General features: G+C 45.6%; 1 protein-coding gene across 1 annotated transcript; it reads left to right on the forward strand.

Annotated features, from left to right (window-relative positions):
- Window positions 1–1,770: 1,770 nt before the first annotated feature.
- Window positions 1,771–46,958, forward strand: COQ5 (coenzyme Q5, methyltransferase). The gene is made up of 7 exons (XM_085636402.1): window positions 1,771–1,986; window positions 16,375–16,524; window positions 16,930–17,154; window positions 18,552–18,658; window positions 40,911–40,999; window positions 42,778–42,889; window positions 45,673–46,958. The coding sequence occupies exons 1-7, from the start codon at window positions 1,824–1,826 to the stop codon at window positions 45,772–45,774; spliced, it is 948 nt and encodes a 315-aa protein (XP_085492528.1). The 5' UTR covers window positions 1,771–1,823; the 3' UTR covers window positions 45,775–46,958.
- Window positions 46,959–72,089: the final 25,131 nt, after the last annotated feature.

Genomic DNA, 72,089 nt, shown 5'->3' on the forward strand with positions numbered 1-72,089 from the left:
GGTAATTCCCAAGCTGGAAAAGATAATTGCCACCCATGGCCTCATTGGGGAACAGCCCACGGATAATGGACCACCTTTCAATGGCGCCGAGTTAGCTGATTACATGCAATCCCACCGTATCAAGCACCGACGCATAACCCCGAGATGGCCTCAAGCTAACGGGGAAGTCGAGAGGCTAATGAAGACTCTGAACAAGACCATTCAGATCGCACTGGCGGACGGTCAGGGCCTAGAGCTAGCCCTCTATCAATTCCTACGCGAATACAGGCTGACGCCCCACTGCACCACAGGGGTTCCTCCAAGCCGCCTTTGTTTTGGCAGAACAGTCACAAACACCATCCCACACCATCCCATGTGGGCGTCATCACCAACCCGCCTAACCGGTCCATGGAACAGAGAACAAAAACCAATCGCGAAGCATCCCGGAAGAGGAGAGCCGCCGACAGCCCAATCCAAATTGGTGACCGGGTGCTAGTGAAAGACCGCCACCCAGGTGGCAAGTTCCGCCTGCCCTTCGAATTAGACCCTTGGACGGTCACGAACATCAACGGAACGCTGATCACAGCGGTCAGGGACGGGGAAGAGGTCACAAGAAATCTATCATTTTTTAAGAGAGTCCCAGATGGAGGCGAGGAGGAATTTCCCGAGCCGGGAGGCTACCGCCCAGCGTTATCCCCAGGTCCTCGAGAAGCCATGGAAGAAGAGACTCCACGCAGAACAGGAAACACAGGGAGCACCTCGGCCACGCCTCCACGCAGAACAGAAAACACAGGGAGCACCTCGGCCACGCCAGCCCACGGAGATCTGGAGTCACAAGGAACACAGAGCCGCCCAGGCGTGGCTGATACAGACTGTTCTGAGGACATGTTTCAAACCCCTCCCGACGGGCGCAGCCAGAGTAGGTACCATCTACGCGCATGTCCGCAGCCATCCCAGAGGTATTGAGATTTTGTGGTCCGCTGTCGACTGCTGAAGTGAGAGTGGGCTGTACCTCCGCCGAGACCAAGTAAGACTGTTCTTTTGTTTTGTTCATGAAACCCGCAGAGACTGCGTTTGAGACTTTAAAGATGTTTTGCCGCTAAGTTTCATGTTTGTTAGGCTTTTGCATTTTTGGGTAAAGGAGGAATGTAGTGTTTGCCTGAATTGGACCCAACCATTGTCACGGGGGTCCCAGGCGATATGTAGAGAGCCTCCCCTTGAGCGTGCGCACAGTGGACGTGCCATACGTCCACACTGAAGGCACGCCAATAAGCCAATAAAGAGCCCGGGGCGCTGGGCGTGGCAGGCATTAAGCTGGCCATTACACTACTGCACGTGTGGTCTGATATTATTCCTAGGCCCTAGGCCACAATACGACACTCCCTGCGACTAAACAAATAAATACTCTTATTAGGATTACCTCAAAGGCGTTATTAATATAAACAAAATAACACGTTTTCTATCCATTTCAGGGCATATTCAGTTTATAAAGGTTTAAAAATTACGAGAATTCTGAAAAAAAAAACCTTATTAACTCTGCAGTGGCATGGACACCGTCAGAAATATGAGTTGCAGATATGAGGTTTCCGCACACCATTAGTCTGATAGATAAATAAATAATTATACTTTCAAAAATTACTAATAAATACTCGTTCAAGAATAGCACTGGTTCGTTAATAGTGGTTGCGTGTACTGACTGGCGAGTCAGTCGTGTCGAACAGTTAGCAGCGCGTGTAGCTTTTCCAGTAGCCGTAACTATACGCGGTCCAGATATGATCCCGTTCCAAAATGGCCGCCACACTCCTCTGTCACAGGCTCAACTGTAAAGGGCAACAGAGAGAAACATGGCGACTTGCATGAATGGCACTCTCTGGAGGCGTCTGGCTTGTCTTTGCCGATCCCGGAGAGTGGTTCAGGTCTCCGTGTGCGATGTCCACAGCAGCCGAGCGGAGGATGAAACCTATTTCGGCTTTGAGAAAGTGTCAGCGGCTGAAAAGAGTGAACAAGGTGAATGCTGTATTATAGAGTGCATGGGAGGCTTTTCAACACAATGGCAGTCAGTGCGTATTACTAGCACATCTATTGATTTAGTGACACCGTGGAGTAAGTATAAGTAGTGATGCGAATTGAAAAAGGTCCCCTAAAATGGTGGTGAAACGGTGGCAGTAGAAAGGTGGAGGTGTCACGTGAGAAGGAATCCACTAATACATTATTTTTTTTTAGTAAACTCTGCCCACCCAAGTAAGGGTCTCAAGTACTATTATTCCATTTGCGAAAAGTGTTGTTTCAAATTATTGCGTGGTATGTTTCGAGTGCATAGAATGGTATTTTGGCAATTGACATATGTATAAATAGGTCCGTTCAATAAATACTGACCCACAAGGGGCCACAGAAGGACCTGCCTAAATAATATTCATTAGGCATGTCACAGTTTGAAACTCTGTGTGATTGGCCGAAATTCCAGGGAGGGTGGCCTGCAAGAGTCATCAGTGATCTGTGATTGTGTTTAAATAAAGAAAACTTTTTTAATGCAGCCCCTTTTCCTTAAAGGAAACAAGACTGCATTATTTAAAACACTTTCTTATGTTCTAAAAGTTTCAGTGACACTTGACACCAGTGCCATCTGTCCCTGAAATGTTTTTCAAGATTAACAAAGGGAACTCTCTTTCTCTCTTCTGGATTATTTAATTGGTTACATTCTGCATTGTAAACCATGGGGTTAAGGTTTCTACTGCAGAGACCTTTGTGTACCCAGCAAGTTCCAGGGTGTAGAAGCAGTAAGGTAACTGTAGTGGTTAATGTACTTGCTGAAGAGGCCTGGTCGCTGTACAGTTTAGTTACAGTTTTGATTAGCAGAAAATAATTTATAAGGTTAATTTTTTTGCTGCAAATCACATTGTATAACATTGAGGGGACAGACGTGTATTTGTATGTAGATAGCTCAGTGGATTGCTGGTCCAGTTGCAGAGATCCTTGTGTTGCCTCTAGGTAAGAAGTTATAATTACAACAGTTTTTTATTTTTTTAATAAAGAATATAGCGCAAACCACTCTGACTAACCATGGAATGGTGTGTTTGTACTTTATATAAGTATCTAAGACTTTCTGTCAAGCATAGGACGAACATGTACTGAACTATAAATGTTTAGGACGTTTTGAAAGAATTTCATTATTTGTCTTCCCTTTTGCTTCAATATCAATATAACTCATGATTCATTTTCACTATTGTCTCTTTTGTTGTGTGGAAAATCATTTTAGTAAATCAAGTGAGATAAACAAGTTAATGTGGTTTTATGATTTTATGTGGACCTCCAGACATCATATTTATTGGTGGTCCTTGGCATTGACCCCAGCCAGTAATGAGCATTAATGGCCGCCAGGCAACGAGTACCTACTGAAAATCATCAGAGATTGATCAGCAGCCCTGAAATAAATACAAAGAGAAATTATGGCATAGGAATACAAAAAGAAGCTAGAAGGAGAAAAAAGCAACAACAGAGGAGAAACATTAAAGAGGCAGAATAAGAAAAATGGGACGATGTAACGGAGGAGAAGAAAACAGGAAGAAAATGTCTTGGATTTTCTATTATGGAAAGTTTTACAGAGCTTCGTTGACAGATACTGCACAGATGCAGGTAGGGCAGCAACAGTGCATGTTTCTTCAAATACACAGAACAAACACACATAGCTGCCAAGTATCTGTTTCATGTAGGACAACTTGCAGACCTTTTATTTTCTCCCACATCATGATGCTTTCTGTATGCGTACCTTTTCTTAGCACTATAGATATGGGCTGAAAAATTGTAGGAAGTAAAGTGCTGTTGTCTAAACAGCCAGGAGTGGTGAAAAGTGGCCCCTTGGTTGCTAAGGGTGGAGCATGGACAAGAGGAGTGTATTGCTCACTAAATAACACAGAACTAGTGCAGCGCAGGCATCAGCAGTACAAGTGTCCCCTGTACAAATTATAGATCTAGTCAAGAGCTACAGACATATAGGTAGTTGCCTAGGGCAAGTAAAGTGGATGCCAAATTCAAGGGAAGATAAATCCAGTAAAGAAAAGAAAGTACTTCTGAGCCTAAATCAGCCCTTTGGGTTATGTTAAATGGGGGTGCAGAGGGTAAGACATTACCAGCAGAAGATGGAGTGTATGGCACTAGTCTACATTGTACAAAACACTGTTAAAGTTTCAAATCTAGTATTGTGGTCAATTTTGTAGAACAGATCTGAAATGTGATCAGTTGTGCAATTATATGGTTTCTAGATTATGAGGTCTTGTCTAGAGCACTGTGCCCAATTCTAGAGCAACAATCTGGCAAGTTGTGGGCATTTTTTAAGGCTATATCAAAAGCATTGTTTCCAATTCTGAACACTGCATCTGGGGTGATGTCAGTTTGTTGAGGCCACCACATCTGTCGTATTGTGTCCAGTGTGGAAGCCACATGTGGAGAACGGTTCTCGAAGTCACCTCCACAATAGTGTTTCCAATTCTTGATGCCTCATCTGCAGTAATGCACCTAACTTTAGAAGCAACATATTTCATATTGTGTTGAATACTGGGGCCATATCTGAAATGTAAGCAGGTAAGTGTGCCAACAAGGGATTTGTTTATGTAAATAATTCGAGTTATTTTTACCTTTTAACTTCGAACAAGCTGTTATGACATGCTTGCAAATAGATTTCTTTTGGAATACTTTTCTGTACTTAAACAACTCATCATTTCGTTTTCTAAAAATATGAAAACAAATATGGTAAGAATTGACCAAAATCAATATAATAACAAAACAATAACAAACACGGGTGTATAATGAAAAAAGATTTTATCGTAGTTAACCCCTTCAGCGCTGCGCGGATTCCCCCGCGGTGCTGAAGGGTTCTAGCGCGGGCGGGGCCATGACGGAACGGTTCCGTCATGAGCACAGCTCAACCGATGCTCATGACGGAACCGTTCCGTCATGAGCATCGAAGGGGTTAAAAATATACATTCAGGGGTACTAGATCATTGAACACACAATGTGACAGGAAGTTATATGCATACATTGTTATTTTTTTGTACTTCTCAGTAACAATTGTGTGCACTTTTTTCTAAACAAAGATGAGGCAGACCCACAAATAAAACAAATGGATATTGCCTATATTAACATAGTATAGAAAATAAGTGTGATTGTCGACGTTTCGGTCGATGGGCTGTCGTCTATTCAACCATCTTCAGGACTGTAGGAGTTTACAATGGTTGACCCTTAAAAATCTATTCGAGTAGAAATTATCTTTTTTTTATCTGGAAAATTAGGTATTTGTTGACGCACAAAACCTGTTTGATGAGTTGGAACCACGCCTGAGTAATATCGTAGCGGTTTTACTGCGAAATCTTTGAACGCCCACGTAGTCAGCGTTTGTTGATATTCTTATTGATCAATAATGCTGATAGCAATTGATGCGCAATAGAAATTAATCTGGATATAGTATCGTGGCAATGTGCTTCAAGTTCTATGCTCACTCGTCGAAGTGTACGCTCGCCTGCCTGCAAAAGTCGGCGTTTTGCAGGCGAGCGTACACTTCGACGTGTGAGCATAGCCCTTGAAGCACATTGCCACGATACTATATCCAGATTTATTTCTATCGTGCATTAATTGCTATCAGCATTATTGATCAATAAGAACTTTAGCAGTACTTGGGGGAGTGGAAGGATCTGGGCCCAGTGCAGGGGGCGGGATTACCATTTCAGGAGTACTTTTTCTGTAGTTGATAATCCACACTAAATGTGAGCCTTATAAAAGAGTAAATATATCATGCCTCCTGATAGTTGGGGTGTTGTGAGCACGTCACACTCCTGAGACCCAATGCAACTGCACGTGTTGCACTAATGATAGCTGCAGCCCTGAGTATCAGACTGTGTACTCTGCGTCTTTCACCCCTTCCCTGCCATGCATGGCCATCACTCCAATCTTGGAACAGATTCTCTGTCCCTTTCATAATAAAATGAGCTCTGGCATGTTGCCCACCACTTTGTAGAAAGGGTGCCCTTACCTCTAATGGATTTGATCAAGGCTTTGCGGATTTTGGGATCTCGTAGATACCACGGGTTGATGGGGGCAATCCTCCCCACCTATGTTCGACCAAGGACCATGTGCACCCATAGTGGGGAATGGTCAGATATGCCCCTGGCTAAGTGTCTAATTTCATGGATGTACAAGACCTGCCGTGCGGCAACTATGATGTAGTCAAGATGGGAGAGACTATTATGTACCCCGGAATGAAACGTGTTTCATTTTATCTGGGTTGTAGGTTCTCCACCCATCAACAAGCCCCATGGCCTCCAAAAAAATCAGACAACCAGCGTGCAGTTGAAGTCCCCCCCCCCCCTCCAAGTACCAGCAACCCATCCGGTAGTGCCAATAAAATGGCGCTAAGGTCTTTAAATGTGGTGGTTTGTAGACCTGGCGGTACGTAAACTGACAAAAGTGTTATGGGCTGCCCCTCCCATGTACCTGTGACCCCAATGTACCTGCCCCGATCGTCGGTCCAAGTGGAGGGGTAGCTGTTGGGGGAAATGATTTTTTCATCATGATGCCCACTCCCCGTGAATTAGATGTGAAACCGGCATGTGCAATCATTGTGAAGCCCCATCTATGCATTGCCTTACTTGAGTTACCAACCAAATGTGTTTCTTGGAGCCTGATAATGTCAGGCGCAAGTCTTCTGATAAGCTGCAGGACAACACTACGTTTAATCTTGTCCCCAAGCCCATTAACATTCCCACTCCATAATCTAAAATTTTTGTCCCACTGCGCACACATTGATACCAAGATAGATTGCGATTTCCTCTATGATGAAGCTGAACTGTATTGTCGATGCGAAACCAATAACAATAATCAAACAAAAGTAACCCCACCCAACAACCCCCCCTCCCTGCTTCCCTGCATTTTGGGCTCAAAACTGCCCATATTTTACTTAATGCAGAGTGCCTGTCGCCCAACAATTTACTAAAAGAAGAAACTGGGGGAGAGTAAGGTATCCCGCATCCCCCCGGCTACATTAGGTAGTGAGTTCCCCGGGCCCAGGCGGGCCAAAGTTATAATATTAGTAGCAATCCTGGACCTTCAAATGTACACTCAGCTCGCTAGCGTTCTACCTGTCCCTGCTCCTGGCAGGCGGCGATCAATCCGGATTGGGTGATCTACCTGGAGCCCGTTTAGACTACCGCTACAAAGTTCGGGTGGTCAAACTCAGCGGCCACTAGAGTTCTTTTCCGCCGACTCCCGCCATCCGTTGAGCCAGTCAGCAGCAGCGTCGGGGAAATCAAAGAATCTCGTTTTCCCCTCGGTCTCCACTCGGAGACGGGCCGGGGACAGCATTCATACTTCAGGCCCTTGTCTCGAAGTCTCTTTTTGACTTCCAGAAATGAACGCCGCTGCCTCTGTACAGCTTGCCTAAAGTCTGGATAAAAGGTGATTTCCGAGTTATCATATTTGATCGGTGGAGCGACCCTGGCTGCTTGCAGGATAGTGTCTCTATCGCTGTAATTCAGTAGCCTGGCCAATATCGGGCGAGGGGGGGGGCCCCAGGCTTCGGGCGCCCCCCCCCCGGCACTCTGTGAGCTCTTTCGACCGCAAATAGATTGGATAGGCCCTTTGGTTGCAGATGCGCTGTAATGAAGTTTTCTACAAAGAGATCTGTGGCTGGCCCGTCCGATTTTTCTGGCACCCCTAGGATGCGCACATTATTGCGTCTCGCACGCCCTTCATAATCGTCCAGCTTGTTTTCCGTGAATTTCCGAAATGCCTTTAGTTCTTGAATTTCGGTTTGCAGTTGCGAGGTGTCTGCCGCCAGGCTCGCCGTGGTAAGTTCCAGTTGTTTGACCTTTTCTCTATTCTTGGTGAGGTCAGCTCTAATAAGCATCATCTCAGAGGAAAGAGTGTCCATCCGTTGTTCCATGGAGGTGCGCACCCCGTTAATGGCTTCCATGACGTCTTTCAATGTTAGATCAGGAGTATCACTTTCCTCTCAAACCCCCCCCCCCCCCCAGCTGCTTGTCTTTAATCAGCCTCTGGTCCGGTAGGTCCGCTTTTGGGTAGGTGTAGCGGTCCAGTCTACTTTGTTGGACCGTCTTGGTGCCCTTTGTATTAGAACTTTGTGTCCACTGCGAGGTCCGGGACGCAGCTTGCCGCCCTTAGCATCAATTTGGGCCCCCAAGGCGAGTTGGCCGGGCCCCTCAGGGCGAAGCAGGATGTCAGCTTCCCCAGCTGATGCTAATGCTTGGATTTAAGGACTATTCACCGCCTCCAAAGGTCCAGGTCCAGCGATGGCAGGCACTCTTAATCCAACCACAGGGGGGGAGGGGGCAACGTCTCCAGCACGGCCCTGGTAGGCCACCACAAGTTACCGGACTCCGGACACCAATTAGTTCCAGCTTAGAGGGCAAAGCGAGGGGCACCAGTACCTCAAATGCTCCCACCTCGAGTCACCAAAACTGCCCCAGAAAGGCCAATTCTCACGGGGCTCGGTCCTCCGTGCCTGGGCTGCCCGATGTTCAGCCCCCTCCCACCCCCCGTGGTTCCGTGTGATGTAAGGAGCTCACTGCCCCTCCGAAGAACAGTGTGTCTCGCAGCCTGTACCTCATCGTCTTCTCTGCTTCCTTCTCAGCGATGGCTCCGCCGCCTCCCTCCGGAGCTCGTTATCTGTGGGGCACAAACCGGTTGGGGCTGCGGGACCTCTAAACTTGTTGTCAATCATGCGGCTGTGTTGTGAAGGAAGCCGATCTGCGAGCCCGCACTTATGCAAAATCTCGCCGTTCACCAGTTGCACTCCCTCGGGTCGACCGCTACGCCAGGTCCCGGCTTCTACTTCAGGGAAGGCCGCTGCCAATCGCGCCGCCAACTTCAGATCCCGAGGTCTGCCGTCCTCGGACCGGCCTCTGCACTCTCAGCGGCACTTCCGATTCCCGATTCTGGCCCTCGGGGAACGGATTAGTGTGGTGGATAGGTGTTAGCAGGGAAGGTGTTAAGGAGACACCTCAGCTAGTGGCCATCTTCCTTTGCCGCGTAGCCACGCCCCCCTCTAATGAGATTTTGTTTAAGATCTGACTGTGAGGCCATATCTAATATGATGCCAGCTTTGTGTGTATGTTCCGGTTACGTCTTTCACATCCCCTATGTGCTGAAACAAAAAGCAACCTTCTCCAGCTCCCCCATACTTACCACCATGAAGCATCTGACCCCCTTGAAAATCAACACGTTGACTTCCAACTTGGGTTAGTGGCCTACCCAGCTGCTTGGCTCCAGCAACGGCTCCTCCGCTAAGGCAGAGCAGCGTCACCCCACTGTTTCAACTGCTAACTCAATACAAAAAATACTATGATAATAATGTTCCGTTAATATCATTTTATTTTTTGTATTGAGCTTGCAGTTGAAGCCAGATTAGGTTGGGGGGGTGGTGCAGGGCTCCCTGACGTCGAGGGAGGAGGAGTGGTGGCGGCACCTTAAGTGCGCATGACAGTTTGGCCAGCCGTCTTGGGCTGACCAAACCGTAATGCACACTTTGCATGTTCTCCACAGGCCTTGCATGTTCTCCACAGGCTTTGCATGTTCTCCACAGGCTGAGAACATGCACAGCATCCCAGTCCCTCACTGAGCACCGAACCACTTCCCTCAGACCAATCCCACACTGCTGTAAGGGAGTGTTGTGATTGGCTAGGGGATTCTGAGAGACTGTGTGCTTTCTGCTGCGGAGAAGAGGACGAGGAGAGGTGGCGGCTGTCAGCAACCAGGTAAGTGCTCACTTGATTTCCACTTGATCTCCATTTGTTCTTCCACCCATTCCCATGCATTTTCATGTGTTGCAAAGAAATATGACTTTCCTTGGTGCAGTACTGTGAGTTTACCTTGGTTTAATACATATATTGAAGCCTGTAAACATTTGAAAATCCAATAAAATTATATGACAAAATTAGTGCTTGCTTCTACTGTATGTGTGTGTGTGGATATGGAGATATATGTACAATTATCCACCTTTTGTCCTCACAGTTTCATGCACCTGTTGCTTATATTTAGCTAATTTCTGTGTGTTCCTTTCACCTTGTATTGCATGGTTTCATGATACTTACTGTTCTTTTGTTCCTCTCTCCTATGTTCTCACTCCACTTTCTTCCTCTCTTGCCCAAGCTATAGAGCACTCTTTGCCAAAGTGTGTAAGGCCAATGGAATCTTGTTAATTTTCCTTACACACGTCACATATCTGTATTATATATGTGCTTACCAGCTGTTCTATACATTATTTTAGATTTTTTTTAAATTACCTTTTGCAGTATAACATACATATAATCTGCAGGTGCTTATCCTAGTGCCTTAAATTACTGTAAAAATTGTGACAGAAGTTGTGCATATACTACACAGATGTTTGCTAATTTGCTAACACTGTCAATATACGGTTGACCTTCTGTTTATAAATATGACTTTTAACCACACTGGGAAACCCGGTTGGGTGGAGTTGCGATACATAGGGCAGGGCATAAATAAACATTTGAAGAAGATGGAGGTGTCCTAGAGGTCTGGATGAAGTTAGAGAGTGCTGCTCCTTGGCAACAAAAGTGTGGAATCTTTAATTGAGCAATGTGGTGGATCTTCGTTCCCACGTCGGTTGGTATGGTTGATTCTGGTCTGGCCAATGCTCAGGATGGTTACAGGGTATTAAGAAAGTCAGGATTATGGCGAGAACCACGTTACAGCCAGCATTCCAGATAAGCTACAGAGTATTTAATTCCCTACTTTGGGAAGTTGAGATTAAATTTATGTTTTAGGAAGTATAAATGAATGCTCTTTTCAAATTTGAAGTATTTTTTCTGTTCTGAATGTTTCTTTGTAGCTGATAATTCATGTGAACAAAAATATGCTTTTTCAATCTTATTAAACAACCTATGTTGAAAAACTGCAGTCCTAGACATTTCAATCAATAACCATGTATGGAGCGCCTCTCACTTTGTATTGACACATTGCAATTTCTATCACCATCCTCCTTCAACTCGTTTATCCTGCGAGTTGTCCCTTCCCTCGCTCAATAGTGCCTCAAGGAGACCTATTATTGGGTGGATCCAATAGTTTAGTAAGCATTCATCCTAAATTGCTAAGTGATCTGTAACTTTGTCATCCCCTTGGATACGCTTAATGTGTTGTTCAGCAGCTATCACCTGCGCCATTAAGTCTTTCTTCCATTTTTTAACATCAAGGGCTCGAGATGCTACCCAGTGTATGACGAGCTGATGGAAAATATTTTTAATCCCATCTGCAGAACATACAGAGAGCAGCTGAACTTGGCCCATCCCCTGCCTGACATACTACACACGCAACCTCAGCATCATCATGGACAGCAAGCTATCAATGAAGAAACCGGTAGACTCACTCTCATCTGCCTGCTTCCACACCCTACAAATGCTCAGCAAGATCTTCAGGTGGCTCCCAGTCAACACCAGAAGGACTGTCATGCAGGCCCTTGTCAACAGCAGGCTGGACTATGGGAACACACTCAATGTAGGAATCACCACACGTCTCCTGAAGGGACTACAGACGATACAAAACTGTGCTGCAAGACTCCTACTCGACCTTCTCAAATGGACCCACATCCCACCTCTCCTCACGAGGCTGCACTGGCTCCCGATCCAGTAGAGATGCCAGTTCAAGATACTGACTCACGCATACAAAGCCCTGCACAACGAAGGACCAGCATACACCAACAAACGCATGACCTTCCAACAACCGACTAGACGCCTTTGATCCACCTCCCTCTTCCTCTCAGACACCCTACGGACCTGCCATGCTAACAGCAGAGGATGCTATTTCTCACACCTGACGGCCAATGCTTAGAACAACCTACACCTCAGGATCACCCCATCGCTCCTCCAATTCAGGAAAGGACTCAAGACCTGGCTGTTTGAACAAGTCACCATGAAGCAGCTAGCAACTACAGCACCTTGAGACCCTCACCGGTGATTTGCCTCGCTTTATAAATAATTGATTGATTAATTGCCAAAGAATCTTGAAATGGCATGTTGCTGCTGATGTCCATAATCTAGACAAATCATAAAGCCAGTGTGGTCAAAGTTTCATTTCTCTTTTTTGCCTTATATTTTTGAATTTAGGGCTAATTGCCTGATTACTTGGGGTATAATGGGCAGGCCAGTAAGCTGCTTGTATGGTGGGCTGGCCACTCAGTACAGAAGAGGTGCAAGGTGCCCATACCTAATGGTATGTCCTAAGGTGGTATTAAAAGGGCCATCAAGCAATGAAAGCTTATTATATTGAGAGATTTTATAGAGCACTGACATGACAGGACTAAAGGGTTAATAAGAGCAAATATCACAGCACAGGAAACTGAGGTAGGACTTCCTAGGAGGCCAGAGGGCACTGATGGAGTCTGTGAGTTGAGGCGTAGAGCACTGGGTGGGTTAAAAGTCACAAACCACTCAGATCTTTTAAGTATGTGCTTTTTTCTGTGACTGACTGCTGGAGCCTAAGAGTCTGATTCACCCAAATTGTTACAGACTGACTGCCGGAGCCTAAGAGTCTGATTCATCCAGATTGTTACAGACTGACTGCTGGAGCCTAAGAGTCTGATTCACCAGATTGTTTCAGACTGACTTCTGGAGCCTAAGAGTCTGATTCACCAGATTGTTACAGACTGACTGCCGGAGCCTAAGAGTCTTATTCATCCAGATTGTTACAGACTGACTGCCGGAGCCTAAGAGTCTGATTCACCAGATTGTTACAGACTGACTGCTGGAGCCTAAGAGTCTGATTCATCCAGATTGTTACAGACTGACTGCCGGAGCCTAAGAGTCTGATTCACCAGATTGTTACAGACTGACTGCCGGAGCCTAAAAGTCTGATTCATCCAGATTGTTACAGACTGACTGCTGGAGCCTAAAAGTCTGATTCACCAGATTGTTATAGACTGCCTGCTGGAGCCTAAAAGTCTGATTCATCCAGATTGTTACAGACTGACTGCTGGAGCCTAAGAGTCTGATTCACCAGATTGTTTCAGACTGACTTCTGGAGCCTAAGAGTCTGATTCACCAGATTGTTACAGACTGACTGCCGGAGCCTAAGAGTCTGATTCACCAGATTGTTACAGACTGACTGCTGGAGCCTAAGAGTCTGATTCATCCAGATTGTTACAGACTGACTGCCGGAGCCTAAGAGTCTGATTCACCAGATTGTTACAGACTGACTGCCGGAGCCTAAAAGTCTGATTCATCCAGATTGTTACAGACTGACTGCCGGAGCCTAAGAGTCTGATTCACCAGATTGTTACAGACTGACTGCTGGAGCCTAAAAGTCTGATTCATCCAGATTGTTTCAGACTGACTGCCGGAGCCTAAGAGTCTGATTCACCAGATTGTTACAGACTGACTGCCGGAGCCTAAGAGTCTGATTCACCAGATTGTTACAGACTGACTGCTGGAGCCTAAGAGTCTGATTCATCCAGATTGTTACAGACTGACTGCTGGAGCCTAAGAGTCTGATTCACCAGATTGTTACAGACTGACTGCTGGAGCCTAAGAGTCTAATTCATCCAGATTGTTGCAGACGGACTGCCGGAGCCTAAGACAAAAACAACAGTTGATGGACAGAATGCAGAACAATGTCATACATTCACCCCAGTACAGAGATCTGGGCCTAAATCCATCGTTTTTTTGTTCACCATGCCGTTCCAGTTTGAACCCAGCCATATGCAAACCAGTCTTGACCCTGTGCCTCATGGTAACAGTCCAGCCCGAACTGCCAAGCCAGGTCCTCCCTGGACTGGAAACAAGCATCCTAGGACCGGTTTCGGGGTTTCAGCCCTCTTCAGCCAGGATAGCTTGATTCCAGTGGCATGAAGAGCACTGGACCCACGTCTGGGCATACCCTTCCCACTTGGGGTGACAAATGCAAAAACAACAGTTGATGGACGAAATGCAGAACAATGTCATACATTCACCCCAGTACAGAGATCTGGGCCTAAATCCATCGTTTTTTTGCTCACCATGCCGTTCCAGTTTGAACCCAGCCATATGCAAATCAGTCTTGACCCTGTGCCACAAGGGAACAGTCCAGCACTGGGGTGGCGTGGTGAGCAAAATAACGATGTATTAAACCAAGATCTGTGACTGGGGTGAATGTTTTGCCAATGTGCAGCATTCCGTCCATCATCTTGTGTGTTTTGCTGTTTGCCCTATGTGGGAAGGGTATGCCCAGACATGGGTCCCGTGCTCACTACGCCACTGGAGTCAAGCTATCCTGGCTGAAGATGGGTGAAACCCCGAAACCGGTCCTAGGATGCTTGATTCCAGTCCAGGGAAGACATGGCTTGGCAGTTCGGGCTGGACCGTTCCCATGAGGCACAGGGTCAAGACTGATTTGCATATGGCCATGTCTGAACTGGGGTGGCGTGGTGAGCAAAATAACAATAGATTAAACCCAGATCTGTGACTGGGGGTGAATGTTTTGCCAATGTGCAACATTCCGTCCATCATCTTGTGTGTTTTGCTGCCAGAGCCTAAGAGTCTGACTGTTGGAGCCTAAGAGTCTGATTCATCCAGATTGTTACAGATGGACAGGTTTCAATGAATTGTTCTTTCCATAGTTGAAGGCCTTTCAGTGCAGATTGGTTGGGTTTTGAAGGAGATGCTAAGGTAGTGTGGTCTTCTGATCTTAGGGTGGAGTAGGATGAGTTGTGTTATCTTGGAATCTTTGTGACTCCCTCCTCCTGCCATCCCCCCACTGGTGCAGTCTTTGTCCCGCAGTATCCCCTCACTGTTACACCTAGGCAGGATATTGACCATTGGTCATTCTATTCTTTTTCACCACAGGACCGCGTTGCCATTATGAAAATGCTCTCCCTCCCTAGCATGCTTAACTTCCTCCAAAACGACCTGCTGCCCAGTCCCTCTCCTGTCTTTAAAAGGATGAACTTTTTACTCAGATGCTCAGAAATAACTCCTCGTGTTACCATATCCAGTTGCTGTAAGTACCACTATGACCGCAGCCGTGGCCTATCTGATGTTTCATACTACAGGGCCTTACACCACTTGGTCTTTAACGACTGGATGTCCAACCCTGCAGTGACCTAGCCTTCACCATGAGGTGGGTCATGGAGGGATACCTGCCCCTTCCATTACGTTTATGGGGTGGTACTGCATCCTGTCGGAATTACCTCTCCCCACCTAAATTATATCCTGCTCCTGAAAAGAAAGCCTGAACACTATAAAATGGGACACAAACTCACAGGAGAGACTCTTCTGTGGGTCTGCACCCACTTGACCCAGGTGTCCACTCTAAAGGGCTTCACCTGCTGGGATGCGATTGTCAGTCAGCTCAAGGAGGTGACCTCACAGATTCCGAGTATGTCCTTTTCAGATTTGCAATACAACTTTGATTTATACAGATCCCAATGTTTTCGATACTTGCAGATTCGGCATGTCATCATGCCATATTTGAGAGATGCAGGAGAAATAGCTCATTTAAGCCAATCTTAAGATGGGAATTGTTGGAAACAATGATTTCCAAACTTTGTGAGTCCCTTGTAATAATACCCATGACACTTTCCTGAACCAGAGACTATTGTTGTCATTGAGAGTATGCCCCATTCTTGCACGTGACCTAGAGCTCACCTATGATCCAAAACTACGTTGAGGTGTTTGGCTCTCTGTCAAGGATGTTTTGATGACCACTAACACCTTCCCAAAACTGCCCTAGGGCTGACCATTGCTCAAAGTGACATTGCACAACATTGGAGCCAGAAGATTCTCCGTCCATTCAGGGATTGGTTAGAGGCGTGAAGATAACCAACTACGAGGCATGATGAGCCCTCAGAAACAGGCTAGGATGGGTAAGCAATGCCAGGAAGTATTTCCCCCGGATTACTAAGGCAGGCATGGATGAGAGGCGGATTAGAGTAGGGTATGGTACCATCTTTGAGTCTGGTGGTTGGGGGGATGGTCTTCTCTCCACCGCTCCTACAAACATCTTACTCAGTTTGACTACCGATCTCTAGGTTATATCTGACCCGCTTAGAATTACATCCAGCATGTTGCTTGACGACTATTGTATGAACTGGTTGTTATTGTTCCTTAGAACTGAAAAATGCCTAAAAATATGTATATTAGTAAAGAGATGCTCAAAATGGATTGTAGGATAAAAAGCAGTGTGTTGCTTAAGCAGGATGATCTGATGCAGTGATGCCTGCAGGGAAAATTCTGTCATGTATCTGGTGACAAGATGACAAAGGCTTAAAGGGAACCTTTGAGGGGATGCAGTATGAGTAACAGTCATGATAGGTTGTTTATGTAGTCCAGAATTGTCAATTGGCATATACCTAACATTACATCGATCTAAATAAGCAATGCGGTGGTCTCACTTTCTCTTCAGTTTACCAGGTGTTTGAAAGAGTGGCCAAGACATACGATCTGGTTAATGATGTTATGACCCTGGGCGTGCACCGGCTCTGGAAAGACTACCTGCTCCACAAGATGAACCCTTATCCAGGAACACAGCTCTTGGATGTGGCTGGAGGAACTGGTATGGCTCATTTCCTGTCACTTTTATTCTTTCTTCTGTCTTTGTTGTCTTTCTGCACTCTTGAATCATGATCACTTGCCCTACAGACTCTTTATTTGCACAAAATGTATTGCCTCTTAAACATCATTTTATATCTTTGCTGTGTTGCAATGATTGTCATATCCATTTTTTTATCCACAAACCTTCGGTTTGTTTAGCTGCAAGTTATTGAGTTAATGACCTTCCACCTTATCTTGGGTCAGATCTACAGAACAGGGAACTTAAGGAGCCTCCTGGCCTTGCGATCTACTGCCTGAAGAAGGGCATCTGAGAGATTTGGCCCCTCTGTAAACATTTTTGGATGCCTAATCTTTTTTCCTCCTTTGTGAATGTGTTTGGTGTATCGTTTTGTATTTCTTTTCCCAGGTGACATCGCTGTTCGCTTCATTAATTACGTGCGCTCCCAGCGAGACCGCCAGCTCCGACAGCAGCTTAAATCGAAGCAAGATTTGTCCTGGCAGGAAATTGCTGAACGCTACCAACAAGGCGACCAAGACTCCCTGGGAGGCTCCCAAGCTGTGATCTGCGACATAAACAAAGAAATGTTGAAAGTCGGAAAGCGGAAAGCACTAGACCTCGGTACCTCTGAGGGTGAGCCATACTGTTCTATGTTGGTGATAAAATGCAACCAAACCTTCTTGTGGTGACATCTGATAGGCCTTTTGTTTGTCAACTCATGTTGAATTAACAATATTTGTTAAGAAACAAGTTAGGATGTGGCGCTCAGTGTATCATAGTCAGTGAATTTCAGTAGATCTGAAAAATGTGGATAAATTTGACTTTTTAGTCTTCTTACATAGGCGTGCTTGTTTAAGGCATTGGTCTAAAATTATTGTGTATAATAATTTCTCCACAATTCTATTAAATGAACTTCAGCTTTTTGCTTTGAAAGGTATTAAAAACCTTTTAGTCATAATTTTAGTATGCAGATATATCATGTTTATGTCGGTGTTACCCATAAATCATTTTTGTTTGTGATTGTTCTTGGCACCCAGTACATGTTTGACTAAGGTCAAAGGCTGTGAGCTTTACCAAGCGGTGATATATTGAACAGAAGGCAAACAAAACAGGATGCCCTGATGTTGGGGTGTTAGTCCTATTCCAAAGCTAGTTCAGCAGTAAATAATGTGACTTTTGAAGGGTGGCCGTATCCTGTGAAGATGTGAGATGTCCTTTGCAAAGTTATAGTTGTGCGTGGCGGGAGTTATGGTGTGCGTTCATAAAGACAAATAAGTGAATACAAAATATAAAGCACCGTTGTAAGCAAGATTGAAGGACAGAGAGTGAGGGTGGGTGAAGAAAGGCATCGGTCCTTTTGTTGGGTATTACTAAAAAAAAAGCTTGCATACAACACAAGTTAATTGATGAAAATTTCAACTAAAAAGAGCAAAGGTATTAAGCTGTCCCAGGTGAGGTGAAGGTGCTCTTAAGTTCGGATTCACAGGTCTTGGCTACAGAGGATGTTCAGTATCCGATTTCCAACACACAAGGCCAAAGATTGTGCATGGGGTTGTGTACACGAACCCTAGAGCTCAAGTACTGGCTGCATGCCAAACCCACATTCAGCCCTGTATATTCCCCCGAAAACCGTGCACTACACAGGCTGGATGGAAGCACGGCCCTTCCTCCATCCGCTGTTTCTTTTAAAAAAGTGAATTTGATATAATAGTATGGTTTAGGTAGTGCAACAACTGTAACATTTGGAAAAACATATGGATTTGAAATTAAGAAATTCAATGAAAAACTAAATCTTCCTAAAGTTATGTGTTTCCACATCAAAAACTAAAAACCATAAGCCATGACTTACACCCTGTCAGGGAAACCATACCTGATATGGGCTTGTCATTACCTTACCTGTCCCTTCTAAAGGGCTTTACATTTGATGGTGTTACATTTGATTTTCGACCTTGTGTTTGAATAAAGCATTTTGATAGTGCCAAAGGTTGGTAGAGTAACAAATATACTAATTTTTTTCCTTCAATGGGCAGGCTTGTCCTGGGTGGTAGGAACTGCAGAAGAACTTCCATTCATGGATGATAAATTTGACTTCTACACAGTTTCCTTCGGCATCCGGAACGTAACCCACATTGAGCAGGTAGGGAGGCAATCTGGAGAAGTGTGCATTTTATCACATATGCATATGAAGTGCTTTATAAATTGATGTAGAGTTTGAAAACCTTTATATATGAATGGTTATTTTCATCCACCTATAACTTACCATTCTAAATGTGTCCCTTGTGTCCTGGAAAAGTCTTTGCAGTTGGTTGTACCATTAAGATGCCAGGGCCCTACTACACAAAGCCTTCACGCTATGCACAGCTCTTCATGGAGAGCTCACACCCTGCAGACAATCAAACCCCATTAGGTCGCCAAGCCCCTGCTGCTCACAGCCATAGTGCTGTGCACAACATTTCACTGGGAGCCACTGCCTACACAGCCTTTGTCCAGTGATCAACTGCATGGAGAGCCCACACCCTCCACACACACAAGCCCCCTTAGGAGGCCAAGTATTGTGTAGAAGCTTACACTCATTAGCGCTATAGAAGCTATACTTTCCTCTAGACATGGCTCACTGAATAGCTTTCAGAGTCAGAAGCGTATCACAAACTGTCTCACTCATTGGATGTCGTCATCAGTGATGTAATTAATCATGTCATTAGTGATGTACTAGGTGAGGTAATAAGTATTACTTACCATTGGGTGGCTTCATCGCTCCTTGGTCATTGCATCTCGTTTCATTTCGCCTTTGTGTGTTTGTCCTTTCGATGGACCAAGTACTGATTGATTTCTTTATAGCTGTCCTTCCATTGGTCATACTCGGATTGGGATGTTTTTTTCTCCCCCATCTGCGTTGCTTGTTGCCCCCCCCATCCCTTCCTCTTTCGCCCCTTTGTTTGTTCACGTTTCCAGCACACTTTAAGTCTCGCCATTATCAGTCAATTACTATGTTCCTGGAAATCCAGGTGTGCCACGCCAAGCAACAGAGACTGGCATGCAGAGAAGTCTGGAGCCTACTAGTGCACTGCTTGGCAGCTGAAAGGATCGTAAGACTGGGGCCGAAGCTTATCGTTTCACACATCTACCTCACGAAGGCACACTCCTGGCTTGATGTGACTGCCTCTGCCAGACTGGCCTCTGATAGCCTCAGCCTTGACAAGAGACTGAATCTGCCTCACAGGCCCACGTGTGACATGACCCACTCATCCCCCATAGTAACAGCCTTTCACTATCTCCAACGTGACATTTGACCAACTCTGACCAGCCCTGCCGGCCTTTCACACGCAGTAGCTTCACTTTGACACACTCTACCTTGGTCTTAATATACTTTCAGAGGAATGGAACCCACCTTTCATCAGACTTCTGCGGACAAGACACCAACTGCCTCCAGCCCTATGTAGACCAGCTGGACATGTGACAGATTGTCCACGTCTATCTGCCTTTCACAGACACTGTCTTGCCATTTGACTAACTCTGCTCCAGACCCAGAGGTCTTTCAGACAAGTGGTTGACTTTCCATTATCCTTGCCTTTTTTTTACTGGCTCCAGCTGGGCGTGATACTCTCTTTCCCAGCCCTACCGTAATTTACAGCCACTGCCATGAGACCGAATGACTCTGCCCCTAATCCACATACCTTCCACAGGTGCCATGCTGACATGTGACTGACTGCGCAGTCCTCCCTAGGTATCTCTCATTGCCACAAGAATGTGCACCGACTGACTTTCCAAAGCCTTACAGGCTTTTCAGAAGAACACACCAGGCAAGCAACTGAGTCTCCACTATCCCTGTACTCCTTAAACTGACACCAACAGGCAGTGCTTTTAAAGTAGGTGGATCTCTCTGAATGTTATACACAAATGAGTCTGCTCCCGGTATTGTGACCTAAAGGGTGTTCAAGGTTGTTTTGTGTGTGTGAGTGTAGGCATCTCACAAAAGTTTAGGACTGGCCTCACACACCACCTGGTATCATGCTTCATCATCGGCCGTCCTCGCCCTCTAAAAACTTGGTTTGGTAGAGGGCAGTCATTCACCTGACGACAGGGATGCACTTCTAAACTAAGTGGGGGCCGAAAGTGAGTGAGTGGGATTTAAAAACCATTACAGTTGCCTAACTAAATTTTAATGGAACAGGTAGCTGTATTGTATTAAAAACAAGTGAACGGTGATATGGGGAAAATTATTAACCCCTCGCCGTATAGAATTCGGTCGACATGTTCCTGCGTAGTGTCATACAGTGGTACATGGTATTCATCAGGACCTATGTTATCAAGGGTTCCGTTCTTACCAACTCTGTGGTGAGAAAACCACTAGGTGGGGTGACCTATGTCACTCTCCACTACCTTGGGGTCCTTTGTAACCCTGTAAAAGGAAGAAAAGAAATGTGCAAAACAACCATCAGAACACTTGGGTCATTCAGACAGAAAAGGAACCGAACCACACATTTTTTAGCGCGCGTGGCTATGTGTGTAACACGTGCCTGTCATACGTGCACACACAAGAGTAATTTAAAAGTAGGAGAGTTACCTCCCACGTCTTACCCACAGACTTCACCCTATGTACTCCATGGGAGGAGGAATAAAGGGAAAGCCCCTGTAGTCAAACCCTAAAAGATAGTTAAGCACAAGTAGCCATGTTAGGGGAAATGAACATCAAACAGGTCAAAAGAAGGGTGTTCATTTTATACACACGCATACGTCCTACACTCTCTCAAAATTACCTTACTGCATCAAGGTGCACTCTCCGCGGCATCACCTAGTAGTATTCAGCTCTCCTCCCCGGCGATGAATGAGCACGGTGGGGAGAGCGATATAAATAGTGTGCTTAATTGGTGCAAAATGCAGGAAGGGCGATCAATTAGCGCTGATTGGTAAAACCTGCAAGGTATCCGGTGTCCCTGTGTGCGCCGGTGTTTAAATGGTCCAATATGGCCTGACCTGCGCTCTAGATGTCGCTGTGATGTATGTAGGTATCCGGTGTCACACTCAGCTCTGTACGGACTGCCTGGTGTGCACCTGGTTCGGGGCGTGCCTCACAGATCGTGAGCGCGTCTTATCTGTATGTCGGCACATCTGGTGTTGCGCTCTTATCTGGTGTCCCAGAAAATGGTCAGGCGTTTACCTGATCTGGGACTTGTTGACACACTAAGTACGCATGTTGTACCTACGCGGCGGCCTTTAGTGGATGATGGACAAATTGGGCATCGCTCTCAGAGGGTGTGTCATGCCTGCGCTGCGGCGCTTGATTCACGTGCAAGTGTCCCAAGAAGGAAATAAGTATTGACTGGCAGAATTGCCTGTCTTATGTCTGGATGTGGTTGAGGGCATCTCGTGCCTGCGCGGCAGCACTCGGTAAAATTGCAATTGTCTAATTATGTTGTCTTATCTAAAAGACCACCACTCTTCAAAAATTAATGAGAAAATAATAAATAAATATTCTTGGGCCGGAACTCTGAGCCCCTTTGAAGTAGTGGAACTGACAAAGTTTGCTGTATGATCCCAGATATCAAACCCCATGGTGGGTATAGGGTGTATCACACCAGTTTCTACTCTATATGAACCAACCTAGGTAATGTGCCTCAGTGGTACCAACCCTGTTTCCTGTTTGCCAACAGAAATTCGTGGGCAAATGGGGGGGTTTTGCAAGCCAGTTCTCACGTAGTATCTCCACCTCCCTTGAATTCCATCGTTTTTTAGGTCATGTATCTCCCTTATATATACAATTGAAGAGGCAACTCATATCTAAAAATCAGTGGACAGACCCATCCATAAAAAGGTCAGTTCTCACTACCCCATCTGTAGCCAAGGAATGTCATCATTAAGGCCAATCACCCATGAGCGGAGTCGGAACACCCAATGTTGCTCTCTGATATGCAGAGCTTTCTAGATGTCTGTTTTACGTTTTTTCATGACCTCCAGGACCACCCATCCAAGGTCGGTGTCTTTGTGTTTTTTTTCAAGGTAGTGTTTGGTTAACTTGGCGTTGGATTTGCTACATCTGATCGTGCTATGATGTTCGTTTATACGGGTCTTTATTTACCTTGTGGTCATGCCCACAAATCTGAGGCCACATGGGCATGTCAGTAAGTATACCACACCCTCAGTATTGCAATTACTGAAGTACTTTAATCGCCATGGGTTGCCTGTGCCTATATCCACTTCTTTGGTTGTCGAAGTCAGCAGGCATGATACGCAATTCCCACATGGCAAGTGTTCTTACGGTCTCTGATGGTTCCAGAGTATGGTTTGGTCTGTTGTTTCTTCTTGCTGTATCTCCGCATGGACCAAATCGTCGCATAGGCTCCTACTCCGTTTGAACGCAAAAAGGGGAAGTGTCCATTGTTTGTCTGCGCTGTTCAGAATGTGCCATTTCTTTCTTATGATGTTTTGAACTTGATTTGATACAGGAGCATAAGTAGTGACACAAACTACCCTGTCTGTTTTTTCTTTGTTTGTGGTTTCCAGTAGTCCATCCCGGTGGTTGTTCCTATCCCTTTTCTTCACCATTTTTGCAGGATAGTTGCGATCCAAAAGTTTCTCTTCCAGTTGTTCAGCTTGCTCATTAAATGTTTCTATATTAGAGCAGTTCCTTCGTATTTGGAGGAGCTGGCCCACGGGCAGATTTTGTCGGAGGGCCCTCGGGTGGTAACTCTCGTATAACAAACTGTTTTTGTCTGTTGGTTTATTGTGTACTTTGGTACAGATCCCTTCTGTAGTCATTGAGATATCCAGGTCCCCGAAAAACAGCATGCTCTTTATCAATGGAGTGTGTAAACTTCAAGTGTTTGTCCTTGGTGTTAATCCATTGTATGAACATCGTTGCTTCTTCTTCAGTTTCATGCCATATGATGAGCACGTCATCTATGTAGCGCTTCCAGGTCTTCAGTCGCGCTGCATAGGGGTTACTCTGGTTGAAGATGTAATCCTCCTCAAATTGATGTACGTAAAGGCATGCCATGCTCTGCGCAAATGTGCTGCCCATGGAAGTGCCTTTGATCTGATGGTATATTATATCATCGAACTCAAAAATGTTTTCAGTGAGGGCCACCTCTGTGCATTCGAGGATGAAGTGTCTCGGGGTTGTAAAATCCCACTCCATATTTAGTAGGATATGTTCTACAACAGTTAGAGTGCGTCTCTGCGGGATACTCGTGTAGAGCGCCTCGATATCCATGGTTATGAATATATCCTCAGTGGTGTTTATCTCCAGGTCCCGTAAATGGCAAAGGACATCTTTCGTGTCTCGTAGGTATGAGGGTGATTTCTGGCCGATCGGTTTAAGGAACCAGTCGCAAAACTGCGACAGGGGCTCCAAGAGTGATCCGATACCGGACACTATAGGTCTTCCTAGTGGATGTGTTTTATCCTTGTGGATTTTGGGAAGGGTATAGAACCTGAGTGTACGGGGGTTGTCATTGATGAGAAACTCGGCTTCATGTCTCGTGATCCAGTCGTTGGTGATGGCCTCATCCACCATGCTTCTTATTTTATTCATAAGTCGGCTGGTGGGGTCGCTGTGGTACACTTCATAACTGTTGGTGATCTCTCTTGATCCCAGTTCTGGCAACTATTTCTGATCCAGATCTGGGATCCAACCGACCATCGTAAATATGCTGAATTTGCCCTAGTGTCAATTTCCAACATCGGGACTCAATTCAGCAGCACCCGCACATGTCTACTTTCTGTTCTGAGCAGCAATGTGTGGGCAGCAAGGGGGCCATCTTATTTGCACTTCCAGGTGGGCCCAAAAAAAAGTCTGATTTTAGCCCTCTTTTAAAGGGCCATTAGCCCTTCTTTTGTTGAAGTAGCATTCTGACTTGGAGCCATCTGAACCCAACAAGTAGACATTAATGCAGTGGAAGGAAACAAAAGCATACAGCTTCTTATTTCACAAGTACTTTAGAGAAACTGAGTTGGAGAAAGGTTTTTCACTTTGTTCAACCCCCTGTGTAAGAGGTGTGCATGTTCTGTAAGAAAGCTAGATGCATCTGTGTGGAGGAGTAATTAAACAAATAATGATTTAAGTGCCACCTACTGTGAGAAAGTGGCTCTGTATATACTGTTCCCTAATAGGTACAGGGTGTACAGAGTCCACAGTCCCCCAGAGGCTGATAGAGGTCAAAGTTAGGTATGACCTTACTCTCAAAAGTGGTAGCTTGGTCGAGCAGTAAGGCAGTACCAGAGGACAGTGTAAAGCATTTATTGTACACACTCAGTCAGCAAATGGTTTCACACACTCAATAACTGAACTCTAGGCCAATGATTTGTATATATAAAATATATGCTTGTTTTATTTTTAGAACCACAAAGGGGGTAAAAATATACTTTCTCAGAATGAGGGGTTGAATATAAATACTTTTGTTTCAAGCAATACATTTGTGTAAACAGTCACAGTTGGTTGCAATAAACAATCCTATTTCCTAAACATAACAATGCATTGAGCTCAATGGTAAATTCAGGTTATTTGTAATAAATTACTTTTCAGATTACTTTTGGAATTCCAGGTCGGGATCCTAGAACCAGCCTGGGGTCAGTATTCAGAATCAAGTGATGAAAGTCGACTTAATAACTGTAATGATTTTTAAATAATATTTAGCTATTTCAAAAGTTAGCACTTAGAAAATATTTCACAGAAAACATTCAATGGATCTCTATGGCAAGAAATTCAAATTGCAGGTAGAGTACTTAATCGTTACTTTAGTAATCCAGGACTGGGTGCCTAGACCCAGGACTGGGGTCCTTATCAAAAGCAGGTAAGTAATTTCGTTTGCAGAAATGGTACGATTTTAAAAGAATATTTCAAATTTGCAAAAGTAGACACTTAGAAGAAATTTCCCAGAAAAGCAGACAATGGTTTCCTATGGGAGAAAAATGAGTTAGAAGTAAGTATAGTTGTGAACACTTTTCAGAGTCAGGGCTGGGCACCAAGATCCAGCACTGGGAGCTCACCTAGGAGCAGGTGAGTAAATTCGTTTTTGTCACTTGGCTGATTTTTGGTGAATTTTTGCAGTTTTGAAAAGTTCACACTTAGAAGATTTTTGAAGAAAAAGCCAGCCAATGTTACCCTATGAGGAAAATGAAGTTAGCGGTTTAAGGGTAAGTACTCGACTGGTAGTGTTGAAATTCCGGGCATGGACTCAGGGGTCCCCCAGTGTCAGGTAGGTACAGTTGGTTCACCCTCAGCGGTTTCAGGACGGCCGGGTGCAGAGAGAGTTGGGCCCAATGTTATCCTATGAGGGATAGGGGGGCCTTGGTTGGTGGCTGCTGTCTGGCAAGCCACGCGGCTGTGGGAGCTGGGCTCCTGGTCACTTACTCAGGGCAAGTGGGGAAGTAGGTTAGAGTAGAGAGGGCACTGCCAGGGCCACTCGGGCGGCTGGGTGCAGGGTGCTTTTGAGCCTTAGGGCGCTCAATGGAAATCAATGGGAATGTTCCGGTTTGGAAAGAGGCTGCAGGCTCGGGGACGAGGATGTTTCAGGTGCCACCACCACTTCGAGAGGTAAGTTGGGTAGTTGTAGGTTAGGTGGGTACCCCGGGATTGGGCACAGGGGGCCGCAGGGCGCCGGGTGCAGGGGTGCCTTTTGACGTCGGGAATCTTACCCTCTGGTTGATCGCGGCTGGGGTGGCACTTGGTTCTGAGGCTGCAGGCTTCTTCCGGGATGTCGAGGGGGGTCCTTGGGTGCCGGACTCTGGGTCACAGTCGCCGTGGGGTCGTCCTCTGGGTCTTTGTCCACTCCGGCACTGGCCAGGCTTGGCTGGTGCAGAGTGTGTTGGGTCCGCGGTCCCGGGCTGGTGCCAGGGATAGCAAGTAGGTTTCTTGAGTAGAGCCTCTACTCGTGGGAGTCCCAGGGGCTTAGAGCTAAAAGGTAGCCAGGTCCTCCGGGGTTGGTGAGGTTGCTGGCCACGTGGGATGCCGCGCTGGTGCAGGTTCGAGAGTCGACAGGCCGGTAGGGCTGGGGCCAAAGCAGTTGGTGTCTTCTTCTCTTTTTAGCAGCTGCAGGGCAGGTCTTTGTTCTTCTTGCTCTTCTTATCGTTTTTCTATCTGGAATCTGAGAAAGGAAGGTTCAGGGGGCCCCTAAATACTAGATTTAGGGGCGTTACAGGTAGGTGAAGGCCAGGGACCAATGGGTCCTTGTCCTGGGGTGGGTACACCCCCTATCCTGCCTCTCTCCTGTGGGAGGGGGGCAGTAGCCTAATCCTGATAGGGTAGGGCCTCCCATCTTCAAGATGGCGAGAGCCCGGAGATGTGCTTCACCTCGCCTCCCCCACCTGAGGGGTGGGGTGGGCAGGCTGGCACATCCCCTGTCCTTGTATGGGGTTTCCGGCCAAGCTTCCCGCCAGAGTGGGGGGTTGCAGTGGCCTGGGGAAACTCCAACTGGCGGCATGCCTTTGAAGCTTCCCTTTGCTCATCCTGGGGGAGGAGATTTCTCACCTCACCCAGGATGTGCATTGTTGCAGGCCCGGGAGAGCAGGGGCTCTCCCACCCAGGGGTCCAGCAACGTGTCTGCTGTGTGGCAGCCTGGGCAGCCTCAGAGCAGACGTGGATTGCAAGTTAGCTGTAAGGGGGCATCTTCTAAGATGCCCTCTGGGGTGCTTAGTACATTAAATCCTACACTGGCATCAGTGTGGGTTCAATGTGCTGAGAAGTTTGATACCAAACTTCCCAGGCTTCAGTGTTGCCAATATGGTGCTGTGGAGCTCGTGTTTGACAAGCTCTCAGCACCATGTATTCTTAAATGACAGCACTGCACTTACAGTGCCCAGGAATGGACCCGGGTACTGTAGGGGCACAGGGCTCCTGCTCCTGTGCCCACACCATAGGCGTAATGCACCCAGCTAGAGGGGTGGCTGACATATGCCTTGGCAGTGTAGGTGATGGGCATGGTACACAGTGATGTGTGCCATGTCGACTCTTTGTTTTGTCCTGCACCCAGACACTCAGCCTGCAAGGGCAGTGTGTGTGTGTAAGGGTACAGGGCCTCTGAGGGTGGCACAATGAGTGCTGCAGCCCTTAGAGGCCTTCCCTGGTCACAAGGCCCTGGGTACCTAGGGTACCATTTACTAGGGGCTGACATGTGGCTAGGGTTTGCCAATTTGGAGTTTGTTTGGTTTAGGGAAGGAACATAGGCCCTGGGCACCTGATTGGCAGGAACCCAGGGTACACTCAATCGAAGTACATTCAGCAATTTAGCAAAAAGTGGGGGCATACCATGCAAGAAAGATGGCACTTTCTCACACAACCCCCCCCCCAAACGAAAGGTGATGAGACTAACCTTGTCCTATGGAGTCTTCATTGTCTAAGTGGAAGAACCTGGAAAGTCCATCTGCATTGGCATGGGCAGTCCCTGGTCTGTGTTCCACTTCAAAGTCCATTCCCTGTAGGGAGATGGACCACCTCAGTAGTTTTGGATTTTCCCCTTTCATCTGCATTAGCCATCTGAGAGGTCTGTGGTCAGTTTGAACTAGGAAGTGAGTGCCAAACAAGTATGGCCTCAGCTTCTTCAGGGACCAAACCACAGCAAAGGCCTCCCTCTCAATGGCACTCCAACGCTGCTCTCTAGGGAGTAGTCTTCTGCTTATAAAAGCAACAGGTTGGTCCTGGCCTTCATCATTGGTCTGGGATAGGACCGCTCTTATCCCTAGCTCAGAGGCATCAGTCTGCACTATGAACTGCTTGGCATAATCTGGAGCTTTTAGAATTGGTGCTGAGCACATTGCTTCTTTTAGGGTGTCAAAAGCCTTTTGACAACTAACTGTCCAGTTAACTTTCTTGGGCATTTTCTTGGAGGTGAGTTCTGTGAGGGGGGTCACAATGGACCCATACCCCTTCACAAACCTCCTGTAGTACCCAGTCAAGCCAAGGAATGCCCTGACTTGGGTCTGGGTTGTTGGAGCTATCCAGTCCATGATGGCCTGGATTTTGGGTTGTAAGGGCTGTACCTGGCCTCCACCTACAAGGTGGCCCAAGTACACCACAGTGCCCTGCCCTATCTGGCATTTGGATGCCTTGATAGTGAGACCTGCACTCTGCAGAGCCTCTAAAACCTTCCCAAGGTGGATCAGGTGATCCTGCCAGGTGGAGCTAAAGACAGCAATATCATCAAGATAAGCTGCACTAAAGGACTCCAACCCAGCCAGGACATGGTTCACCAACCTCTGGAAGGTGGCAGGGGCATTCTTTAACCCAAAGGGCATCACAGTAAACTGATAATGCCCATCAGGGGTGGAGAATGCTGTCTTTTCTTTTGCTCCTGGGGCCATGCCAATCTGCCAGTACCCTGCAGTTAAGTCAAAGGTACTGAGAAATTTGGCAGCCCCCAATTTGTCTATCAGTTCATCTGCTCTTGGGATAGGGTGAGCATCTGTCTTGGTGACAGAGTTGAGCCCTCTATAGTCCACACAGAACCTCATCTCTCTCTTTTCACCCTGTTGATGAGGTTTGGGGACCAGAACTACTGGGCTAGCCCAGGGGCTCTCTGAAGGCTCAATGACCCCTAACTCCAGCATCTTGCTGACCTCAGCGTTGATGCTTTCCTTGACTTGATCGGACTGTCGATAGATTTTGTTCTTGACAGGTGCACTGTCACCAGTGTCCACATCATGGGTACACCAGCTTGTCAGACCAGGGGTCAGGGAAAAGAGGCTAGCATATTGTTGCAAGACTTGCTTGCAGTCAGTCTGCTGTTGGGCAGAGAGGGTGTCTGAGAAAATCACACCATCTACTGACCCATCTTTTGGGCTGTAGGATAGGAGGTCAGGGAGTGGCTCACTCTCTGCTTCCTGTTCTTCATCAGTCACCATCAGCATGGTGATGTCAGCCCTATCATTGTAGAGTTTAAGGCGGTTCACATGGATGACCCTTTTGGGTGTCCTGCTAGTGCCCAGGTCAACTAGATAGGTGACCTCACTCTTTCTCTCTAGGATAGGGTAAGGGCCACTCCATTTGTCTTGGAGAGCCCTTGGTGCCACTGGCTCCAAAACCCACACCTGTTGCCCTGGTTGAAATTCAACCAGTGCAGATTTTTGGTCATACCAGTGCTTCTGGAGCTCCTGGCTGGCCTCAAGGTTCTTGGATGCCTTTTCCATATACTCAGCCATTCTGGACCTTAGGCCAAGCACATAGTCCACTATGTCTTGTTTGGGTTCCTGAAGAGGCCTCTCCCAGCCCTCTTTTACAAGACATAGTGGTCCCCTTACAGGATGACCAAACAGAAGTTCAAAGGGTGAGAAACCTACTCCCTTCTGTGGCACTTCCCTGTAAGCGAAAAGCAAGCATGGTAACAGGACATCCCACCTCCTTTTGAGTTTCTCAGGGAGTCCCATGATCATACCTTTCAATGTCTTGTTGAACCTCTCAACAAGGCCATTGGTTTGTGGGTGGTAGGGTGTAGTAAACTTGTACTGCACTCCACACTCTTTCCACATGCCAAGGCATATGTCAGCCACCCCTCTAGCTGGGTGCATTACGCCTATGGTGTGGGCACAGGAGCAGGAGCCCAGTGCCCCTACAGTACCCGGGTCCATTCCTGGGCACTGTAAGTGCAGTGCTGTCATTTAAGAATACATGGTGCTGAGAGCTTGTCAAACACGAGCTCCACAGCACCATATTGGCAACACTGAAGCCTGGGAAGTTTGGTATCAAACTTCTCAGCACATTGAACCCACACTGATGCCAGTGTAGGATTCAATGTGCTGAGAAGTTTGATACCAAACTTCCCAGGCTTCAGTGTTGCCAATATGGTGCTGTGGAGCTCGTGTTTGACAAGCTCTCAGCACCATGTATTCTTAAATGACAGCACTGCACTTACAGTGCCCAGGAATGGACCCGGGTACTGTAGGGGCACAGGGCTCCTGCTCCTGTGCCCACACCATAGGCGTAATGCACCCAGCTAGAGGGGTGGCTGACATATGCCTTGGCAGTGTAGGTGATGGGCATGGTACACAGTGATGTGTGCCATGTCGACTCTTTGTTTTGTCCTGCACCCAGACACTCAGCCTGCAAGGGCAGTGTGTGTGTGTAAGGGTACAGGGCCTCTGAGGGTGGCACAATGAGTGCTGCAGCCCTTAGAGGCCTTCCCTGGTCACAAGGCCCTGGGTACCTAGGGTACCATTTACTAGGGGCTGACATGTGGCTAGGGTTTGCCAATTTGGAGTTTGTGTGGTTTAGGGAAGGAACATAGGCCCTGGGCACCTGATTGGCAGGAACCCAGGGTACACTCAATCGAAGTACATTCAGCAATTTAGCAAAAAGTGGGGGCATACCATGCAAGAAAGATGGCACTTTCTCACACCTACAATTTTTTTTATTAATTTATTTTATGGCGCCAACTCATCCCAGTGTAGGGAGTCAAAGCAATTTACATCACACACAGACACAGTAAATGATACAAGTGTGTAAAGCAACAAAATGTTACATAAGACATTAAGGGTTATAAGGTGTAGGAATCACATTGTTCACATTTGTAGACCTCATATGTCAAGAGTGACTGGTCAGAAGAAACACACGTTCAGGATATAAAATGTAATGCAGTGATACGGGATGTCAATACTAACAAGACTTTATTACTTCCCAAATAACCCTTCTCTGCAATTTGAGAATAAAAACAGAATGACAAGAAAATAATAAGAATCTACAATCATTACTTATAGTTGAATCTATGACGTTATTCCATAGCCTTTATCCCCGCAGGGAATCACAACGCGGTAGTTACAACGACCGCGTTGTGATTCCGCATACCATTACTCCGCAAGTCGGAACAACGACTTGCGGAGGGGGGGGGGGCGCTGGATGTTGGAATAGTGTAATTTACTATTCCAACTCCAGTCTGTGCGGACACTAGGGAAGGTGTTGGATTTTAAATCCAACACCTGCCTCCGCCCCCCCCCCTCCGCAAGTAACCACCGCGTTGTGATTCCCTGCGTTGAAAAAGTTTTGGGGTAAACGTTGTTTACCCTTACGGTTCTCATGCTCTTTCTACTGCTTGATGCCGGTAAATAGATCACTGTACTATATGAGGATTGCAACTTATGAAATGAAATGAAAGGAACAACAGTCTCTCATTGCAATAGCCTGCTTGCCTACCTACATAAAATAACAAAATCTGTGCTGTGTATGTTAGAAGATGTGATTTGCAGCAGGCACATTAACCCTGTATGCTAATTTATGTGTGAATACTGTGACTGGATAAAACCCAGAACTCTCCAGAACTGCATTTACTTCCAGAGTTATCTTACCACCATGATAATGCCCTCAAAATTGCTGAGCACTTAAAGAATTCTGCAGCAGGTGCCTTAACTCCGTAAAATACTTTCAAAGAAGCCTCTTTGTGACCAATTAAGTAAGCTACAAAAGGTTTAATATCACATTTGTCCTTGTTGCAAATTTTTCTTTGTAGCAGATTTTTTTTTAACATAAATGTTTACGCTGACTGTCAGACTCTGTTTTTCAAGCATTACTCCATGTGATTCCACCCCCTTTCATCTGCCATACCTTGACTTCCAATTTACAGGTTCCGGGAGTAAATATTTTCTAATTCCAGGACTGCAAACAGGACATCACTGACTAGGCCCCAGTGCAACCAGGCTTGGACCGGTCCAGACTGTTGATCTCCCCACATTTCTGCGTCCCTAAGATCATGTGCCCTTCACTGGCTCTGAGGAAGTGACACACTTGAGCCTATTAGGCAAATTCTAGAAACTCTCTCTTACTCTACTCGTGGAGTCACAGGCTCCTTAAAACACACATATATATCTACACACCAAGCTTGCCAACAACCCCGCCTCCACCCCTCCCTTCAACTCCGTTTGACTTCATGCATCCACGTTAAACGAGGAAGGAGTAGCAATATAGAAGCAAAGGGCCTGATTTTGATGTCGGTCAGACCACCACTGACAGGCCATCGGTCCGACCGCCGCATTACAATGCAGGTGGTCGGACCGCAGCAGTTGAGGGGGAAAGACCTCCGCCTGCGACGGGATCATCTGATCCTGACTGGGCAACGGTTGGAATCGCAATCCCAAATTGAGACGGTGCCGATGCAGGCACCACCGTCAAGATAAGATTCCCATTTCCAACAGCCTTCTCATGTCGGAAAGACTGGCATGGAAAAGCTGATGGAAATGGACTTTGGGGGCCCCAAATAGGGCCCCGTCTGTCCTGGGCCATTGTAAAGTGAACCAGGGGGCACATGTAGTGCCCCCACACACCTCCTTGCACCACATGGTGCATGGTACACAGTGCATAGAAGTGCAGGAAGTTCCCCTTTGCACAGCGGCTTTTGCTGGACTGCAGCACAAGCTGCCATGGAAAGGAGCGCTTTCCGACTGCCAGCAAGGCGGTCCTGTCCAAATGTGGCGATTGGACGACCATACGCTTGTCGGGTGGTCTCCTGACTGCCGCAATAGTGGACGGCAGTCTTACTGACCGCCATAGTACTAACGCCCAAAGTTTAGGGGGAGAGGCAAACAGTTGGAACAAAATGTTACTATACAGCTTTGGATTTGGGGTTAAAAAGAATTGTGGTTAAAGAGAGGCAGTAAGTTGGAGAGGTGGTAAGTGGGGCACAGTTGGGTAGGATGAATGACCATCTATCCTTGGGTAGGGAAATATCACAGCAGCCACGACATAAAACACAATGAAGCCTCTAGATAAGAATGAAAAGGGAGTGAACAACTAAAGGCAAACTCTTAGTGTTATGTTCCCGGGTTAGGCTCATGTAGTGAAGCTGCTCATTTCTTACATTGTCCTCTTTTTCATAATAAAATGTCTGCCGAGAACTTTTGCACATATTTGCATACACAACAATGTTGGATTTGTTTCTCTGAAACTAATTTGCTTACACATCTAGCTTCACACAACATTATCACGATGCCTCAAACATCATGTATAAGGCCTCTTTACGCACTATGTACAAATGTTTTTCTATCTTCATCCATGGGGTGACAGAGCTATCTACATGTCCATAACATCGCTAATCTACAACGTACATCGCAAGGCTGCTTTCTGTTATAAATAATGAGCATCCCGATAGATTAACAGAGGAGGCACTTCAGCTGACACCGAGGGTCCCTGCAGGCTGAGACTTCACCATGCAGTAGTCTGACATCTCATGAGGGGTGTCCAGTTTGATACTAAGACGGGGTCCTTTATTCTCTCCCGCCAGGTAATGGGGTTGGATCTTCCCTTGGGGAGATTCCTGGCTCTGCACCTAGTCACACACAAGAGGTATACTTACAGTAGGGTTTGCATAGTAGGAGTACACCTGATAACTGACTTGTTTAACTGACTTGTTTAAATGCCTGCATATATACACTGTTTTAGCACCATGGTAGAACTGTAGCTGCTATGTACGACCCGTTTTTGAATGTGCAAACGGGTTTGCGAACCTGTTTGCGCATGCAAAAACATATTGGGCCATGTACATAGTCTATTTAGCAAGTCGCAATTTTTTTGCGAGTCGCTAAATAGGTTTTGCGACTCGCTATTTGGAAGGGGCGTTCCCTTCCAAATAGCGAGTCTCAAAACAATGTACTAATGTTTTGCGACTGCAATTGCGGTCGCAAAACACTCGCAATTAGCACCTACTTCAAGTAGGTGGTAGTGCATTTGCAAATGGGATGGGGTCCCCAGGGGACCCCTTCCCCTTTTCAAATGCATGCAAAATAATTTTTTAAGGGCAGGCAGTGGTCCCAGGGATCACTGCCTGCCCTTAAAAAATGAAACAAAAACGTTTCATTTTTTTAAATTTGTTTTTTTAAATGCAACCCGTTTTCCTTTAAGGAAAACAGGCTGTATTAAAAAATAAGAATAAATAAAAGCTGCTTTATTAAAAAGCAGTCCCAGACATGGTGGTCTGCTGAGCCCAGCAGGCCACCATCCCTGGGAGGGATGGCCTTCACAATGGGCTCGCAAATTGCGAGAGGTTCATTAATATTAATGAGCCTTGCAATTTGAGATCCCATTGGGAATCGCAAAACAGTGTAAACACACTGTTGTACGTTTCATTTAGCGCTTCGCGTTTTGAGACTCGCTGTGTGTCGCAAATTGCGAGGAGCTAAATGAAGGGGTCGTACATCTGGCCCTTAGTGCTTGTAATCACTTTCATCTGCTTCTGCCTTCTGATTAACGCAGCACATGTATTCTATATAAGAATAACGTTGGTTCAATAACTATATTGAAAACATCCCACTGTATATTCTGTATATTTCTCTGAGCACGAGTGACTGAGCGAAAAGTTCTGATCTGTTTCCACGATCCCTGAGGGGTCAAGGTTGTCCTGTTCAGTGCTTATCGGAAACCATTCGCTCCCTGGTACGGTTAGGGGGGCTTGTGGTGGTACTGTGAGCTAGCTGGTCTATAGGCCAACATATCCTGCAGGGTGCTCTAAATCAGTACAGGCACCTCACCCAACGTTTATGTTGTCCCAACAAATGTGCATGTCCTACAGATTAGTTAGAACTACACGACATAAGAAGTATAAACCATACACAGGAAATTCCAACCGATAAGCACATAACTAATAATTTGGGGTCTTAAATAACCACAACAAAGTTTCACGATTTTGCAGGAGATAAAAAGGGGAGACATGTATGCTTGGTTCCTATAAGAAATCCATTTTCTGGTAGAAGACCATAAGAGACTTCAATTGTGCTGATTCCTTATCTAGCTCCTGGCCTTAGCTAGCAGGTGGATATTGTTGAATGGGCAGTAACAACAGTTCTAGTTATCTCTTGCTTCAATCTCTACCAGATGTGGGGGAGGAAGAATTTCCATGCGCACCACTGCCAAAGATGGCAGAGAAAGCCATGGGCCCACTTGGTTAGCAGGGGATTTCAATGATGTTATGAACACGGAAATGGATAGAATCAAACAGATCCTACAGACATTCAGACGGGAAAGAGACTAATGCAGTACTTGGGCTTGGTGGATAGCTGGAGACATAAGCACCCCTTTTTGCAAGGCTACTCAAACTACTCACATTACTCCTATGTTAGTTGGCTACAGGAAGAAGAACAGGACCAATTGCATTCTCTAATCCCCGATGGCATCCCACACATCTCTGGGATGAACAGTGACATCCGGGGTAGGACCGTGGTTTGGAAATCTAATGACTGCTTACTCAAAGACCTGATAATAATGCTGAGAATTGAGGGAATAAGTTCAACACCATAATGGGAGTACCAGTGTCTGCAGCAATGAGGAGAGAATGTGGCCTAATTGCTATGGCAGTCGAACTCGTAGCTGGGGAAACTGGGTTCGAGTCTTGGCAGGGACGCTCCACATTCTGTGATTCTGGGCAAATCACTTAAACTCCACGTGCCGAACAAAAAAATGAATGTGTCCGCCTGTAACGTAACTGGCTCTCATGTAAAATGACTGAGTGCTGAATTTCGTTTGTCCTGGCTTGAGGAAACTGGGCACTTTACCACTGCTGCCCAGTGCTAAAGTGTAAGTGCTCTGTGTCTACAACCTGATGGTAATTGGTTCCTCCATGGTTGGCATATTTGATTTACTAGTAAGTCCCTAGTACAGTGCACCGTGTGTGCCCAAGGCCTGTAACTCGAATGCTACTAGTGGACCTGCAGCACTAATTGCGCCACCCACATAAGTAGCCTTGCAAACCTGTCTCAGGCCTGCCACTGTAGCTCCTGTGTGGGCACCCACTTGCCAGGCCCAAACCTTCGCTTTTATTACATGTAAGGCACCCCGAAGGTAGGCCCTTGGTAGCCCCATCGGCAAGGTACCGTGTATTTAAGAGGTGGGGCATGTACTTATGAGTTTCACGTGTCCTAGTAGTGATTAAACGCTAAATTTGGTTTTCACTACAGCAAGGTCGATCTCTCTCATAGGTTTGCATTGGAGTTGCCTGGTAACATCGTACCAGTGTATTTTCCAATCGGGAGTAGATAGAAAATTGGAGTTTGGTGTCTCTAGATTCACAATTTTCAAAACGCATCTTTTAGTGTAGGTGGTTTTTGGATTGCAGGTCTGAAAATGCCACTTTTAACAAGCATTTGCAATGCAATAGGTCTCGCATTTATAAGAGTTTGAGCTATTGGCATTGTAAAATTACAATGCCTTTTATTTATGTTTTGGTTTTAAAACAAATAAAAGGCATTGTCATTTACAATGTCAGTAGCATAAACTCGCATAAAAGCAGTGTGCGGCGTGCAGCAGTGTGCGGCGTGCAGCAGTGTGCAGCAGTGTGCGGCGTGCAGCAGTGTTTCGTGTAGCAGTGTGAGGCATGCAGCACTGTGTGGCGTGCAGCGGCGTGCAGCAGTGTGCTGTGTGCAGCAGTGTCGTGCAGTATGCAGCAGTGAGTAATGCAGCAGTGTTCAGCAGTGTGTGGCGTGCAGCAGTGTGTGCCGTGCAGCAGTGTGTGCCGTGCAGCAATGTGTGGCGTGCAGCAGTGTGCGGCGTGCAGCAGTGTGCGGCGTGCAGCAGTGTGGGGCGTGCAGCAGTGTGTAATGCAGCAGTGTGCGCAGCAGTGTGTGGCGTGCGGTAGTGTGCGGCGTACGGTAGTGTGCGGCATGCAGCAGTGTGCGGCGTGCAGCAGTGTCGTGCAGCATGCAGCAGTGAGTAATGCAGCAGTGTGCAGCAGTGTGTGGCGTGCAGCAGTGTGTGGCGTGCAGCAGTGTGCGGCGTGCAGCAGTGTGCGGAGTGTAGCATTGTGTGGCGTGCAGCAGTGTGTGGCGTGCAGCAGTGTATGGCGTGCAGCAGCATGCAGCAGTGTGTGGCGTGCAGCGGCATGCAGCAGTGTTTCGTGTAGCAGTGTGAGGCATGCAGCACTGTGGCGTGCAGCGGCGTGCAGCGGTGTGTGGCGTGCAACAGTGTGCGGTGTGCAGCAGTGTGCGGCATGCAGCAGTGTGCTGCGTGCAGCAGTGTCGTGCAGCATGCAGCAGTGAGTAATGCAGCAGTGTGCAGCAGTGTGTGGCGTGCAGCAGTGTGTGGCGTGCAGCAGTGTGCGGCGTGCAGCAGTGTGCGGCGTGCAGCAGTGTGCGGAGTGTAGCATTGTGTGGCGTGCAGCAGTGTGTGGCGTGCAGCAGTGTATGGCGTGCAGCAGCATGCAGCAGTGTGTGGCGTGCAGCGGCATGCAGCAGTGTGCGGCGTGCAGCAGTGTGAGGCGTGCAGCAGTGGATAAAGTGGATGGTGAGTCAGGGCACTCAGATCGGATTTGCTTGTAGGGTCCCAATTATAAACGTAAATCTGAAAATGATGTGGGCAAAATTATAGAAAGAGAAGACACAACGTACACACGAAAAAACTTAAAGAACAGTTTGTTTTCGCCATAACCATGCAATTAAAAGGTTTAGGCAGGTATAAGTGGCATCAGAATCTCTTCTACCATAGTTGAGGGGATTGCTTTCGATGCAAATACGCCATAGAAAGTCATAGCCGCTTGTTTTGTGACTCAGCAAGTTAGACTTTGAAGAGTTTTTTTATGCTGCGATTCTAGCTCCCCTGCACCCCACGGGCTTCGGTCGACCTTAGTACAATGCAGTCTGTTACATGAACGGCGTCAGTATAAGTTCAAAAGTTCTGGCTAAGTTCATAGACGGTTGATTTTGTCGAGAGGTGCACTCGAGAAGCAGGAGAAGGGACAGGGCTTCACTTCGGGTCTGCCCGGCCGGTAAAGTGGATGGTGAGTCAGGGCACTCAGATCGGATTTGCTTGTAGGGTCCCAATTATAAACGTAAATCCGAAAATGATGTGGGCAAAATTATAGAAAGAGAAGACACAACGTACACACGAAAAAACTTAAAGAACAGTTTGTTTTCACCATAACCATGCAATTAAAAGGTTTAGGCAGGTATAAGTGGCATCAGAATCTCTTCACAAAAAGCACTTTTATTCGACAAATGCATGTTTAACCCCTCCAGCTACCTATCTGTAAGATAGAGATATGCATCAAAATAGAAATACACCAGAGCCATAATTAAATCTTTAGCGCGGCCGCGAAAGTGAAAGTGATCGTGATTACGATCGCTACGGAGGAAAGACACATGGTGCTGCGCGCGTGCACGTTCACGTGCACTGTAGCTTTAGGCCACCGCAGCACTTTGAAAAGCCTGTATACAAAATGTCTCGGCCAGATCAGCGCAAGCGCTGGATCAGACGTGACCTAAAAAGGACTTCATTTTCGTACTTAACCATTCTGTGCATCTGCCTGTCCCTGGAATACACATCTGGGTTGGATGACAGTTGGGCTTTGTGAATTCACTCTAGACAGTCACACACAAAGAAGTTGAGGTATGCCCCGCATATCCTGATGGCCCATTGCCAGGCTGATGAGCCTGCCTGAGCAAGAGTGGTGGGAGGAGCTTACACTTGCACCTAAATAGGGCTGTGCCTTTCCCCGCACAAAGAAGTCTCTCCTCCCTGTAGTGTGTCTGGAGCCAGGCCCAGGAAAGGCAGAGTCTGGTGCCCTACAAAGACCATTCTTTGAAGTCTCCCTACTTCAAAGGTTAGAAGGGGTATAAGTACTGGAGCTCTGACACCATATACTTAGAACACTTCTGGACTGAGGACATTCTGAAAGGAAGCTGTAGGGCTGCCAGGAGGGCCTGCCACTTTGCCAATTGCTTTGCTGTGGTAGCCTACTGCCTGCTGCTTCTCTTCCTGGGAGTGAGTTGACTGGACTAGTGCTCTCTACATCCTGCTTTCTAAAGATTCTCCAAGGGCTTGAGCTGAGCTTGCCTCCTGTTGGAAGTCTCATGGATAATAAAGACTTCATACATAGCACTTGGGCTCATTTGCAGAGAGCCCTACTTGCCAAGTGTTGCAAACTCCAGTTCCTGAGCCCTTGGAAGTGAGTTTCCCTGCTACAAGAAGAAACAGACGCCGAGCGACTTGGGAACCGGAGCCTTTCTGCAACTTTGATGCCGTGCTGCACAGATTCTGTGGTCCCCGCTCTACACAACTACCACGACTTACAGTGCAGGCTCCAACTATGCCCCAGCGCCTCCGAAGCGCAACCAGCTTGGGAGTCCCGAACACCGCACCACCGCGGTCTGTGATGCACCACTCTGACTCGCATGCCGCAACTGTGGCCCAGTGGTTCGACTTCGATGGCGCAAAACGGAGACCTTGCGGCTTGATCAACAACTTCGATACCGTACAGCAGTAAGGTACGGAGGTATCGGACCTGTAACAGATGCCTCACCTCCCCTGCGCCTTGCATCATCCCCGGATGTTAGCGGCTCATGACCATGCACTGCCTCCAGGAACCTACTCCTCACTTGCTACAGTGATGCCTCACCTCCTTTGCACAACGCACTGTCCCCGAGTGTCGAGGTGCCAGTGACCTTGTCCACGAGTAAGGAATAGACGCATCGCCTACTTTCACTGCGCCTCATCTCCCCTTCTCCTCTCATCATCGTTGATTTTTGACACATCCAAGATACTGTACTGTGGTCTGTGGGACTCCTGTATCCCGCCGGCTCCCTCGCAGTGAGACTGAACTTGTGGATTTATCCCAGTCAAGCGTGACCCGATAGCCCCAGTCGGAGCTATGGTTTTCTAAGAACTCGACCTTTATTTAATATGTAAAACTCCATAACTTGATTTGTGTGTGTTGGATTTTTGTCGTTTTGGTCTTCTTATTATCAGATAAATATTGCCTGTTTTTCTAAACTGGTGTGGAGTACTTTTGTGGTGTGGCTGTATGTGTGTACAAAAATACTTTACATATTGCCTTTGGGGATAAACCCAACTGCTTTTGCCAAGCTACCAAGGCAATGAGCATGGGTTATTTTTAGTGTGCTGATTACTTACTCTGACTAAAGCGAGTGTCCCTACGTGGACAGGGTGCAAACCACTGCCAATTAGAGACCCAGTTTCTAACAAGTATGTCTTCTCGTCTCAACTTTTGCATGAATCTGGCCAATTTAATGTACATGTTGGCATAAAGAATGGGTTTACTATGTTTCCACGAAACAACCAAGTTTCCAATACATATTGTGAATTCATGAGCCACATCTAACTAAAACCTTTCACTGGGAAATCAATTGAGGCTTTACATCGGTTAAGCATATGGGAGTGATTACAATTTGCTGTTGTGTAGTTAGGCTGGTTTCATTGGTATTCATTTTAGACCCAGAGTGTGTGGTTCCCTCATACCAGAGTCCAGCAAAATGTATTTCACCATTCCGTAACTGTGAACGACTGTAACATTCAACTTAGTAATGTTTTTAACGTTATTATTGTATTTCCGGATGATGCATCCATTCATGGTGTTGTCACTGCAAAGTTAGAAGCATAAGTTGATCTGTACCAAAGAACAGCAAATGAGAGAATTGTGATAGCCATATGATTGCGCCCAGGCAACATAAGCAATAAGTCTCTTTCCCTCCCTCAGGCACTTCAAGAGGCATATCGTGTGCTGAAACCTGGAGGGCAATTTCTGTGCTTGGAGTTCAGCAGTGTGACTAACCCTCTTGCATCCAGGTTTGTAGTGCTTGATTTGTGTTTTTACCTAAAATTTTCAAATGGATGTTGTATGTGTTTCTTGTAAATGCTGGTAGAAGTTTGTAAACCATTACAGTAATAGGAAGAAGAATGTTGGAATAAATATTTGCATGTCTTTTCAGTGTTGGGGCGTTCTGTGAAAAGATCGACCTGAATTTTTGATGGAATTGTGTGATGTTGTGTTACTCGTGTTGTTAACTATGGGATCATGCCTGATGTCACAGAGAATGTTAGCTGGGTTCTGGAAAGCTGAGGGAGTGAGTACTGAAGGCAGAGTAGTGGACGAGGGAAGAGTCCAGAGCTTTACACACTGACATTGCCAGCTGTTAAGAAGAATAAAGCTTTGACACTCTTTCTAGGTTGGTGGTGGTTTTCTTGAAGGTGTTATTTGCATGCACTACAGGCACTCACAATTAAATATCTGGAAGAGAAGTTACTGACGGTGTCTGTGTTCTGTAAAGGAATTCGAGCTCTAGGGTTGGGTTCAGGCTAATTAGAGGAAAGAAAGGTGTTGACAACAATAAACTTGTATGGGAAAGATGGGAGGGCTAAAGATTTGTTAAAAGTCTGAAGTACGAACATGGTAGTACTCCTCCTGGTGTGCTCGACCTGTGGCAAGGTGATGTAGGGACGGGTCTTAGTTTATTTATTAGCAGTTTTATACATAGTGAAAAAGACCTAATGAGTGACCGAGTACTTTACTATGAATCTTTTAGAAAAAACAGTAGAGGCTATCCAATCTGCCATATATACTACAGAAGGTGGCATGCAGTGATTAACAGGCAGCAGCATCAAATATTTTCTGCAGCAAAAATCAGAAGCTGGGCTGTTGGTTTGCAGGCCAAGCTCAAGCTTTGTGTATATTGGTTGGTACAGAGCAGGGTAGACTAGGTCAAAGTGGAGGGGAAATTGAAGCAGAAAATCTAAAGATCAGAGCGTCTCCCATACGTTCACAACAGTGGCCTTTTGTTCTTGAAGAGTGGAGAATTTGGGGGTCATCAGAACAGGAGTAGAAAGTTAAACAAGTGGGTTCTGATAAAGTTGGCAAGGCTGAAGGTACAGGTTGAAGAACGAAATCTGCAGAATGAGGTGGTCAGTTTGGATATGTACGAGAGGAGGAAAATGATTAGGGCCCTGCCTGGGAGTATTTCTCATGGGATAGCATAAGCAGGGGTGAGGCTGGGGAGGTTCATTCAGGACCTGGTCTTCCAGACTCTGGGTCCTAGGATGGGGTTAGGGTAGCAGAGCGTGGGAGGCGTAAGAGAGGATGATGTTATAAGGAGTTTGCTGACCTATGCCTTGAGGATGAGAAGGGATAAAGGGAGGGAGGTGGTTGAGAGGGGCGAGTTTGTGGATGAATCCAACAAATGTTCCCCCTGCACAATGTGAAGCAGAATTGCTGTCATCCAAGTAATAATCCCTCACAGTCCTTAGTCCTGCTACCCCTCTCCCTTCTTCCAAGCTGAGCCCTTTCACTCTAAGCTAATTGATGACATTGCTAGTAAATATCTTTCTCCTGCCCCAAACTTTTCGGTGCGCCAGCCTTCTTTTCTCAAACCCTGTAGATTTAGAGGATACTGCACAATCTTCATTTTGTTTGCTAATGTCTTACTCCCTATGTTATGTATCTTTTGTACTTCTCTGCGTAGTTGGAATGAGAGATGGAAGTTAGTCTAATAATGGGGAGGATCAGCTTTGCGTCGGCTACTCAAGGTTCTCCCAATAATCTGTTTTTCCTATGTCATTGCTGTTCCCAGGCTTTATGATTTGTACAGTTTTCAAGTGATACCGGTTATTGGTGAGGTGATCGCTGGGGACTGGAAGTCGTACCAGTACCTCGTGGAAAGCATCCGACGCTTCCCGGCCCAGGTATATTGTCTTGCTTTGATTGGGGAACTTGTGCCAAGGCGAATGCTGTCGCCCCAGATTGTTTATTGCATCTTCTGCATGTAGTCCTACAACAATCTAGGATTCTGTGATTTAGACTGCAAGTACAGAAACAAATTTCGTCATTTGTGAGACAAGCGGTCTATCCCCTGGCGTGTTTTTCTTTCAATAGGGTTTTAGCAAACTTGCACGTGTCCATGCATCATTAGTGCCTTTTCTCTACTAGGAAATAACATGCTAATTACAATAATACCGTTTCACAATTTGTTTTTTAATAGGATCATGCTTCATTTGTAAATAAATAAGTGCCAGGGCCCTTGCCAGGAGGCCATTGCACCTGTTTTTTGGAGGTGAAATGTTTGTCCTCCTGATGTCAGAACCGAGAATGTGAATTCTGCATATCTGGCCATTTTATGCCACTAAAATAGCTGTAAGCATTTGTTTCGTTTTTTCACCCATTGATTATGATTTTTGCAGCGCATTGTAATAACAATGATGCGTCTTGCTTCCATTTTTATGCATATATTTGCATATTATACATGAGAATTACGAATATCCACATATTATTAATTTTTGCAATATTGTACAATATTTATATTGGAACCACTGTCAGTAATGTTGTTGAGCTTACAGTTCACTGTATTTCCTTAGATCGCTTACTTAATCAGAAAAGGCTTTGCATTAACCCCCTTCCCCGCTCATGACAGAACCACTCCGTCATGAGCCATGGTTGCGCTGTGCTCATGACGGAGTGGTTCCGTCATGCTGCGGCCGTTGGCGGCCGCTCCGCCCACGCGGTGCTAATTCCCCGCCTGTGCGGGCGATTAGCGCAGTGGGCGGAGACGTGACGGAACCACTCCGTCATGAGCACAGCTCAACCGTGACTCGTGACGGAGTGGTTCCGTCACGAGCACAGCGGACCCGCAACTGCCCCCAAACCCCCCCAGCGCCGCGGCGGAATTCCTGCCGCGGCGAAGGGGTTAATGAACTATATATTGTTTACCATTTTGAACATCTTTTACATATGGATGCCTAGCTTGCCTTTTCTGCAGGCACTTTTTTCCCCATAACCTTCCTGTGGCATTGTAAGCTGACAGTTAAAGGGCTGTTGCTACAAAGGGTTGGGCCTACTTGTGCTATGAACAAATTACCAAAAAATGTGTCCTTGACCCCAAAATATTATGTCATAGACCTCGTACAATAGTAATTCTACACCTCTGTTTGATGGATGCTGTGAAGAAGTCTGTGCCCGCATAGAAAATGCATCCCGTCCTCCAACATCTGCCACTGTGACCGTGCATTTTAAACCATTTGGAGGCACTTTCAAGTTGATATGAATATCTCTGATGCTATTCAGTAAGGAAGACTAAGATGTTATCAGGAAAGTTGCATTGGCACCTAGAAATGCCCACAAAAATGGGATGCTGGAAAAGATCTTTAGAAGTGACTAGATTTAAGCACAACTGTGATTATTTCATGATTATCGTAATAATTTACTCTCAAGTAAGCTGCTCCAAGGGTTATATTATTTGATGATGGCCATGTACAGGACACAAAGAATGGTTTAATGGAGTATATTTTGTCTGTTCGGAAAAATAATCATTACCTAAAAGAAGAATTGCAAAATATGTACAAAAAGGGAGCGTGCACTTTGTCAATAAGAGTTCAGAAGAGCACGTTTATTCCTGCAAAATGGATGTTATTTCGGAACTGATATTCTTGGATTATGTACATAGAAATGTAAGGAAACAAAGAGATGAATGAATAAAATGTTGATCAATGATTAAAGATAGGACTACGAAATGAGGCGCAGTAGAAGTGAACCACGAAGGAAAAGGATCTCTTAAGAGCCACTTGTCAGTCAAATTGCAAGAGTAGGATAGTTATGTAAAATGCTAGCAATGTATGGTCAACCCTGTTTATGTTTTGATGGGAATATTAAGTGATTTAGGATTTCAGACTATAGAAAGTACATATACTTTTGAATGGTGCCATCTGGGAAATCCCATTGTTTGAAGTGCTGTGGGGACTAGTGGTTCGAATGAGGCACTGTATAAAGAGTTAATAAACTTTTGGGTATTAATCACCAATTGTGTTCTGGCTTTCAGTTTTCCTAAAGCCAATACTGAGTATGCGTGCTCTGGCTATGACCAAGGAAGAGTTTTCCATCCTTCTGACTCTCATGGCTTTTACAGTCTAGAGGACCAAATGCGTTGGTTGGAGCAATGAGTTGAGGTTTTTCGGCAGCATCCGCTACAGCAGTTTTAAGTGAGAACAAGAGATTTTGTAGATGCTGCCATTGTCATAGGATTTACTAACACAAATTTAAAGTCTGTCCTATTGTAACCTGTGTGCCAGGAAGCCCGGGAATAGCACCAGTTTTTGAGACACATATCTAAAATGGGAATTGTCATAGAATAATAGCCTCTTGGATGAGGTCAGCCCCTGCTCCCATCTCCTGCTGTGACGTGAGTGGCTCAGGGATATCTGCCTCAAACCTTAAAACGTAAGTCTTATTCCTCTAAAAACACGGGCAGGAGCCACTGGGTGCGGCCCTATGAATCGAAAACGCAATGAGGTCTTAGCCTCCAAGAAGGGAGAAAAAGCACACTGGAGGGTAAAGTTCACAAACTCTAAAAGGGCTAAGGCACAAATTCTGTCTGAGATGACAGCTCAGTAACCAAATTTTAAACCTTTCCTGTCTTTAAGGTACAAGTGGCCTAGTATTTATCTCTTCAGTTCATCTCTAACTTTTTTTGTTTCAGGAGGAGTTTAAGGAAATGGTTGAAGATGCTGGATTCCATAAAGTCACTTACAGCAGTCTTACATCCGGAGTGGTTGCCATTCACTCTGGCTTCAAACTTTAATTGGAACATTGTGGCACAATTCTCCCCGTCTCTTTCCCAAGAATATGTGTGAAAATCAGGAAGCTCTTAAAAGTGCAGAGGTGCTCTTGCAGTGCATTCGGCCTTCTGAAGACACACTGCCCAAGTTAAGTTCTGTGACTGTGGTAAAGATTTCAGTTCTATATCTTCAAAAACTAGATTATTGAACGTTCAGCATCCGTGGAATTATGGATGCAGACCCAAGAGAAAAAACACAAGTTGCCTTTCTAGTTCTTTAGACTTTTCCATAGTCGCCTTACTGTTCAAGTTTCACGTTATGAGCTGGAACCTAAGGGGACAAGAATCTTGGAAATAAAAGTGTCATCTAATTTAATGTCTGCAGTACATATGTACAAAGGTTGGGCATAGCCATTGGAAGAGACATTGAAGAGACATTGAAACTGAAAGGTCTATGCTGATGCCGGCCAACCCCGGGGTGCTTAAATAAAAGGATACTGTGTCCATTATTGCACTTCTAGGGTGCAGCTATTTTGCTATATGCTTAGAAGCAGAGTCCATAGCGTAGGGTGCCTCATTGCTATCATCTCCATGATCATGTGGCGCTTTTTCCTGGAAAGGATCTTTTTGTTTGTATTTAATGGACTTGTATGTTAAACGCTGCTCATGTGCTTTGGGACAGTAGCTTTGCACTGGTGTCTGGGAGAAGATGTTTGATCATGCTGTTTAGAGAGTTTGCCTTTGTTTTAGGAGTACCGCTTTGTGGAATGGTTACACAGTTGAGCAACTTGATGTCAAATAAATTAGTTACTCGCATTGTATAGTTCCTGCAGCAGAAATTCATAACACTTGGGAGTATGAAATCACTCAGATCTCTAGAGCACTACATATTAAGGTGAGTACCAAGCGGAGGTGCACTGCTACTCCGCTCTGGTCCACTCATGCACTACTTCATACTAACTACTGTGTGTGGGTTGATGACTAGAAACATACCAGGTGTATTCTGCCAAAAAAGGTACAGTATTGCCAAAGAGATCATTTTTGTACAGTGAGAGATGCTCATGGTGGGCACAAACTGATAAAGTACCATCCGAGATACATGCTCTGAAGTTGTAAATAAATGTAAAACTTGTCAAGGGACTTTCAAACCAGTTAATTTTGTGTGAACAGAGTTGACGACCTTCACAAAATAAATGCACAATTCTGTATTTATGTTTATGTGACCTACTTGTGACCAAAAACAAAAAAGACACTTGTTCCCCAGCAAGTGAAGAAAGAGATAATGCGGGTAAGCAGTGACACGTCTGAACAAGCAAACCCAAGTACGTTTTTTTTGGAATCTATGTATAAAGCTCCGAGGATGAGGCACAAAACACAGTAAAGTTTCTAAAAGCATGTAAAACCAGCCGGCAATCAAAGAAACCTATGGTGTTTAGCATTTCCCATCACTGATCCTGCTATGCACATTGAAAGCGGTGCAGACAATATTAGCCTTTGAGCCTATTGTGAACAACAGTACATTTTAAAGCCACAATCTCAAGTTATATATTTTGTTGTACAATCCATTGGGAAAAGTACTTCCTTGTTAAGGAAGAAGTAATAGATATGCGTTGAGGATCTACCATTTACGTTAAATACAAAAAAAATTGTACATATGAAACAGAAGCACAGCAACATTTAAAGAATGGAAGTTCAGGTGGTGTAGAAATTAGCAACAGACAAAACCTTTCTTACAAAAACAGCTGACCGTTGTTTTAAAAAACGCATAATTTCATTTACAGGATTACAAAATAAATGAGACGCCTCTTTTGTTCCACGTATCCCATATATCAAAAACAAAGGTTTCAAAAGAAGACATATATTAAAGTGCAAAGTTGGGCAAGTAAAAAGCACATGCACAAGATTTTGCTATGATTTCTTGCATAAGCGACAAAATCTCTCCTCAGGAGGTAAGTCGACCCATGCTCCATGCACAAATAATAATTTTTTCTGTAAAGTATTCATGCGGAACATATAAAAACAGCGAACTCCATGATCTAAGCTCCAAGTTAAATAGGATTGTGGCTGTGTTGCAATGCACGAGGAAGATGCAACATTTATCATCTTCCCTTCTTTACAGGACAGCATGTCCGAATTCATAGAATTACCCCGAATCCGGAATATTACGTTTTTAATTTGAAGACTGGACATCTCCATCAAACGAACCTTACTCAAATTAAAGTGCAGAAGCACTTGATTACATTTTTTAGAAAGTGTTCACTTTCTTGTTCTGTTAGACTTCTGTTTGTAAGAGGCCTTTTAGAGTATTCTTATTACTATGCAAGAGCAGAGGGCCCAAGTGTAGAATTGCAATCAACCACATTGTACATGATTGGGAACACTCTTGGCAAGTAACTTGACCATAAATCTTCTAACTTTATCATTGTGATGGGTATTTGGTCTGGACCCTTAGCACCTGACGCTCTGGCACAATATATAATTGTAGGAAGCTGGCTCCGTATATACTACACCAAAGTGAGGTATAGTGTGCACAAAGTCCAGTGGAACCCAAAAGGTAGGTAGAGGTAAAGTAAATAGCACCTCACTCTCTATTTGTGGTAGTGTGGTCGAGCAGTAAGGCTTTATCAGAGGACAGTGTTAAGCATTTTTTGTACACACTCAGTCAGCAAATGTATTCACACACTCAAAGACTGAACTTCAGACCAATTGTTTTTGTATAAATATATTCTTTCAGTTATTTTATTTCCTGCAACCAAGCAAATCTGGCACAGGTAAGTGATAAATACTTTGCAGTAAATATACAGTGGTAGCACAGTTTTGGATTGTAATTGTATATGCACTTTGTTTTGATTTACAGTACTGTTACTGAGAATGGGCTTTTTAGTAAAAGGACCAGTACATTACTTTCAGATTACTTTCCTTACACTGTGTAGTATACCTGGATACTACACTGGGACATTTCCTGTAACAAGCAAGTAAAAGTGTTTTTGTTATTTAGTACAGTTGTAAAAGGATTTCTTAGAGTTTCAACTCCAGACTTAAAAACGTTTAATAGAAAAACAGTCAATGTTATCCTATGGAGGAAAACGTGTTATTGGTTTAAAGGTAAGTACTTTGTTGTGGATTTATGCTCAGGGCAAATGGGGGTTTAGGCCAGCACAAAGGATGCACCCTCAGCGGCACTGGGGCGACTGTGAGCAGAGTGCTGTTTTGGCATCGGGTGCCCTGTAGCTTTCAATGGGAAGTCTCCGGTTTGCAAAAGCACTGCAGGCTCGGGACGAAAGTCTTCTGGGTGTGACCACCACTTTGAGATGTAAGTTGGGATGTTGGGGGTTGGCTAGGCACCGTTGGTTGGGCCACCCAAAGCCGGGGGGTGTCAGGTGCAGGGGTGCCTATTAGGGTCGGCTCTTCTCACCAGCTCCTGGTCGCGGTTGGGGGGATCTTACGGTTTGAGGCTGCAGGTGTTGGCTGGAGGCTTGAGGCAGATCAGGTCAGGGGTCGCCGGATCTCGGGGCAGGATTGCCGGGGAGACCTCCTCTTGGTGTTGGGCCTCTAGAACTTGGGCCGTGGGTGTCGGGTGCAGAGTGGTGCAAACTCGCGGAGCTGGAGTCTGTTGTTTGAACAAATCAGGTGTTCATAGGAGACAGAGTCTTTGGGATTGATGGCAGGTCCTCTGGGTTTCTCAAGGTTGTTGGCTGCAGGACACACCGGGAATCAGCACAGCTGTTCGGTCCTTCTTCTTCTTCTTCTTCTTTTCTTTTTCTGGTTTCTTGTCTGAGGAAGCAAGGTTCAGGGGTGCCCCTAAATACTAGATTTAGGGGCCTTATAGGTAGGTAAAATGTTGGGACCAATGGGTCCCTTCCCTGGGGTGGGTACACCCCCCTATTATGCCACCCTCCAGTGGGAGGGGGCATAAGCCTTTCCCTGGTTGGCTGTGTCCCCCCATCTGCAAGAAGGAGGGGACTGAGAGTTGTGCTTCACCTTGCCTCCCCCACCTGAGGGGTGGAGTTAGCAGAGGCGGGCACACCTCTCTTCCTCACTTGTTTTTCCCGCCCAAAGTGGGGGGTCAGAACCAGTAGGGACCAGTTGCTGAAAGCAGCAAGTGGCCTGGGGAAGCTCACAAAGGCGGAAAGCCTTTGAAGCTCCCCCTTCGTGGACCCTGCCCATCCTGGGAAAGGAGGCTTGGCAACTCGTCCCAGGATGTGCATTGTTTCAGGCCCCCAGAGCAGCAGGCTCTCGACCCAGGGGTCCAGAAACATGCCTGATGGCGGCAGCTGAAAGCAGCCACTCAGCCTGGACACTAGTGGTAGGTCGTTTTTCAGGGGGCATCTCTAAGATGCCCTCTGTGTGCATTTTTCATCAAATCCCACACTGGATTCAGTGTGGGTTTAATGTGCTGAGAAGTTTGATACCAAACTTCTCAGTTTTCAGTGCAGCCATTATGGTGCTGTGGAGTCCGTAATGACAACCTCCCAGTACCATATACTCGTAAGTCAGACCCTCCAGGATTTCGCGATTTGCCGCGAAATCAGCACTTTTGTAAAAATGCCACTATTTTTACAAAAGTGCCGGCGAAATCGGCACTTTTACATTTCTGTGATAATTCTTCACTCCAACTCCTAAATTAAGCAAATCTTTGCACCCCACAAACGCTGCTGCCGCTCTCCAGCCTTCAGGGTGTTATCTTTATCGCCAGTTTAATGGAATCTTTCATGTGGTTTAAACAACTGTGTGAGTCTAGGCGCAGAGCTTGAAGGAAAGCAAAGCCGCATTTCTTGCACACAGCCGGGGCGCGCGTGGGCTATGCTGAGAATGTGACGCGAAACCTGAGTAGGGGAGTGAGCAGGAATGTGGAAACGGGACATGTTTATTTCCAGAGCCAAGGCTTCTGAGAAGGAAGACAACGCTATGAACTCTGGGCGGGTCCCGCTCGAGCTTCCCATGCTCCGTATGGCAGCATTGGCTCGAGTATGACTTAAATTGTCCGGGTGTGCCATTCACACAGTGGTTGGGGGTAGGCCTGCTGGTCAAATGAGGCATAACTCCTCTTAAACTTACACTTCTTGCTATCACTGTTATTGTGCCTTGTTATACGCTCTTGCGATCCAATCTTTGCCGCAGCGACCGACCGACCCGCCTGTGGGCCTTCTCTTAAAAACTCTGGTTTTAGGAATGTTGTGCTTATCCTACAAAGTAGGTCATTGATATCTAAAGGTATGCCCAGTTGCATCAAAGAAAGGAACCATTAAATCCAGACAGGTCGGGCACATGACATTGCGGACGTTTCACATTTGCTACTAATTTGGGCAGTGAGCTGCAATGCTGGCACTTGTCTTGTTCGCACATTTGGATATTTCAAATTCTCCGAGGAGACATGACTACACGGAATGATTTGGCTGCTCTGAAGTCAGGTTTCCGCTGCCTCATCCTGAGAATGTGGCTATGTGCCATTTCACTTCAGAGCAGAGTACTGCTTAACAGCCCTCTGAAGACAGCATCTTCCCACAAAAACCAATCCCCCCAGAGCATACACTAAGGTAGGTTCTAGAATGCCATTTCCTAAGGGATGCTGCCAGGCCATCTTTGATGGGCTTCTCAGAACCTATACTAAAGCAAATGGAGGATTGCATTTCCAAGGGATAGCAGCCATCACCTGTGGTCTGCTCCCTCTGTTCCATATCCCAAGTTGCCTATTTCAAGGTGGAATACTCTGCTAAAACAGTTTCCATTGTTTTAAGGCTGAAAATGAATGATTATGAGTAAAATAAAGTGCCGCTAAATTTGCTAATCCATGCCGCTATATCCTGGAGCGGAGGGTGTCTGCTTAATGGCAGCACTGCACTTACAATGTCTAAGAATAGACTTAGACAATGTAGGGGTACAGGGCTCATGCACCTGTACCCTCACCACTGGTACAGGGCACACAGCTAGAGCGGTGACTGATCTATGCCAGGGTAATGGGTTGTAGGCATGGCAAACAGGGATGTGTGCCATGTCGACTCTCCACTTTGTTCTGCACCAAGACACACAGCCTGCAAAGGCAGTGTGTGAGTGTAAAGGTACAGGGCAAAACCAAAGGAAATGATGGACGGAGTGTTGAACATTGCAAGCACTCACCCCCAGTCAACTGATCTGGGTTTAATCCATCACCGTTCTTTAGCCCACTCTGCCACCCCAGTTCAGACATGGCCATATGCAAATCAGTCTGACCCTGTGCCTCATGGGAACAGTCCAGCCCGAACTGCCAAGCCATGTCTTTCCTGGACCGAAAACAAGCTTCCTAGGACCGGTTTCTGGCATTTCAGCCGTCTTCAGCCAGGCTTGCTTGAATCCAGTGGCAAAGTGGGCAGACAAGGCCACACAAGCTTGCAGGCCTAGGCTTCAAAATGGCCATGTCTGAACTGGGGTGGCAGAGTGGGCTAAAGAATGGTGATGGATTAAACCCAGATCAGTTGACTGGGGGTGAGTGCTTGCAATGTTCAACACTCCGTCCATCATTTCCTTTGGTTTTTGCTTTGTTCGCCATAAGTTGGCAGGGTATGCTCAGACGTGAGTCCCTTGCTCACTTTGCCACTGGATTCAAGCAAGCCTGGCTGAAGACGGCTGAAATGCCAGAAACCGGTCCTAGGAAGCTTGTTTCCGGTCCAGGGAAGACATGGCTTGGCAGTTCGGGCTGGACTGTTCCCATGAGGCACAGGGTCAGACTGATTTGCATATGGCCATGTCTGAACTGGGGTGGCAGAGTGGGCTAAAGAATGGTGATGGATTTAACCCAGATCAGTTGACTGGGGGTGAGTGCTTGCAATGTTCAACACTCCGTCCATCATTTCCTTTGGTTTTTGCTTTGTTCGCCATAAGTTGGCAGGGTATGCTCAGACGCGAGTCCCTTGCTCACTTTGCCACTGGATTCAAGCAAGCCTGGCTGAAGACGGCTGAAATGCCAGAAACCGGTCCTAGGAAGCTTGTTTCCGGTCCAGGGAAGACATGGCTTGGCAGTTCGGGCTGGACTGTTCCCATGAGGCACAGGGTCAGACTGATTTGCATATGGCCATGTCTGAACTGGGGTGGCAGAGTGGGCTAAAGAATGGTGATGGATTAAACCCAGATCAGTTGACTGGGGGTGAGTGCTTGCAATGTTCAACACTCCGTCCATCATTTCCTTTGGTTTTTGCTTTGTTCGCCATAAGTTGGCAGGGTATGCTCAGACGTGAGTCCCTTGCTCACTTTGCCACTGGATTCAAGCAAGCCTGGCTGAAGACGGCTGAAATGCCAGAAACCGGTCCTAGGAAGCTTGTTTCCGGTCCAGGGAAGACATGGCTTGGCAGTTCGGGCTGGACTGTTCCCATGAGGCACAGGGTCAGACTGATTTGCATATGGCCATGTCTGAACTGGGGTGGCAGAGTGGGCTAAAGAATGGTGATGGATTTAACCCAGATCAGTTGACTGGGGGTGAGTGCTTGCAATGTTCAACACTCCGTCCATCATTTCCTTTGGTTTTTGCTTTGTTCGCCATAAGTTGGCAGGGTATGCTCAGACGTGAGTCCCTTGCTCACTTTGCCACTGGATTCAAGCAAGCCTGGCTGAAGACGGCTGAAATGCCAGAAACCGGTCCTAGGAAGCTTGTTTCCGGTCCAGGGAAGACATGGCTTGGCAGTTCGGGCTGGACTGTTCCCATGAGGCACAGGGTCAGACTGATTTGCATATGGCCATGTCTGAACTGGGGTGGCAGAGTGGGCTAAAGAATGGTGATGGATTAAACCCAGATCAGTTGACTGGGGGTGAGTGCTTGCAATGTTCAACACTCCGTCCATCATTTCCTTTGGTTTTTGCTTTGTTCGCCATAAGTTGGCAGGGTATGCTCAGACGTGAGTCCCTTGCTCACTTTGCCACTGGATTCAAGCAAGCCTGGCTGAAGACGGCTGAAATGCCAGAAACCGGTCCTAGGAAGCTTGTTTCCGGTCCAGGGAAGACATGGCTTAGCAGTTCGAGCTGGACTGTTCCCATGAGGCACAGGGTCAGACTGATTTGCATATGGCCATGTCTGAACTGGGGTGGCAGAGTGGGCTAAAGAATGGTGATTGATTAAACCCAGATCAGTTGACTGGGGGTGAGTGCTTGCAATGTTCAACACTCCGTCCATCATTTCCTTTGGTTTTTGTAAAGGTACAGGGCCACTAAGGGTGGCACAATAAGTGCTGCAGCCCTTAGAGGTCTTCCCAGGTCTCAGTGACGTGGGTACCTGTGGTACCATTTAACAGGGGCTAACCTGTGGCTAGAGATGCCAATTGGGTTTTGTTTTTAATGCAGGTTTAGGGAAAGAACATAGGCCCTGGGCACCTGATTGGCAGGAGCCCAGGGTACACTTAAGTCAAAGCACATAAGCAGTTTAGCAAAAAGTGGGGCCTACCATGCAGAAAGAGGGCACTTTCTCACAATAATGTTACTAATATGTGTTTTAGATAGACCGTATAAATCTACTTCCTCAGTAAAAGGGGAGGTAACTGGGAAGTTTGCAGCCTAAGATCTGACAGCTATATTGACCACTCCTTGTAATCAAACAGAGTGGGCTTTTATATCAATCCCACTGGCCAATGCTATGATTCTTCAGACACATCTAGAATCTTTGTGTTACTGCATCACAGAGAGCTAGCCAGATCTTATCAGACAGTTTTTTTTAATAGTGATTTTACATCTTCCCGCCTCCTTTTTTTTTTTTTTTTATAGAATAACCATTTCCCTCCTTTCATTAGAGAAATATTAGAATTGCTGCCGTTGTAGTTTGTTAATCAGTTTATTTAACATCTATGGTATTGCTTCTTATTACTGAAGGAGGGCCTGGCGAAGATTAACTCTTTACTACAAATTTGGCCCTGTCCTGTTCGAATTCATCAAAAGGATTAATCGCTGATCTGTTAGATCATTTAGGACTGCCTTCAATGTTCCTTTATTAGAGGTATTCCAGTGAACTTTACCATTGGATGAACAGAAGTGCACCGTCTCTCCCCTCAAATTCCAAGACTTGATGGTGTCAAATGAGAGTATCTTATGATCGCTAAATCAGCGAGCTCACCTAATATTGACGTTGATATAATAGAATCACTGATTGAGCTGCTCTTTACTCGGGATTGGGTGGGGATATTTTTATCTAATCTCCTGTTTATGATAATGGCCCCAATATCCCTACAGAATTCTACAGGAAGTTTCCCTCTATGATGACGGGAAAATAGGACTGGGGATATTTAAGGCCTCCCACCTATCTGGAAATAAGTTTAGAACTTGGTTGGAAACCTTAGCATTGCAGACGCCTGCTAGAACTAAATTATTTGTGTTTTCTATTTCAGCTACTTGCCCTTTAAAGTCAAAGATTTAGTGAGAGACTCGTTTTCCAAACCAGGCCGGATATAGAAGTTAGTGAGAGTGACTCCCAACACCAGACCAATTAAACAATGCAAAGTGTGCTGAGTTTGAAGGATGACAGAAACTTTTATATGACCAAGTATAATCCGTACTCAACATTATTGCAATCCTTTCACTAGCACGACTCTTACTGGACTTTTTTTTACTGGACAACTAAGTACTAAATTATCACATTTTAAAGTACCTGTACACCAGGTGTCCAGTATGCAGATAATATCTGTGTGCAAGAGGTTCAGAAAGCAAAGCTTTGAAGACTTGGAACAGCCAGCCAAATTGAAGGAATATTTTTTAATACCCTTGCAAAAATTCGTGAGTGAACTTGTTTCTTTGGAATTATTTGCCCCTGCCAACCAGTTCATTTAGGAATATCATCTTCTGAGCTAGCCACAGGAAAGGAATTGTTTTGCCCTAGAAAAGTAACTGATCTTCCACCCAACCTCTATAACTGTTTAGTTAGTTTTGCATTATTTTCGATTTCCTCTAAGGGAACATTAGACCTCAAGGGGCGTAGTATTCCTTTTACCACTATGGACAAGAGGGCATATCTAATTTTGTGCAGGAAGATACGGGACTACATCTATGACCCTTCTAAAAAAGAAAGCATTGTTTTCCAATATCAAGTTGGCAGTTACGAAGGAGGTAAAAGTAACTATCGCACATCCGCGACTGTGTCCCTAGATGGAGACCATACTCACTGTCCTGGCTAGGCCGTATAGCAGCAATAATAATATCAGTCCTACCTAAAATCATATATTTTCAGGCCCTCCCTGCGGCCCCTTATTCAGGAGTGCTGCGTGCATTGCAGACAGATTTAGAGCGTTTTGTCTGGCGGGATCAGCAGCCTAGGATGCATAAAGAATTAGGCTACAGAGCTCCAACCGAAGGGGGATTGGAGATTCCAAATCTACAGGAATACTACTGGGCAGTGCTGTTGCGTGTTCTGGTCGAATGTTCGCGGACTGAATCAGAGAAGCACTGGTTGTTCATGGACAGGGCACTAGCTATGCAACCACTATGGGGGTGAGGGGGGGTCCCCCTTTCTCACTAAATCGACCAGACTGCGTAACCTGTATCTATCTAAGGTAACGCATTCCACTTTAACGGCCTGAGATAAGGTTGCTGTCTCACAGGGACTCCCAACATTCCTGTCACCAATCACGCCTATAGTCAACAACCCAGACTTTACTCCAGGAATGGACGCAATCAACTTTGAGCAGTGGTCAAAAACAGGTTGCCGTTCAGTAGGACACTTCTTTGACACGGAAGGGCCTTTGCCCTTCAATGACCTACATGCGCAGCATAATCTTCCAGAAAAAGAGCGCTACCGTTATTACCAGATTAGGTACTGCAGCCAGAGATTCGAGGGGGAGCAGAGAGACAGCTTACGCTGTGAAAAATAGTTACTTATACGACATACAGATGCTCGATTGACAACAGACGTTTATAAACACATCCTGCCCAGCCCCCCCCCCCCCTAGGTGGGGGGGGGGACTGGGCAGGACGTTATCGCAGAAGGAATGGCTGGATATTTATGACAGGGCTCACCATTCTGCGCACAGTGTTGCTAATATAGAAACTGTGACGAAAATAGTAACATATTGGTATTTGACACCTCAACGCCTTCACAGAGGCAATCCTGCACGTAGCCCCTTATGCTGGAAATCCTGTGGAACACTGGGTACTTTGACCCACCTACTCTGGGAGTGCCCCCAACGATCAAATTACTGGCAACAGGTATTGGACGACATTGATACCCATTTCAATACCCAAATACCTCGCTTCCCAACCTACACTCTCCTAGGCCTGCCCAGTCCTATTACCTTCCCGCTTAGATCAAGGAGGGGCAAACAGATGGCATTACCACTGGGAGCAGCTTTACAAAACATCTTTTCTCATTGGGGGAAAACAACACCACCTACCTATGTCTGATGACTGCACAGACTGCGGGGGTTCTTGGGATGGGAAAAAATCGTTATTTCACTTGCTAACCCTGGGGCCTCTTTCCATGATCCATGGGAGCCCTTTCTATCGCTATTGACTTCGGAATTCAAGGAACTCACTTGTCTGAAATATTTAGGATTGCTACGTTTAGCAGACCCACTGCAGAGGGTACCTTTGGATGACAGGTCATCTCAGGGCATACAGGGATAGACAACCTGGATCGGGGTGTGAGCTTGGAAACACCATTAATACATGCCTTAGGCCTCTATATAGGGAGGGGGGTCTGTTGTTCTTTGTGTCTTTAATTCTTTTGATTTGTGGTTTTTATCTTGGCTTTCCACCTGGCGGAACATATAGCAAGGATTATAGAACATATTTCACTTCTGTACGTTGTATGTTTATCTTTAACCTAATAAAGAAATCTAAAACTTAAAGTTACCATTGATCTTTTCTCGTAGGGGAAAAACCACCAATGAGCTATCACTATCAACGATTCTCATCATCCTTAATTGTTCTAAATCTGCTTAACACTTGTTAAAAAGTGCACGATTCAAGCAGTCAATTGTATCAACAAATAACAATCAAGAGTTAACTTTCATTTGCACTTTAGGATTGATTAATCCTGTGGCAAAACGATCAATTAGTGGCCCAGATTCCAAGCTAGGGTTATAAACTTGCGCATTTGGATTCAGGGTGGAATAGAGAGAGTTTGTTCCAGCATAAGGGAATTGTGTTTGTGAAACCAATCTCTGCCTTAGTTGGATGTGGGCTGGGGCCTTATCCGGCTCTAATTTAGGATACTGTTAACCGGCTATTGAAACTGCATGAAATCAAAATCGCAAGGAATTATATAAATGGTTTGATTAAATGTTCTAAACTTCTATGGCAGCATTTCGTATAATATGGAATTACAAGCCATGGAATCAGAACACGCATCCTAAAATGAAATCACAATCTGGTAAGCAGCTAAAACTCACTCAGAAACTATGCAACTGCAAAAATGTAGTGTACACAATTAAATATACAAAGCAGGGCCAACAAGGAAAGCAGAGTATATAGATCAGCCTCCCACGCGGGTCTTGCTTTACACAATCTACAGGAATCTAGGTCCCTGACAAGTAACAGTTGGATCAATATTTCTTCATTCAGCTAGTAAGTGTATGATAAAGTATTAGAAACATATTAACGTATGTCAACACTGTGCTTACTTCATCACCGGATTGCTCCTGGTCCAGGACACGAGTCTATGATGGACCTTTTTAGGTCCCGAAGAGCTGCCTATATGAGATGGGCCTATGGGTAACTGACTTCTGTTCTATATTAGGAGTTGTGACAGAGGGTCATTGATTGAAATTGTTTCAGTAGGTGGGCTAACTTGAATAGCCTCACGCCCCAGAAGTTTAAAAATATATTGGGCTAATAATGACACCTGTTTCAGCAAACAAATGATGGACGAAATGCTGACAATGCAAACATTCTCCCCCAGTCAAAAGATCTGGGTTAAATCCATTGTTCTTTTGCCCACTACGCCACCCCAGTTTGGACCCAGCCATATGCAAATCAGTCCAGACCGAACTGCCAGGTCAGGTCCTCCCTTGACCGGAAACAAGCATCCTGGGACTGGTTTCAGGGAATATCACCGTTTTTCAGCCAGGCTAGCTTGAATCCAGTGGCACAGTGACCAAGGGACCAACGTCTGGGCATACCCATCCCACTTAGGGCGAAGTGTTACAGCAAACAAATGATGGACGGAATGCTGACAATGCAAACATTATCCCCCAGCCAAAAGATCCGGGTTAAATCCATTGTTCTTTTGCCCACTACGCCACCCCAGTTTGGACCCAGCCATATGCAAATCAGTCTTGACCCTGTGCCCCTTGGGAACAGTCCAGACTGAACTGCCAGGCTAGGTCCTACCTGGACCGGAAACAAGCATCCTGGGACCGGTTTCAGGGTATGTCACCCTACTTCAGCTAGGCTAGCTTAAATCCAGTGGCACAGTGAGGAAGGGGACTTGTTCTGCATTCTGTCCATCAACTGTTGTTTTTGCATTTGTCATCCCGAGTGGGACGGGTATGCCCAGACGTGGGTCCCGTGCTCTCCATGCCACTGGAATCAAGCTATCCTGGCTGAAGAGGGTTGAAACCCCGAAACCAGTCCTAGGATGCTTGTTTCCAGTCCAGGGAGGACCTGGCTTGGCAGTTCGGGCTGGACTGTTACCATGAGGCACAGGGTCAAGACTGATTTGCATATGGTTGGGTTCAAACTGCAATGGCATGGTGAGCAAAAAAACGATGGATTTAGGCCCAGATCTCTGTAGTGGGGTGAATGTATGACATTGTTCTGCATTCTGTCCATCAACTGTTGTTTTTTTAACCCCTTCAGTGCCCCGCCCTTTCCCCGCCCTGTGCCGGGCGTTACATTAGCGGGCGGGGTTCATGACAAGATAGTCTCGTCATGGGCACAGCGCAACCGTGCTACATGACGAGACTATCTCGTCATGGGCACTGAAGAGGTTAATGATGACACCTATCACATTTAGATAGTCATGTTTCTGCGTTCATATGTAAATATTTCTGGTAGAGGCTCCTTCAGTACTATTGCCCTTCCACATTCCCTAATCCAACAACTTGTGTGTTCAACGCATGTAGACTCAAGAGAGCAACACTTGTAGTCACAAATTTTGTTGCTGGAACACCAGAACAATAAGTAACCTGTAACAATACAAGCCAGACCTTTTGGCTTTACCAATGCTTGTTGGCATGACCTTGCTCACTGTGCCTATCATAAAATGTTTGTTTCTGTGGACTGGCAGAAGGCGACGAGTTAACAATGATAATTTCCTTTGCCTAAAACAGCGAGTATTATCGCACCATGACTAGCCACAGCACCCATTAAATTTTCATGTGTTGCACAAGTCACATCCTGGAATCGTGTTGTCCTCGCTTTGCTCCTATTTGTTCCTGAAGGAAGCTCTGGGTGCGTGCACCCCTAACAGAGCTTTACGGTCAGTCACAGCGAACTTGTTACGGGTTGCCCGCACTATGACGGCCTCATGGGGTGACAGACGATTCACCGTCGCCACGGCCAAGCTGTGGAATTCTCTTCCAATCCACATCAATTCTAGCCCGACCCTACTTGCCTTCAGGAAAATGACAAAAACATGGCTATTCAGCCAATAGTCTATAGCCTCTGGCTCTTGCTCGCCGTCCATAGCGCCGAGACACCCACAGGTATTTGTGCGCTTTACAAATTGTATAAAATAAATACATTTGCTTTACCTGGTGCGAGATTTGAGTATTCACTGCAGCGGCTTGTGGCCATAACTAGTGCAAACATATGGTCTCTTCTCAGTCATTTTAGGCATTGTGTGACAAAGCTGTGAATGTCCGAGGTTTGTGCCAGTAGGCGTCACCATGTATTCCAATAACATTTGCTCAAGAAAACAAGACGTTACTTAGCCATTATTACCAACACAGAGGAAATGCAACCAAAAAAACCTTTAAACCGTTTCTGCTTTTTACTAACAAGTTTGGTCATCTTGAGTGACCGCATTTAATTAATTAGTTTTGCCTCTGTGACCTAATAGCTTTTTGTAATGCTACCCCAAGAAAGAAAAAAAAAGACACGTGCGATGACATTACCGCCAGAACCAGTTTCATCATTCCACACTGATCTGTATTCACTGCTGTTGCATGAGCTTTATTTATCGATCTAAGATACTGGGTGCTACTTGGATCAATAAAAAATAACTTTTTTTAAGCACACAAGTGCCAAAAATAGATGAGGTAATCAGTCCATGAAGAGACATACAATGTAGGGGGGGGGGGGGACAGTAGCGAGGAGGCAACAGGGTGTGGTGGGAGGTGTGCCATGAGAGCCACTGAGCAATTTTTTAGGTCTCGCCTGTCCTAGCGCATGCGCTGGTGAGACTTTTAGTAGGGGAGTTTTCAAAGTGCTACTGGCTGGCCTAGCGCTTGCGTTCTTTCACGGGTCATTAGCACCACTCGGCCGCACGTCTTGTGGCTCCTGCCAGATCTGATTTTAACCCTCGCGCGTGCACCAAACGTCTTGTGGCTCCTGCCATGTCTGGTTTTGACCCTCACACGCGGGCCGCACGTCTTGTTATACTTTTCTTGTGCTAAAGTCTAGCAGTCCTCTAGTTTTATACGTGTTGCAGCGCATCAAATTGACAGCACCTTAGGTAAATGGTATGCAAGACACATGCATGAGCGCTTCAAGCAGTATGTTTATTAAGTTTAATATACACTCTTTCACTACGCTGTTCTTTTCAAACTAAACCATTCACAATACAAAAGTTAAGAGCCATAGCATTTCAAGATACGTTGTAACAGGGCATTAAGTGGAATTAAAAATCTAGGGGGTCTCTCAAAGGGGCATAGACAATGTATTTAAGGCCGTGGCTTAAAAATACACCAGTTAAAAATCTGTGCTTACCATGGTGCGCTGCCCGCCTGGATTTCGCTGCTTCTGTCATTGCATCCAGCTATGTAATACAACAAGTAACATTACACCCACACCACAAGTCAGGGCTGTTGGCTTTGCCAATGCTTGTGAGTGGTGTAAGATTAAGCAACAACCATGGCTCTGTTGTACAGAATATTTTAAATTATTCGATTCTGAAATGATGACATTGAAAAAACTAGAACGAGTGTCTTTGAAGTTACCTCAAAGGCAGTGAAGGGTGGTCTTGCGTCAGGTTTCAGATGTTTTTTTTCTTTTAACGGAGGGAAAAATGCAGAGCCCTATAGAGACCTGTCTCCGCACCTGCTATTTACACCTACTGGTGCTTAGCACCGGCAGGACCCGGCCCACTTAAAGCCCGGCAGTGTAAAGTGTGTGAAATGTAATACTTGTTAAATCTTATAAGCTTTTCTAAGGTTAGTGGTCGCATGACCTTTTAATGTTTCCAGGAACATAACGTTATTAATGTTTACAAATCTGCATCAATCCATTTTAACATTGACTGGTGTCAGTATGGCATAGTCTGTCACTTTTCTTTTTTGTAAAATAGTAGTAACCCTCTTTCCTCAGAAACCCGGTTAGTGCATCCTAGTTACATACAAGTACAGCGCCCTCATGGTATCCAACCTGCAGTCCTCTACGAATCCCACAATGGGAATGTGCATGCTTTCAAGACTAATTTTTGACACACTCGTTGAGCGATCAGTAAATACATGTGAGGCCAAGGAAGCACTTGAAACATGGTGTATTACAAGGAATGCGGCATACAGCAGGGTTACCGCTTTGTGCTTTTAGGATGGCGACACTGGGAGCTCGCTCATTTGAAGGGGGTGTGGGGCGCGCGCTTGTATTGATAATGATCGAAAAATCATGTGCGTTTACATGCAGTTGGAGAGCACGAGCTGAGAGGATGAACTGTGCATATGTACGACTCATTAGCATGTATTCTGACTGTGCATGGTTTGCAGGCAGGGATTTTCTTCCTTTGTGTGCTATACATTGGAGCATCCCTGGGAAGGTGGAAAAGAAAAATTGCTTTTTTTGGAATATTCTTATCTGGAATGAGTTCTGGCTTCTTTTATGAATTAACGTATCCCTGCTGCTAGCTGGATTATTGTAATACACATTTATTCTGGTTTGCTGTAAACATTACTTCTCCTTCCCCAGTGATATAGCGTCCGTCAAGCTCAACTGTCTACAAAATGTGGAGTGAACTAAAGGGTGTCTGTTGAGCCCAGAACTAACAAAAATGAGAACATGGGCTATCACAGCCATTTGACAAGCGTCTTTAAAAACCAAGAACTAGTGTTCAAGGAATTCAAGGAACTCACTTGTCTGAAATATTTAGGATTGCTACGTTTAGCAGACGCACTGCAGAGGGTACCTTTGGATGACAGGTCATCTCAGGGCATACAGGGATAGACAACCTGGATCGGGGTGTGAGCTTGGAAACACCATTAATACATGCCTTAGGCCTCTATATATGGAGGGGGGTTTGTTGTTCTTTGTGTCTTTAATTCTTTTGATTTGTGGTTTTTATCTTAGCTTTCCACCTGGCGGAACATGTAGCAAGGATTATAGAACATATTTCACTTCTGTACGTTGTATGTTTATCTTTAACCTAACAAAGAAATCTAAAACTTAAAGTTACCATTGATCTTTTCTCGTAGGGGGAAAACCACCAATGAGCTATCACTATCAACGATTCTCATCATCCTTAATTGTTCTAAATCTGCTTAACACTTGTTAAAAAGTGCACGATTCAAGCAGTCAATTGTATCAACAAATAACAATCAAGAGTTAACTTTCATTTGCACTTTAGGATTGATTAATCCTGTGGCAAAATGATCAATAAATGGCCCAGATTCCAAGCTAGGGTTATAAACTTGCGCATTTGGATTCAGGGTGGAATAGAGAGAGTTTGTTCCAGCATAAGGGAATTGTGTTTGTGAAACCAATCTCTGCCTTAGCTGGATGTGGGCTGGGGCCTTATCCGGCTCTAATTTAGGATACTGTTAACCGGCTATTGAAACTGCATGAAATCAAAATCGCAAGGAATTATATAAATGGTTTGATTAAATGTTCTAAACTTCTATGGCAGCATTTCGTATAATATGGAATTACAAGCCATGGAATCAGAACACGCATCCTAAAATGAAATCACAATCTGGTAAGCACCTAAAACTCACTCAAACTATGCAACTGCAAAAATGTAGTGTACACAATTAAATATACAAAGCAGGGCCAACAAGGAAAGCGGAGTATATAGATCAGCCTCCCACACGGGTCTTGCATTACACAATCTACAGGAATCTAGGTCCCTGACAAGTAACAGTTGGATCAATATTTCTTCATTCAGCTAGTAAGTGTATGATAAAGTATTAGAAACATATTAACGTATGTCAACACACCCGCGCTAAAGTGCTTACTTCATCACCGGATTGCTCCTGGTCCAGGACACGAGTCTATGATGGACCTTTTTAGGTCCCGAAGAGCTGCCTATATGAGATGGGCCTATGGGTAACTGACTTCTGTTCTATATTAGGAGTTGTGACAGAGGGTCATTGATTGAAATTGTTTCAGTAGGTGGGCTAACTTGAATAGCCTCACGCCCCAGAAGTTTAAAAATATATTGGGCTAATAATGACACCTGTTTCAGCAAACAAATGATGGACGAAATGCTGACAATGCAAACATTCTCCCCCAGTCAAAAGATCTGGGTTAAATCCATTGTTCTTTTGCCCACTACGCCACCCCAGTTTGGACCCAGCCATATGCAAATCAGTCCAGACCGAACTGCCAGGTCAGGTCCTCCCTTGACCGGAAACAAGCATCCTGGGACTGGTTTCAGGGAATATCACCGTTTTTCAGCCAGGCTAGCTTGAATCCAGTGGCACAGTGACCAAGGGACCAACGTCTGGGCATACCCATCCCACTTAGGGCGAAGTGTTACAGCAAACAAATGATGGACGGAATGCTGACAATGCAAACATTATCCCCCAGCCAAAAGATCCGGGTTAAATCCATTGTTCTTTTGCCCACTACGCCACCCCAGTTTGGACCCAGCCATATGCAAATCAGTCTTGACCCTGTGCCCCTTGGGAACAGTCCAGACTGAACTGCCAGGCTAGGTCCTACCTGGACCGGAAACAAGCATCCTGGGACCGGTTTCAGGGTATGTCACCCTACTTCAGCTAGGCTAGCTTAAATCCAGTGGCACAGTGAGGAAGGGGACTTGTTCTGCATTCTGTCCATCAACTGTTGTTTTTGCATTTGTCATCCCGAGTGGGACGGGTATGCCCAGACGTGGGTCCCGTGCTCTCCATGCCACTGGAATCAAGCTATCCTGGCTGAAGAGGGTTGAAACCCCGAAACCAGTCCTAGGATGCTTGTTTCCAGTCCAGGGAGGACCTGGCTTGGCAGTTCGGGCTGGACTGTTACCATGAGGCACAGGGTCAAGACTGATTTGCATATGGTTGGGTTCAAACTGCAATGGCATGGTGAGCAAAAAAACGATGGATTTAGGCCCAGATCTCTGTAGTGGGGTGAATGTATGATATTGTTCTGCATTCTGTCCATCAACTGTTGTTTTTTTAATGATGACACCTATCACATTTAGTCATGGTTCTGCGTTCATATGTAAATATTGCTGGTAGAGGCTCCTTCAGTACTATTGCCCTTCCACATTCCCTAATCCAACAACTTGTGTGTACAACACATGTAGACTCAAGAGAGTAACACTTGTAGTCACATATTTTGTTGCTGGAACACCAGAACAATAAGTAACCTGTAACAATACAAGCCAGACCTTTTGGCTTTACCAATGCTTGTTGGCATGACCTTGCTCACTGTGCCTATCATAAAATGTTTGTTTCGGTGGACAGGCAGAAGGCGACGAGTTAACAATGATAATTTCCTTTGCCTAGAACAGTGAGTATTATCGCACCATGACTAGCCACAGCACCCATTCAATTTTCATGTGTTGCGCAAGTCACATCCTGGAATCGTGTTGTCCTCGCTTTGCTCCTGAAGGAAGCTCTGGGTGATTACACCCCTAACAGAGCTTTATGGTCAGTCACAGCGAACTTGTTACGGGTTGCCCGCACTATGACGGCCTCATGGGGTGACAGACGATTCACCGTCGCCACGGCCAAGCTGTGGAATTCTCTTCCAATCCACATCAAGTCTAGCCCGACCCTCCTTGCCTTCAGGAAAATGACAAAAACATGGCTATTCAGCCAATAGTCTATAGCCTCTGGCTCTTGCTCGCTGTCCATAGCGCCGAGACACCCACAGGTATTTGTGCGCTTTACAAATTGTATAAAACAAATAAATACATTTGCTTTACCTGGTGCGAGATTTGAGTATTCACTGCAGCGGCTTGTGGCCATAACTAGTGCAAACATATGGTCTCTTCTCAGTCATTTTAGGCATTGTGTGACAAAGCTGTGAATGTCCGAGGTTTGTGCCAGTAGGAGTCACTATGTATTCCGATAACATTTGCTCAAGAAAACAAGACGTTACTTAGCCATTATTACCAACACAGAGGAAATGCAACCAAAAAAACCTTTAAACCGTTTCTGCTTTTTACTAACAAGTTTGGTCATCTTGAGTGACCGCATTTAATTAATTAGTTTTGCCTCTGTGACCTAATAGCTTTTTGTAATGCTACCCCAAGAAAGAAAAAAAAAAAGACACGTGCGATGACATTACCGCCAGAAGCAGTTTCATCATTCCACACTGATCTGTATTCACTGCTGTTGCATGAGCTTTATTTATCGATCTAAGATACTGGGTGCTACTTGGATCAATAAAAAATAACTTTTTTTAAGCACACAAGTGCCAAAAATAGATGAGGTAATCAGTCCATGAAGAGACATACAATGTAGGGGGGGGGGGAGAAACAGTAGCGAGGAGGCAACAGGGTGTGGTGGGAGGTGTGCCATGAGAGCCACTGAGCAATTTTTTAGGTCTCGCCTGACCTAGCGCATGCGCTGGTGAGACTTTTAGTAGGGGAGTTTTCAAAGTGCTACTGGCTGGCCTAGCGCTTACGTTCTTTCACGGGTCATTAGCACCACTCGGCCGCACGTCTTGTGGCTCCTGCCAGATCTGATTTTAACCCTCGCGCGTGCACCAAACGTCTTGTGGCTCCTGCCATGTCTGGTTTTGACCCTCACACGCGGGCCGCACGTCTTGTTATACTTTTCTTGTGCTAAAGTCTAGCAGTCCTCTAGTTTTATACGTGTTGCAGCGCATCAAATTGACAGCACCTTAGGTAGATGGTATGCAAGACACATGCATGAGCGCTTCAAGCAGTATGTTTATTAAGTTTAATATACACTCTTTCACTACGCTGTTCTTTTCAAACTAAACCATTCACAATACAAAAGTTAAGAGCCATAGCATTTCAAGATACGTTGTAACAGGGCATTAAGTGGAATTAAAAATCTAGGGGGTCTCTCAAAGGGGCATAGACTATGTATTTAAGGCCGTGGCTTAAAAATACACCAGTTAAAAATCTGTGCTTACCATGGTGCGCTGCCCGCCTGGATTTCGCTGCTTCTGTCATTGCATCCAGCTATGTAATACAACAAGTAACATTACACCCACACCACAAGTCAGGGCTGTTGGCTTTGCCAATGCTTGTTAGTGGTGTAAGATTAAGCAACAACTATGGCTATGTTGTACAGAATATTTTAAATTATTCGATTCTGAAATGATGACATTGAAAAAACTAGAACGAGTGTCTTTGAAGTTACCTCAAAGGCAGTGAAGGGTGGTCTTGCGTCAGGTTTCAGATGTTTTTTTTCTTTTAACGGAGGGAAAAATGCAGAGCCCTATAGAGACCCGTCTCCGCACCTGCTATTTACACCTACTGGTGCTTAGCACCGGCAGGACCCGGCCCACTTAAAGCCCGGCATTGTAAAGTGTGTGAAATGTAATACTTGTTAAATCTTATAAGCTTTTCTAAGGTTAGTGGTCGCATGACCTTTTAATGTTTCCAGGAACATAACGTTTTTAATGTTTTACAAATCTGCATCAATCCATTTTAACATTGACTGGTGTCAGTATGGCATAGTCTGTCACTTTTCTTTTTTGTAAAATAGTAGTAACCCTCTTTCCTCAGAAACCCTGTTAGTGCATCCTAGTTACATACAAGTACAGCGCCCTCATGGTATCCAACCTGCAGTCCTCTACGAATCCCACAATGGGAATGTGCATGCTTTCAAGAGTGATTTTTGACACACTCGTTGAGCGATCAGTAAATACATGTGAGGCCAAGGAAGCACTTGAAACATGGTGTATTACAAGGAATGCGGCATACAGCAGGGATACCGCTTTGTGCTTTTAGGATGGCGACACTGGGAGCTCGCTCATTTGAAGGGGGTGTGGGGCGCGCGCTTGTATTGATATGATCGAAAAATCATGTGCGTTTACATGCAGTTGGAGAGCACGAGCTGAGAGGATGAACTGTGCATATGTACGACTCATTAGCATGTATTCTGACTGTGCAAGGTTTGCAGGCAGGGATTTTCTTCCTTTGTGTGCTATACATTGGAGCATCCCTGGGAAGGTGGAAAAGAAAAATTGCTTTTTTTGGAATATTCTTATCTGGAATGAGTTCTGGCTTCTTTTATGAATCAACGTATCCCTGCTGCTAGCTGGATTATTGTAATACACATTTATTCTGGTTTGCTGTAAACATTACTTCTCCTTCCCCAGTGATATAGCGTCCGTCAAGCTCAACTGTCTACAAAATGTGGAGTGAACTAAAGGGTGTCTGTTGAGCCCAGAACTAACAAAAATGAGAACATGGGCTATCACAGCCATTTGACAAGCGTCTTTAAAAACCAAGAACTAGTGTTCAAGGAATTCAAGGAACTCACTTGTCTGAAATATTTAGGATTGCTACGTTTAGCAGACCCACTGCAGAGGGTACCTTTGGATGACAGGTCATCTCAGGGTATACAGGGATAGACAACCTGGATCGGGGTGTGAGCTTGGAAACACCATTAATACATGCCTTAGGCCTCTATATATGGAGGGGGGTTTGTTGTTCTTTGTGTCTTTAATTCTTTTGATTTGTGGTTTTTATCTTAGCTTTCCACCTGGCGGAACATGTAGCAAGGATTATAGAACATATTTCACTTCTGTACGTTGTATGTTTATCTTTAACCTAACAAAGAAATCTAAAACTTAAAGTTACCATTGATCTTTTCTCGTAGGGGGAAAACCACCAATGAGCTATCACTATCAACGATTCTCATCATCCTTAATTGTTCTAAATCTGCTTAACACTTGTTAAAAAGTGCACGATTCAAGCAGTCAATTGTATCAACAAATAACAATCAAGAGTTAACTTTCATTTGCACTTTAGGATTGATTAATCCTGTGGCAAAATGATCAATAAATGGCCCAGATTCCAAGCTAGGGTTATAAACTTGCGCATTTGGATTCAGGGTGGAATAGAGAGAGTTTGTTCCAGCATAAGGGAATTGTGTTTGTGAAACCAATCTCTGCCTTAGCTGGATGTGGGCTGGGGCCTTATCCGGCTCTAATTTAGGATACTGTTAACCGGCTATTGAAACTGTATGAAATCAAAATCGCAAGGAATTATATAAATGGTTTGATTAAATGTTCTAAACTTCTATGGCAGCATTTCGTATAATATGGAATTACAAGCCAAGGAATCAGAACACGCATCCTAAAATGAAATCACAATCTGGTAAGCAGCTAAAACTCACTCAGAAACTATGCAACTGCAAAAATGTAGTGTACACAATTAAATATACAAAGCAGGGCCAACAAGGAAAGCGGAGTATATAGATCAGCCTCCCACACGGGTCTTGCATTACACAATCTACAGGAATCTAGGTCCCTGACAAGTAACAGTTGGATCAATATTTCTTCATTCAGCTAGTAAGTGTATGATAAAGTATTAGAAACATATTAACGTATGTCAACACACCCGCGCTAAAGTGCTTACTTCATCACCGGATTGCTCCTGGTCCAGGACACGAGTCTATGATGGACCTTTTTAGGTCCCGAAGAGCTGCCTATATGAGATGGGCCTATGGGTAACTGACTTCTGTTCTATATTAGGAGTTGTGACAGAGGGTCATTGATTGAAATTGTTTCAGTTGGTGGGCTAACTTGAATAGCTTCACGCCCCAGAAGATTAAAAATATATTGGGCTAATAATGACACCTGTTTCAGCAAACAAATGATGGACGAAATGCTGACAATGCAAACATTCTCCCCCAGTCAAAAGATCTGGGTTAAATCCATTGTTCTTTTGCCCACTACGCCACCCCAGTTTGGACCCAGCCATATGCAAATCAGTCCAGACCGAACTGCCAGGTCAGGTCCTCCCTTGACCGGAAACAAGCATCCTGGGACTGGTTTCAGGGAATATCACCCTTTTTCAGCCAGGCTAGCTTGAATCCAGTGGCACAGTGACCAAGGGACCAACGTCTGGGCATACCCATCCCACTTAGGGCGAAGTGTTACAGCAAACAAATGATGGACGGAATGCTGACAATGCAAACATTATCCCCCAGCCAAAAGATCCGGGTTAAATCCATCGTTCTTTTGCCCACTATGCCACCCCAGTTTGGACCCAGCCATATGCAAATCAGTCTTGACCCTGTGCCCCTTGGGAACAGTCCAGACTGAACTGCCAGGCTAGGTCCTACCTGGACCGGAAACAAGCATCCTGGGACCGGTTTCAGGGTATGTCACCCTACTTCAGCTAGGCTAGCTTAAATCCAGTGGCACAGTGAGGAAGGGGACTTGTTCTGCATTCTGTCCATCAACTGTTGTTTTTGCATTTGTCATCCCGAGTGGGACGGGTATGCCCAGACGTGGGTCCCGTGCTCTCCATGCCACTGGAATCAAGCTATCCTGGCTGAAGAGGGTTGAAACCCCGAAACCAGTCCTAGGATGCTTGTTTCCAGTCCAGGGAGGACCTGGCTTGGCAGTTCGGGCTGGACTGTTACCATGAGGCACAGGGTCAAGACTGATTTGCATATGGTTGGGTTCAAACTGCAATGGCATGGTGAGCAAAAAAACGATGGATTTAGGCCCAGATCTCTGTAGTGGGGTGAATGTATGACATTGTTCTGCATTCTGTCCATCAACTGTTGTTTTTTTAATGATGACACCTATCACATTTAGATAGTCATGTTTCTGCGTTCATATGTAAATATTGCTGGTAGAGGCTCCTTCAGTACTATTGCCCTTCCACATTCCCTAATCCAACAACTTGTGTGTACAACGCATGTAGACTCAAGAGAGCAACACTTGTAGTCACATATTTTGTTGCTGGAACACCAGAACAATAAGTAACCTGTAACAATACAAGCCAGACCTTTTGGCTTTACCAATGCTTGTTGGCATGACCTTGCTCACTGTGCCTATCATAAAATGTTTGTTTCGGTGGACAGGCAGAAGGCGACGGGTTAACAATGATAATTTCCTTTGCCTAGAACAGCGAGTATTATCGCACCATGACTAGCCACAGCACCCATTCAATTTTCATGTGTTGCGCAAGTCACATCCTGGAATCGTGTTGTCCTCGCTTTGCTCCTGAAGGAAGCTCTGGGTGCGTGCACCCCTAACAGAGCTTTACGGTCAGTCACAGCGAACTTGTTACGGGTTGCCCGCACTATGACGGCCTCATGGGGTGACAGACGATTCACCGTCGCCACGACCAAGCTGTGGAATTCTCTTCCAATCCACATCAAGTCTAGCCCGACCCTCCTTGCCTTCAGGAAAATGACAAAAACATGGCTATTCAGCCAATAGTCTATAGCCTCTGGCTCTTGCTCGCCGTCCATAGCGCCGAGACACCCACAGGTATTTGTGCGCTTTACAAATTGTATAAAACAAATAAATACATTTGCTTTACTTGGTGCGAGATTTGAGTATTCACTGCAGCGGCTTGTGGCCATAACTAGTGCAAACATATGGTCTCTTCTCAGTCATTTTAGGCATTGTGTGACAAAGCTGTGAATGTCCGAGGTTTGTGCCAGTAGGCGTCACTATGTATTCCGATAACATTTGCTCAAGAAAACAAGACGTTACTTAGCCATTATTACCAACACAGAGGAAATGCAACCATAAAAACCTTTAAACCGTTTCTGCTTTTTACTAACAAGTTTGGTCATCTTGAGTGACCGCATTTAATTAATTAGTTTTGCCTCTGTGACCTAATAGCTTTTTGTAATGCTACCCCAAGAAAGAAAAAAAAAAAAAAAAGACACGTGCGATGACATTACCGCCAGAAGCAGTTCCATCATTCCACACTGATCTGTATTCACTGCTGTTGCATGAGCTTTATTTATCGATCTAAGATACTGGGTGCTACTTGGATCAATAAAAAATAACTTTTTTTAAGCACACAAGTGCCAAAAATAGATGAGGTAGTCAGTCCATGAAGAGACATACAATGTAGGGGGGGGGGGGGGGGCGTGAACAGTAGCGAGGAGGCAACA

Source organism: Triturus cristatus, chromosome 11 (genome assembly GCF_964204655.1).
Source record: "Triturus cristatus chromosome 11, aTriCri1.1, whole genome shotgun sequence".
Taxonomy (NCBI): domain Eukaryota; kingdom Metazoa; phylum Chordata; class Amphibia; order Caudata; family Salamandridae; genus Triturus; species Triturus cristatus.

Bases quoted from the DNA above. Each gene is read 5' to 3' on its own strand.
- COQ5 (XM_085636402.1), top strand. From the start codon at position 1,824: ATGGCGACTTGCATGAATGGCACTCTCTGGAGGCGTCTGGCTTGTCTT. The intron at 16,525-16,929 runs GTATGGCTCATT...TTCTTTTCCCAG, and splicing joins GGATGTGGCTGGAGGAACTG to GTGACATCGCTGTTCGCTTC. The intron at 17,155-18,551 runs GTGAGCCATACT...TTCAATGGGCAG, and splicing joins AGACCTCGGTACCTCTGAGG to GCTTGTCCTGGGTGGTAGGA.